The following is a 72,089-nucleotide window of genomic DNA, read 5'->3' as shown; positions in this document are numbered from 1 at the left end:
ACGTGGTTTGATGATAATCAGTAAATACCTGGAGGTTGTGTGTTGTGTGCTGTCCCTCCAGGGGAGCAACATCACTTGTTATTCTCTGTAGGTTTATGGTTTGATGCCTGCCTTCAATTATTTTTTAAAAAGCAGAACCTGGTTCTACCTGCAGCAGGTTGTGCCATTATTCATTATAATTTGATGGGTGTAATTAAGCATTTCACCTTTTCCCCTGTCTCTGTCCCCCTCCCTTACCCCAGCACCACACACTGAACTCCCCTGAGAATTAAAAACCTGCTGGTTTTGAAGTTTCCATTACTTTGGTTGTTAAAATCAAACTGTAACACAGCGTATGAAAATCTTGCTTTGATTTCCTTTGACTCCTAGCAGGACCTGAGGTGTTTACGTGATGCGAGTTTGCTCAATAGTGCAGGAATTTGAACCAAACACGAAGCTGATTTGCAGTGACAGTGACACAACAACACCCGTGCCCCTGAGTCCTGAAATAAACCAACCAGGGGACCTCCTCGTTCTGTTCCACTCTGCAAAGTGCATGGCACAATTCCTCTGCTGAGACTCCAAATCCTGCAAAGGCTTGGAACATTCCAGATTTAAGATATCCACGTTAAAGCCATTGCATTCTGTCCCTGTCCCCTTTCCCACCCCAGTGGTCTCTGAGCTCCCAGCACAAAGTGCTCCTATCCCAGGCCATGAGGTGTCTGTAGAATGCAGATATTGATGGATTCAGCTGCAGCAAAGGCTGGCATAGCCTGCGGACACAATTATTCTCAGATCAGGATTTTTCATAACAATATCCCGAGCGCTCCATTTTTCAACAAACAAAAAAGTACATTTCCTCAGAAAATTTGATGGCAAATATCAGCAAATAGATCAGCCTAGATAAAGGCAGAAAAGTCACAATATTTGGGCATCAAAATATGCAGAAATAGTATTATAGGAAAATAATCAACTCATATATTTTCATTTAAATGGAAACTCTTCCTTCTGGTCACCATTGTGGTGATCTCGATATAAATGACTCTGAACTCCCTCCTCATTACAAACCTGGTCCTTCCTGTAGGCCTGCCTTCTACTGAGGCAGCCTGCAGTCCTCAGGAGTTTATTTCCATTAGAAGAACTGCACAGGGCAGGAAGGGAGAGTTTCAGGAGGGAAAAAGTCACCTGGTAGAAACCCCCATCAGGATAAACTCTCACACAGGAAAAGAAGAAAGCTGAACAGTGAGGGACCTGCAGCAGGCAGGAAAATCATAGGAAAGGGGACCTCTGAAATTTGATTTTTATGCTGTTTTTAACAACTCAAACTATCCAGCTCTTTCTCCTTGACTTGCACAAAGCAGTGGCTGCCCAACACTCACAGACTTGTTTCCAATCATAAGTATTTCTGAGACTGGAAATGGAAGGATGCTCCTTTCTCTTCCTCTGTTTCATGAGAACACAAAATATTACAGAACTCAAAAGCCTGAGCTGAGTCTAATTGAAATTACTGAACTGGCATTATTTCACCTTCTTTCTGAATTGTAAATTACTAATGAATGCTTTGAACGGTGTAAATTTAAGAAATGTTAGTTAGTTAAAGGTGATCCCAGAAAATTTAACTGCTGTCACACTTTCTAGAACGAGGTGATGCACTTCAAGCCAGCTGTTATTCTTAGCAACAAATTAAAAGTGTGAAAGAAAGAGTCCTAAGCAGAGTTAAAAGTTAAAAAGATCCTTCTTTGCTAGAGGAGAGGAGAATACCTCAGTGAAAGAAAGTGCTGACAGAAATGTCACAGAAAGTGCACTAATGACAGCAGCACTCCTGGCTCACCAGGCAGCAAAAAATGACAGCAATGAGCACCAGGTTCTAACACTCCACAAGAAAAAAAAAAAAAAAACAACCCAACCAGATGTAAATCAACTATATTTTTAACAGAGATGCTCGCAAGAATTGCACTTCAATCCAGCACCTAGAAACTTCTCCTTTTCCAGTCATGATTTGAGGCATTTATCTTAAAATCTCCCCATGCAGGAAGTGAAAATCAACTGGTAAACCACACTTTGGGGCAAAATATTCTGCCACCCTTTAATCTGCATCTTATCCATGTTGAAATAAATGGAACTAGAAGGGAGTAATCATTAGGAAGAGTGATCTCAGAAAAAATGCAGTTTTCCTGTTTTGCACTTCCACATAAAGCATCCTACGAGGTGTAAATGAACCACTCAAACTGCAATGGAGAGTTTTCTCACCTTCACTCACAAGTCTGAACCCAAACTATTTCTGAATTGTTTGTTTCGTTTTGCTTTTCCCCCCGTGGTTGGCGTGTTTGGGGTTTTTCAGGGGGAGAGGGGGTTGTTCATCATTTGGTTTGGGTTTTTCCTTAATAAAGAGATCTTCATTGGCTTATATTTACATTTATTGTATCGGTTCCATTTATTGCTCTTTGTTGCCTCAGAAAAGGCAAAAGACCAAAATCACTGGACGTGAAATCATCCTCCAGGAGAGGTCGTGTTCCTCTGGGACAGCCTCTGCCACCACTTCTGCTCCTTGTCCCTCCTGGCAGCAGAGAACCTGTGCTGCCTCCACAGCAGCCTCCAGGCAGTCAACTCAATTATTAATTACATCAGCGAGTGATCAGCTCACAATTAGTGAATTCACGTTTCGTTAATTATGTCCTGGATTACCAGCTTTCAGTCATGAAAATTAAGGGTGTAATTATTCAGCAGAAAGAAACGATCAAGCCAAATCCAGTCAGAGACCAATTTCATTGTCACCTCACTTCAAAGAGCGCGTTTGCAAAAGAGAACGTGATAAACCAGGAGCACATTTAACAATACCCCGTTTCTACTCCAGCTGCTCCAATTATTTTTTTGTCTTTAGCATCTGGTAATACTGCCAATTTTAGCATTTCAAAACCAACATCGTACCCTGACTAGGAACCTCCATTAATTTCTAATTGAACAAATTGATTCCAGTGTATTCAGAGATTTGCTAATTAAAATGACTGATGGTCAATACCTAAGTCATTTATAGTCCTTGTCAACATATTTGTCTTGCTGCTGAATGCATTGGGCACATTATGAGATATTAAAATGCATCAATGACAAACCTTGAGGAGATAATTGATTAAGCCTGTGTATTATTCACTGCTTTTGGAAAGAAAGCAAAGATCCTGCACGTCACTCAGGGGAACAGGGTCATCCCAGCCCCTCACGTGGGATTAACACCATAAACTACCACGGAACCAGAGAGTCCACAGGGCAAAAGTCAGCAGCTAGGCCAAGTGTCCGGAACAGCAAAGCTGGTGGCACTGCCGTGCCAAGGAAACTTGGGGATTTATGCTCTCCCGTCACAACACAGAAAACAAAGCTGTGGCAACCACACTGCTCTGTGTGAAGGAAATGAAGGGAAAGGGAGCTGCTCTGGATCTCAAAATCCTTCTGAGCAAAGCAGACTTCAATAACTCACAGTCTGAGAAACAGCAATTTCATTTTCACAAACAAAAATTACTCGATAGAGCCTAGATTGAATTAATTTTGTACTTCTGGGAAAATCAGCAAACAATCTTTTCTGCAGCAGGCTGAAACGGGAACAACATTGTGCAGCCATTGCCACAACATGCCAATTACCATGCTGGGGTCTCTGCTGAAATGTATTTCCAATTTTCAAAGCTGAAAGACCTTCAATAATGGTAATTAAAGATGCTCTAATGCTTAAAACCCTAAAAGCACCCGGGATGGGATGAGAGATTAAACATTTTCCAGTGGCTTAGCATGGAGCTGATGTTGCAAAACCCAAGAGGGACCCTGGCAGAGGCCACATGGCCTCATTCCAGGCACCCCCTGGAACCTCTGACTGCCAAGCCATGGCTGGGAGCTCTTTGCACAGCTCATTAGTCTGGACATGCCAAAATCACCCCAGGGACTCCCTGCCAGCCTGCCAGGACAGAGAGCTGGGCTCCAGCACCCAGGATGTCTCCTAGGAACGTTTGAATTGAGGATGTTTTCAGCCCTTATTTGCATTTTTACCGAGGACACCCTCAGCTTGCTCCGTGTTATTGAAAATGTGCATTCCAGGACTTTTTCTGTTTCTAAATTGGATAAATGGACTGACAGATTTTAAATGATATCCTCAATGGCACAAAGAAACTTGATTTAAATCAGGAAAAAAAAAAAAAATCAGCAGGGCAGATCACCAATCACCATTAGTTCAAGTCCTCTCTGTTAATAGAATAAGCAGCCTCTAAATTGAGAAAAATTGCAGTGGAAGTACAACGTGGTAATTGAGTTCACGTTGTAATCTCCTTCAATGCTCTAATATTTCAATGCATTCAAAGGCAGAACACACCAAGGCATGTTTAACTCCTCTTCATACTCATTTTCTTTCACAGCTGCCAATTGAAAAGCCACACAGAAGAGCAAGCTCCCCATGTTTGATTTGCTGGATGGTCACTTAGAAGAAAGAAGAAAATAATTTGATCTATTCACTCGCAATTTGTATTTATAATGAATTCATGTCCAAAGCTCAGGCCTGCATTTATCTTTCCACAAAGCAGAGTACAACCTGATTTTTATCACACTTTCTACATCAAACTGCAGAAGTGTCCCACACTCAGAATGGGCACGGACCAAATATAAAATACCTTCAGGGAAACTCAGCGCTGCATGACTTCACAAAATACTCTTAATTACTGGGCAGATAAAGACCCCATTTTCCAGAGAGCTTTCCTTGAGAGAAGGAAATTCACATATTGTAAATTCCCTTGTGGAAGACCAGGATGTCCCTGCTCCTGCCACCTTCCAGAACAAAGGGTCTTCATTCAGAGAAATTCTGATGAGGAATGAAAATCATTTATCAATGAAAAATCACTAGTTATAAAATATAGGGTGGACAGGATGAGCACACCTGTGGACATGGCTGAGATATTTAATTTAATGAACTCCGTGGGACAGGGCTGCAGGTCCAGCCTTGCTCTGGGTTACAGGATGAGCACGCCTGTGGACATGGCTGAGATATTTAATTTAATGAACTCTGTGGGAAGGGCTCTAGGTCCAGCCTTGCTCTGGATTACAGGATGAGCACGCCTGTGGACATGGCTGAGATATTTAATTTGGTCCCTGTGGGACAGGGCTGCAGGTCCAGCCTTGCTCTGGGCTCTCAGGAGAGCAGCAAAGCCAGGTCTGGGCAGGGCTGGGGAGTTTTCCTTGGGGGATCTGTGCTGGAATCTCCTGCTCTGCCAAAGCTTCTCCAGCAGCACCCAGGGGAGGGAGGGCAGGGGGCACCTGGAGTGCTGGGAGCTCTGAAACCAGGAATCCATCCCCCTGGACTCAGATGTAGTACCTGCTGAGGGAGCCACTGCTTTCAGGGGACTTCTATGGGGTTTGAAATGTATTCTTTCCACTCCATCAGCATCGGACAATGGGCATTCCATCTCCCTAATCAGAAAGGATTAGACTTTAAACCCTGAGCTCTAAGGAGAGCTCTGCTTGTGCTTCACACTTTTCAAGAGATGTGACCACGTTGATAGGCACATAAAACATTTGATGTTTAAAGATGCTCCTTTAAGAACAGTTTGTATTTGCCAGTCGTTCAGGGCAGTGAGATTTGTTTTCACAAGGGAATATTTGGGAAAAAAAGCAACCAACAAATCAAAAGAAATATGGTTTTGATCTAATGAATTTTAACATTGTGTGGAAGTAATAGAATTGAGGGAGGAAATTTTAGAGCATAAACTCAAGATCTCCATTTAGTGATTTATCTTTAAAACTGCACTTTTATTCACAATGTTAAGTCACAGCTTCTGAAAAAATAAATGATAATAAATTATTAAAATCCCCAGATAAACATTTCAGACATTGTTTCTACCATATTTAATACAGTAAGTGGGAAAGAAAGCTGTGGAATAGTCACACTTGGACAGTTATTTTTAGTCTTGTGAATGGTCTTACACAAGAAAAACTCACTTCACTCCCAGCCCCCAAGTCAATAGGCTGGAAAATAATTAAATACACAGGAAATCTTATTTCCTAGACAGATTTTCACTGTGTTCCCTGATTAGACATCTTCCTGCATCCCTGTTGATTCCCAATAACTTCCTGAGCAAGGAACTGATATTTTGCCAGGAGAAATTTCACACAGTTTGCCATCAGATGCTCCTCACACACATTAGACCAACTCCATTGCACTTGCACATTTCAGAAAAAAAAAAAATTCCTTCTGGGTTTTCTGGGCTAAAAATCCCTCCCCTAGCTGCAACTACCCGAGTTCAAAAGGAAAACATTAAAATCCACTGGTCATGAAGTCTCCTGCTGTTCTAATTCCTACTCCAAATCTGGAAAACACCTTGGCATAAAACCACAGCCCCATCTCTCCCTGTTTATTAGCTGCAAAAAGTGCCCCACTGCTTATTTTCCATGTTCAATTAAAGGGCTCAGAAACAGCTGACAAACCACAGCTGGATCCTGAGAAATATTTAACATTTAATGTTTCCTTTTCTTCTCCAATTTGATGAATGGCTCTGAGAAGTTCAATAATACAGGAAGGGATCTGATGTACAATAATACATCAGAACTTGGTGAGCTACCAGGCAGTCTGCCTTTTTGCATTTTGATCCCACACAATTAAAACATCAAGGTGACATTAAATTTTTATGGACATTGATTCCCACAGATACTTCAAAGACTTTTTCCCCTTTACAAAGACATAATTACACAGAAAACCCTTTATTTTGTAAGGAAGTCAAGCTTTCGACATAGAAACTGCTGCTGCTTGCCTGGATTAAAATAACTATGTTCTAAAATTTTAAGAGTTTATCCTCCAAATCTCATTTTTATTAAACAATGAAGCATATTGTTTTATCATTTTAATGATAATAATAGACAGAATGACCTATAGCATCCCTGTAGCCAAATCTGTAGATTGGCACAAGATAAATGGACTATGAGCTCCTATAAATGGGCTGAAAATTGTCCAGGCTGGACAAATGAAAGGGTTTTAAGTAATATTTTAATTAATAAATATGAATATAATTAATATTAATTTAAAGATATTAATATTTAAATAAATCCAGCTGCCAATCAGCACCAGTGGCCCGGGTGGGAGTGTTTTGATATGTATATGTTTTGTCCATAATTTACTTCCTATTTATCATCAACAAGTGCCAGGCAGGAGGAGAAATCATACTCAGCTAAAAGCATGGCTTAAATATTAGCTATTAAAATAAAATAATTAGAATAAATACTTTAACTGCCTGTGTAAAGTCCAATTACAGCTGTAGAACCACCAAAATGGAGTGGTAAAGCTATTAAGTACTAACACAGCATTGTACTTCCTACAAACAACAGAACAGCTCAATTAATTCACTTTAATTACTGCAAACCGGTAGAAAATGTATCCATTTACTACATACTAAGTCAACAGTTTAAAGCCCAGCCAAACATTGATGCACAAAAACCCACAAGAGACGAAGTGATAAAATTCTACTCTGAACAAATGAGCAAACAGTAAATGCAGTAACATTTCCAAATTCACAGAGCTCGGTGGGGCAAAGCCAATGAGAGAAAACGCATTCATCTGAATTTTTGATAAAGAAAGGCTGGTTTTGGTTTGTTTTGGGGTTTTTTTTAACCTTTCTAGAATGTACAAGCACAGAAGACTAATCTGGGTTGAATTTTCAAGCCGAAATCACTGATTCTTAAAACTTTCAGTTGTCACTTTGATTCATTAAGACTGATGAAAGTTGTTATTGATTTTGGGGCAGTAAAATCCTTTAAAGCAGCTGTACAGAAACAATCAATACGTTTGGGACTGCTTTTCCCACGGCACCTCTGTCCACCACGACCCTCCTGTTCCTCCCCCAAGCTCTTCAGCTCTATTTTCAGTCTGGCACATGACAAATTTGGATTTTATTTCCCCCACCTTTGCAATGGACAGCAAAGTGTTGAATTTAAGTTAGTTCAAGATTTTCTTGAGGTAAATATAACTTTTCTTTTTAACAGAAAGATGATTAAAAAAAAGAAAAAAGGATTGATGTACAAATTTGCATCCCAGCTGCAATTTGCCTGCATTCCACAAGATAAATAACTGAAAAGAAAATAAATTATTTCAGTAAATTCAATTTTTGTTCAGAAAAATTCAGGGCTGGGACTAAAAATTGTAAAAAGCCCAAAACAAAAGAAAAAGAACAAGGGGGGGAAACGCATATTGAATTGTGATTTAGAGTGGATAATGTCACACACAGCAAGAACATCCTACTGACAGAACTCCTAACACTCTGGTCAACAATGAATTTCTAGAAACAGATTTCCAGCTCACTGACCCACCTGAAATGACAACCTGGTCTACAGCAAATACTCAGCTCTGAGCTCAAACTCAGGAAGAGTTCTTAAACAGTCCTTTAGCACGTCTAGAAAGGCGTAAAGCTGGAAGGGAAATTCACTGGTAGGTGAAGTCAAAGACACACAAAACAACCCCTGGGTGTGGTCCAGGACCAGGGAAGAATTGAGAATCTGACTCCATCTTCTCAGAAGGCTGATTTATTATTTTATGATATTATGTTATATAAAAGAAATGCTATACTAAAAGTATACCAAAAGATAAAGGATCCATCAGAAGGTTTAACAAGAATGAACAATAAAAACCCGTGACTCCTCAGAGCCTCGACAAGCTGGACCATGACTGGTCATTAAACTAAAACAATTCACATGCTGGGTAAACAATCTCCAAATCACATTCCAGAGCAGCAAAACAGGGAGAAGCTGAAGCTTCTCGGCTTCCCAGGAGAAGAAATCCTGGTGAAGGGATTTTTCAGAGAACATCCTGGTGACACCTGGACACTTTGTCACCCTCGCTGAAAACCCTGGGAACTGCACACAGCCCCAGTGAGGGTTAGGCTGGATCACCACGAGCTGATTTAAATATTCTCTGTGAGGTGAAAACTCAGTATAATCTGTTCATTAGCAGAGCTCAGACAAGAAGTCCCAGCAGCGAAGATCTGTGTTAGCACAGTGGTGTGGCTGCAGTCAGTGCTGCTCACTCTCGCTGGTGTAAGAACAGCTCCATCCTGGCTCTATTTCAGTTCCTAATGTCAGAAACAAAAGGCTTGGCTCTCAGGTGTGGGAGAGCAGCTGCCAAGGTGCCACCAAGGTCCCCTAACGCCACCCTTGCCACAGCCAGGACCCCCAGCAGCACCCAGGGACATGGCTGTGATTGTCTTCGCACAAAAACAACCAAAAAAACCTTCACAATCCTCCTCCCACAGACCAGCCAACCAACAGCAAGCCCCACAGCCAATCCCACACCCCAATCCACCAGCTGGTCCCACTGGCAGTGCCACACTCCGGGCACAGCTCCAGAATTTGGAATTCTACAGCAGAACGGGGTTGGTGCCGCAGCAGCTCCGTGCCTGAAGTGGGTGTTGATCCCAAAGTGGCACTGACAGCACTCCTGTGATGTGAGACACCACAGAAAATGCTGACAGAGAGGAAACAAGTGACACAGACAAGCAGAAAGACCTGAAATCCTGAAACACTTCATCGTATCCCACTCAGGTTACTCATCCAAGCAAGCCCAGCCCACTGCAGAGCCATCCGTGCAAGAAGTGACAATCCCCTGACATTTCACCAGAGTTATTTATTCTGAGTGGTGTCAGTGGGAACATTTGTGCTTGATTTGAAGCAGCATTTTGTCTCCTGAAGCACTGCAGCAATCACAAGGCAGGGCTGGAGAGTTAAACATCAGCTCTGGGAGGCAAAGCTGAGGATTATAACTCTTAGGCTTGGATCAGGATGTTTAAAGATAAGCAGAGTTGTCTCTCATTGAAAAGTCATCTTAATAGTAATTCAATATATGCTGTATCGCTGAAGGTGGAATGAAAATAAAGAGTTTGTACACAATACAAAAGAGGGGAAAGGATTCCCTCTGCTTTGCAGATACAGACTCGTCCAGGGTGCAGCTGTACAAGGGAGAGAGAAAATCCTTCACCACTGCTTCAACCAGGGGATGAATTTTATGTGCTCATTAATAAGACTTGATGCTGGCTGATCTATTCTCCTCATCTGCTCTCCTCCTTTGGAACACTTAAAATTCTGTATAAAGCTCTGCTGGAATACTGATGGAAAGGTGTGTTTTATTTTTTTGTACTATCACTAACCTGTTTTTCACTGCTCTCTAAAGTAGGCAACCCAGAAGTTTTGTTATGCAAATTCCAAAAACAATGTCACACCACTGGTATGTCAAAATGGAATTCTCAGTAATAAATACGTTCAAGTCAGCAATAATCTCAAAGTCATTCTTCAAGATTATTCCACTAATCATTTACAATACATTAGAGGTAAGTCTAATGTGCCATTAAACATTTGCAGGGAAAAAAAAAATACTTTCACTGAATACATTACCCTCTGTGAAGTATTTATTCTGAATGATCCAGTAAATTTCACCACTTTTTTTTCCTGCTACACTCAAAAAGCTGATTATGGCCAGTGGGAACCAAGGTACAAGCATAATTCCAGAATGCCTAAGCACATCCACTCTTTTGTTTCTCTTCCCAGTAATCACTGCTGCTGTCAGGATTTGGTTTATTGGCTCACACGAGCCTGTTTTCATCTCCTATCTGCCACGCTAAGATTTATTTTGATTCTTTCAAACCTTATATAGAGGTCAAAAGAAGACCCAAAAGCCTGACACGCAGCATTTTGTTAGCAAATTACCTTGCTGAAGGCAAACTAAGCAGTCCTGTCAACCTTGCTACTCCCTTGAAGCACATCCACCAACTCTTTTTTTTTTAAATTACTGCCCAGTGGCAGAGCCATGGAGTTCTCCAGTGACTGTACACCTTCACAGCTTTTTTCTGTGCCATGTTAATGCCTAAATTCATACTAACCTCCACATTTGTTATTAGGAGTTTCACAGATATATTGCCTTGGAATTATTACAACCTCAGGGATTTAGAAAATGTCACCAAAACATTCAGGTGCTTCTGCAGGAGTTAAATTTTTCCATTAACCACAATAAGAATGCATTAAAAGAAAATTAGCAAGGAGACTAAATCAAGAATATACATATTATAAACCATCACCATCCTGCCTCTGTGAGGCTTCCTTGGAAATCAACAATATTCCGCTTCTTTTTTTAAATATAATTCATTTTCTCAGCACAAAGATTGATTCCATGCTGTACTAGCAATGGATTTGCACTCTGTGATTCTCATTTTTAACTTCTCCTTGCTACCACACAGGCAGAACTTCCAGAAATGTCTAGTAAAACATCATTTTGGGTCTCTTTGATGGTGTTGAGCACTAACAGCTTCAGAAAACCCTTGGGGATATCAGCAAGTGTTTCACAGGTTTAGCAGCTGAGTTTTCACACCAGGCTGCATTTTCTGTCTTGTAATCTAAAAAGTCTCCACCTGCACAGGATCATCAGTTTCTGCTTTCCACTGAGCTACCAGATGAAAATCCTTGTTCCCCAGCAAGCAGTAATGACACGCTGTCCTTCCTGCAGTCTCCTCTGCAGAGGCACAATGACAACTGGCACGCCTCAAACTTGTGCAAATCCTTGGCAGAAATTGCTGCCAGGGCAGGAAGGACCAAAGAACAAAATCTCTGCCACAAGCAATCTTCAAATTTGAAGGTTAAACATGAAATAGGATTTATTTTTTCATATATTTTTAATGGATGAATGTCAGCTTGAAAACCTGCACCAGCTGCTTTTCATACAGAAGCAAATAAAAAACTAATTGGCAGAGGCAAATCCAGAATTGCTTCAGGACACATTGAGGAATGGAATTTACTCTCCGTGTTCCTGCTCCTGTACTGCACAGCTGATGAATTCCATCCTTGTACCAGAGTGTATTTACAAAATCAACTCTGGCCCAGATGGAGGAATTTGGACCAAATCTTATTTTTTAGTCAGCAAAGAAGTTGGACATTTTAATACTTCATTAATATTTTACTTGCCAATACTGAGCTCAAGGCCAGCCACAGAAATTGTGTATTCTTTAATATCCAGGGATTGGAAATTACTGTGAATCACCCATCAGAAAAGAGAACATAAGAATTTGCTTCCAGAACAGAGCTCTGCTCTTCCAACTCAAGATACTACACAGGTCCTGCTGTAGAGGACTTTTCACTGGGATCTTAAAAACTCCAAAGAGCAAATGTTTTGGGTTTAGTCTGAACTTCAGCTTTGGGTATTAGTAAAGGACATTCAAGATCTTAAATCAGCCAAAGTGTGGCCATAAATAAATTTAGGTGAGAAATCAGAAAGAGGTTTTCAGCCATTGGAAAGGGAAAGCTTTGTAATACCCTTGCAACTGGAAGACGACAATTAAGCTACTTTTAATCAGCACAACTGATTTATTTTCATCCAGACAGAGCTCTTATGTACACAGCTGACTAATAGCTAGGGAGAGGCAAGCTAGAAATGGAAAGAAATTTTGCAGCCAATGTTTCCAAATTTTTCTACCCATTCATTTTGGAACAAAAGGCTATGTGTGTATGTGCTCCATAAACAATTCATCAATTCAAAACAAATAAATGCAGTGTGTATATTTCAAGCGCGTGGTAATTTTGAAGTAATTTCTATCATTTTAATTTAAAAATATCTTCTTAGAGATATTTATGATTAAGTATCAGCTGCAGTTACTTTGTGCAGAAGTGGAAAAAAAACATCTGTTACTGAAAAACAGACCTTGAGCATGCTGACACAGTTGGAATGACAGTGAATGGGATGCAGGAGAGAACTCACAAACCCTGCCTAGGACAATACACTGAAGTTCCTTGAGAAATGATTGCTGAAAACACCAGCTTGATAGTTCTGTCCTTTACTGCATTTACAACTTCCTCGTGTGAGCTGCACAAGCTTTCCTGGAGATGCACACCTGGGTTCTTTTTGTTCTCAAACCAGATGGTAATTTGGCAAAACCTGGAGACACAAACCACACAACCCTGTCAGCCACCACGTATTTACTGTTTCTGGCTGGCCCTGCAGACTGTGTCTCCCACTGGCTGCAAAGTCTGCGTGAGAGGATGCAGAAATTCACCCAGGATTGAGAGGATGCAGAAATTCACCCAGGATATAAAAGAGACTCTGTCACAATGAGGAAGTTCCCCACCTTCTCACCTTCAAGGCCTGACTGAAATCAGATATCATTACAGCACCCTTCAATTCAGCTATTAGATTGCATATTCCATATTTTTAATTATTTTTCTTCAATGGTCATAGGAGAGGGGTAAAAAAATCATGGCATCTTGTGATATGTATATGTGACTGATTAAAAACCACTCTTGAACAGAGGAGAAATAAGTTGAAATCCCAAACTCTGAATGTTTCAGAAGTTGGGATTCCTCACCATCACCCAAAAACAGTTCACCAGGAAGATGTCAACACGTTCAATTTCAAAAATGCAAAAACATGTTCAATTTCCAAAATGAAAATAAACACAAAAACCCAGAAAACACACCAAAAGACCCAATGTTTTGAAACAACATTCAAACAAATGGCAAACAAAGTTGCTCAGCGAAACTGAATTTATCAGATATTCCACACTTAAAAATTTCAGCTTTGTAGTTTTTTTTTGAAGCAGATGAAAAAAAACCCCAAACCTTAATGTAAATCAAGTACAGCATCAAAGGTCATTTGAGGATGAAATTATTTTATTACATAACTTTTTAAGGTAAGAGTTGAGGAATATGTTGAAAGCACAAAAAACTTCAGCATGTGAATAAATTGCATATCTTAGAAGTTGTAAAATAATTCAGTAGGACTAGAGCCTCATTTTTTTCATGAAAGATGCTTATTTAATGAAATGCACACTGAACACAAAATACTCCTTTCCCCTCACTCAGTTGCTGCTCAAGTGTGCCTCACAGGCTTTGCTCATGAAAGCCTTGGGGATCCCCTCTGGAGGCAGGGGAGGACTGATGGCACGAGGTCTGGTTCTGCAGTAAATCTGAATAAACCGAACAATGGCAAGCTGATTTTACAGGCCCTGTTTCCACTGCTGTAAGATGTGAAGTGTAATTGAACATGCAAAGTGTGGGAGCATTTTAAAGCAGGGGTGATCTATTCTGCTGCTCCCAGCCATAGGATACTGCAGCCCTCAGGCTGAATTTAAACAATGGCTGGAAGCAGCAGTCAGCAAAAGCCTTTCATCATTCCTGACTCTAAGAGGTATTCCTGGGCTTAAGTCAACAGTTATTTTACTCAGGTTATATATTTACTTCAGACAACTTTTTTATTTTTAATTTCCTAATGCTCGCTGGCCCCTTTCAGTGTAATCAACTGGACACATGATAGATCTAGTTAAAAAAAAAATAAAATAAACCTAAATTTATTTCTAATTGGCCTCCTCTTTCCTGGCTTGGGACTGCTCTGGAGGTCACCCATGGCATGGAGAGCTCTGAAATTGCTGCTAAATGAAAATTGCAGAGCACAGCCAGCTCTGCTGCCCTCCTGCCTGGGAGCTGCAGAGCACAGCCCAGCCACTGCCCCTTCCCTCACCTGGCAAAAAGCATAATTAGCTATTCGTGTGAAATGTATTTGATCAGTTGTCTCCCTCTTCCCTGAGAGAGGAAAGGAAAAGAGCAGCACTTCTGCCACGACAAAGCTTTGCCATCTGAATGCCGCCGAGCTGCTGCACTAGAGGGCACGATTTAGCCAAAAATGTGCTTGGGTAGGCAGAGAGAGGGGTGGGGGGATGGAGGAGCACAAAAAGCTCCCTTATAATGCAATGAAAATGGCCAGGAAAACGTTAAAACTCGTTTTATCGGAACCATCCTTTTCATCGTGCCTAAACCAAGGCTACAAGCAGGCTTGTTCAGAGGCGTCCCCCTGGCTCAGCACCCTGAGCCCAAGAGGCTGGGCGAGGGAAGATGCTTGCTAAAGTGAGGTTTAATGAAGGTGTGGCTCAGGAAAGCCTCCCCAGGAGCCCTGTGCACACGAGTGTTCATGGGGAGAACAAAACAGACTGGTCAGAAGGAACGGCTTGGGAAAGCCAGGATGAATTATTTGGGGTTTGCTTTGCATTTGCAAGCTGCAGTGTGTAGTTTCCATCATGCCAGTTCCCAGCCAGCAGCCTAAAAGGCACCGCTCACTTTTCAACCAAAAGGAACCCCAAAGGTGTCTAAAATCAGAAGGATATTTAAATACAGCCTTTTCTGGAAGTGAAACCATCACAGCCTGGAGGAACACAGCACCTTCCCCAGAGCCAGAGCTGCACAGGAACAGACCCTGCAGCATCCCCTGCAACTCCCTCGCCTCATCCAGCCCCACTCCAGGGGATTTGCAGTCCAGAATCAAGCCCACACCCCAGGGACTGGATGGCTCATCCCTTCAAAGTGCTACAGCAGCAGCACCAATATCAGCAACATCTCCTCTGCTGCAAACCCTGTGATGGGCACATCAACAGCAGAGACTGAACTGCTCCACGGGCTGAGCTTATCTCAAAGGGATATTGGTGTTTTTAAAGCATTTCTGGCTTTCAGCAGGCAGATATTAACAGCAGCCAGGGAAATAGTGCAGTTGGTGCAAATGGAATTCAGCAATGCTCAGTGTTAGGGATGGCACCAGGAGAGGAGAGCACATTTTCTCTACAAAGCAGTTTAACCTCTGGCTCTCCAGCTTTAAGGCAATTGTGTTGCCTAATCAGCCACTGCATCTCTGGGTCATCTTCCTGCAGCTGCTGAAATCATTAGTCAGGGAATTGGTGAGGAAGCCGCGGAAACTCACAGTAACAGCAGGGAATAAAAGTCTTTAATGGTGATAACTCGCATTGGAAATGACAATTTATGGCTTTTTACAGCATGTACCATAATTTATGGCATGTTGCATGCTGATGTAGATGTCTAATGAGTGTTGTAGGAAGCCATAAATCATCAGTGTTTCCAACTTTCCATTAAAACCTCATTTATTTCTCTGCTGCAGAAGTAAATCTGACAATAACCACACCCTTGACTTGCTTTATTAAAAGATAGATAAAAGATAGAAAAGGCAAGTCTAACTGTGGCCTCATGCAGGATTAATACCAAAACCACTCTCCAATAAATACAACAGAATAAAAAACCAGATGAGACTTTGCTAAGAAATGCATTGACTTGCCTGATCTTATTTATTTTATTAACAACTGGGGGAATGCACAAAGAAACATTTTACCACGTTTATCCCCTGAAATGTAACATCTCATTTAAAGAGGCAATATAAAAGGGAAAAACAAGACAGGAAGCCTGTCTCCAGAGCAGCACAATTCTCCCCACTGGTGACTACCTCCAAACTTCATCCACTATTACAGGGTAGTGGAGTTGGAGGTACAATTCAGAGCTGAAGACCCAATCTTAAATCAGTACATGTTACCCTAAAAAAGGTCTTAACATTGAGAAGAGAAAGAAAAAAAATATATAGAGAGAGCACTCTGAGGAAATAAAACACTGAGAATTAAAAATAAAAATTAAAATAAGATTAGGACAAGTACACTATGTCTGAGAATTGTTTTAAGGTTTGCCTGGGCTTTTTGCTTTGAGCATTACTTTCTAAGCCTCTGGTAAGTATTTGTCTATTTCAGACCAAAATCAAGTGAAATTTCTTGTTTCAGATGAGCTGTTTTAAGTTTCACCTGGTGTTTTACTAAGGAACATTCTTTCAACAAATTCACAAGGACAGAACAACTTCTGCACAAGCTCTCAGAAGAGAGAGAGCTGTTAACAACCTGTAGATCAGTCTAACTGGACAGCAAAGCATATTTATCATTCCTTTTTAGACACAGTTCTGATTGCTCATACATACAAAAAGGCATTTATCCATAAACTCAAGTGCAATAAAAACCATTGAGATTATGCCAACCATAAAACAAGTACACCTGTATGTTTTAGCCTTAAATACATAATTAAGCAGCACAACAGCTCCACAGAAGCAGGGCTGGGTTTCAAAAGCAGTCATTTTATTTGTGTTTAACATTCCCAGGACTCCCTGCAGAAGTCACCCATCTGCCCATGGGATCAAAGTCTGCAACACCAAAAGGCAAACTCTGTGGAACTGGAAGCACAGCCCATGTATTGTCTGTTATCATCCCAAGAGAGGAAACTAAACTTGCAGCTTCCTGTTGCTGTAATTTCATCACGCCCAGGTCCCAGATAGGCAAATACAACAAAAGCCATGAGGCAATTTGGGTTGGAAAGACCCTGTGGAGTTCATCTGGTCCCACCCCAACCTCAGAGCAATTTCCAAAGGGATCGCCCATATGCTCTTTATACTTCCCAGACTATCTGAAGTAGAGACAGGACAGCAAAAACAATTAGCCATAAAATAAACTCTGTGCTGGAACACTTTATACGACAAAAGACTACAATATTGCTCAGTCTGCTCTCAAAGCTCCAGCAGAAATGTGTAATTCATGGAGACAGAATGAAAAGCACCCTGCTAGAGCCAGACAGATTTTAATTTGTCCAAACCAGAGCCCCCAGATCTGCATTATGCTAAGAACCTTCAGGTTATCCCCTGACTGCAACAACAAGCAACTCAGCAGTTTCCAGATGTTCCTTTCGTTGGGAAATGTTTAGTGCACCTCCTGAGGCAAATTAAACACGTTTGTGTTGGAACATGAAAGAAAGGAAAAGCAAATAAATAAGAGAGCAATGCCTTGGGTGGTGTCCCGTGGCCACGAGTTCTACAAGGGGTCTGCAAGGAGGCATCACAAGCAGGTTCCTCCATACCCTCACAGCAAAACCCCTCCTGTGAGCAGCACACGAATCCATTCTGCTGCCCAAGGGAACTCTGTGATATCCACAAGGCAATGCTGGAGCTGTTCCTCACTCACCACCCAGGCAGCTCCCCTCACTCCCAAGCTGTTCCTGCTCCCAGACAGGGGACTCCCCTCTGCAGCCAGCCCCTCTCTTGATCACAAATCTGAGCAGCTGCAAATCAAATTTCCCCTCCCGTTTTCCCCAGGACCAATAAAACCCCAGCACACTGAAAACTGACAGCAGCCACAGCCCAGGGGAAAGGACTTGTCCAGAAATTCAGCTCACAGTGATTCCTTTTAAAAACACTGCCATTATCTCACATTTTCCTCTGCTGGCAAGATCTGGAATTGCCAGTTTGGAGGGGGAAAAAGGTCAGAAATGGTTCTGAGCTAGAAGCAAAACACAGTGCTCCACCTAGAGCACACTCCCAGCAGAGAAAGCCTCAGGAATCCTGCACCTCTCCCAAGCACAGCACTCCAGCCTCCTCAGCATCGATAAAGCTTCGAGCTTCTGCCACACCTTCTAAACAAGTCCCCCTCACAGAAACCCCACTCTGTGCAAAGGCACAGACAGGACTGATCCCACGTTCTGAACAGCCCCTGAAGTTCCCTCCTCACACAGCTGCCACTACAGTGCTGCACCAAGGGCCAGAAGCAGCAGCTCTTCAGCTGCAATCCTTCCCACCATTTTCAGTGCTTTATGGGGGGTTTCTTTCAATGATTTATTTCAATTTATTTATTTCAATGATTTTATAGGGGGTTTTATCTGCCAAAGGTTCAGTCTCTGCCACTTCAAAGTACAAAAGAGCAGCAGCTGCTCTCACTGAGCTGTATAACCACCACCAAGATTCTTGGATGGGAGGAGAAAGCAAAAGCAGGAACAGCCAGCTCTCCTTTGAAAGAAATGGAAAATTAATATATTTTTATTGTATAAGACAATCCCTGCCTGAAGCAGGGAATAAAGTGCAGAGCTTAAGTGGGGATCTCCAGTTACATCCCTTGGGTTCTGCACCAGATCCTGACCTTAGCACAGCTTCAGGTGACTCCAGGTCCCCTCCCTGGACACAAAGTGACACTTTTACCTATCAGCCTGCTAGATGTAAAACAAGGAGGGAAGAGAGAGCAGCTGGTCTTTGGGGCAAGCCTCTGGGAGCCTCAGCAAGCCCATGCTCTGCAGTTGACAACAGAGTAGCGTTGTGTGCTGTCATACCTACATACATACATACATACATATATATATGGCAGGAGTTCCATACTATCATCTCTTTATCACAAAAGTTTCATACCTTTTTGGTGTTTTCTGGCAAGTAGCTCCTCCAAGCACACTCTTTCTTTCCCCCTCACCAGGCAGCTGACTGACTCCAGCTCCTCTCCCACTTCAGGGCATTCCCCCTTACCCCACGAACCCACTCTTTTATAGCCCTCTTCTCATTAGTTACAGCTGTGGCCTGTTAAAGTCAGCTCTGTTCCTAATCTTTAGGAATTGGCCCAGCTGCAGCTCCTTAGGGGCAAGATTACTCTCTATACTATCTTTGTTTTCTTATATTCTATCCTCCCACAGTTGTGCAGGGAAAGAATTAACAGAGATGATATTTCCAGATACGATTGGACTGGGGGGCTGGAGTGTTGGGTGAAGTTTTGGGGGTTTTTTGCAATAATAAATTCTCCAAGCCAGAATTAGGCATGCAGTTCTAAGTTTTTTTCATGCACCTTTCATGATCTTCACTAATGATTTCCAAATTTAAAAACTGCAAGGGACAGAAAATTCTGCTCTGAAACATTGCCATTTCTGTCCCAGCTAGCCAGCAGAGATCAGATATACTCCAACATCTAATGCAAAGGCACTTTCCAACTCTCCTTGAAAGTTAACTGACATTTGCCCATCCTGTGTTAAATTCCTGCAGCCCACAGGTACCACCCAAAATCCAGGCCATGATTTAATCTGTTTCAAGAGGAAACTGTTCCACACAAAGCTGGATGCACAGGGAAACACACCCTTGAGCTAAAGCTGCTGTTCAAGTCCTGTCACCTTATCAGGTAAATGAACTAAAAGAAAAAGCACTTGAACTAAAAGAAAAAGCATTAGAATATGATTTGGCTGCAACCCAACAAGAGGCCAGATATTATCTTGGTTCTCAGCAGACTTCATGGAAACAGCTTTGGGGCTCTGCAGAGCTCTGGTAGCTTTCACCTCTCAGCCTGTCAGCCAAAATATGTTTGAATTACCAAAAAATGTGGTTGCTCTTGCTGAGCACAGCAGCTACTTGGCTTTGGGCTTTGTTAAAAAAAAAAAAAAAAAAAAAAAAAAAAAAGCAGCAAATTGCTCTAAAAGAATTCATTTTGTTACCAAAAAAAACCAGGAATGTTTTGTATCATGTTCAGAGCTCATCCTGCTTTCATCACCCTGCCCCTGTGCCCCTGTAGGCTGCAGGGTGACACAGCACACCTGTAATGCACCTCGGAGTTACCAGAGTGACATCAACATCACAGAAACGTCAGCAGGGTTCTTAGAGCTTAGAAATAAAGGAAATAGCAAAGGTCAGTGAGGTTTGCAAAACAGGACATTCAGAATCCAAACACACTGATTGCATGTCTTCGGTGTTATTTTTGTCACCAAAACATTCCCAAGTTCTCACAGGAAAGAAATGATATTTATGATCCCAATCAGAAAAGAAGCTGCCAGCCAAACTCAGCAATTAATTTGGTTTTTATCCACTTGGTGAATATTCACATCCCAGTACTTTACCTCGTCCTCTTTATTTCTCTGCTGCTCACCTCAAAGTCAGTGGTTTATTTCTTGCTGCTTGGAATGCTGGATTTCAGAGCAGGGTGTGAATTAGAAGGCAGCCCCTCTGCAGAGTGAAAGCAGAGCTGTGGCTGAGAGCCCCCTCCAACAGATGGAGAGGAGTGTGGCTGAGGCAGAGCTGCCCCTCCAGGGTCCAGGAGCAGCCCACAGGAACCCTGAGCATCCTCACAGAGACAGGATGTGCTCTTTGCAGGGCAGCCAGGACGAGGGAAGAGACGAGAATCTTGACTCCATGTTTCAGAGGGCTGATATATTATATTATCATATATATTATATTAAAAATGCTAAACTAAGAGTATACTAAAAGAATAGAGAGAAAGGAATCATCAGAAGGCTAAAGAATAGAAAGGAATGAATAACAAAGTCTTGTGACTCTCCAGAGAGTCTGTGATTGGCCATGAATGAGAAACAACCACATGAGACCCATCACAGCTCCCCCTGTTGCATTCCACAGCAGCAGACAGTCCTTGTTTACGTTTTGATCCTGAGGCCTCTCAGCTTCTCAGGAGAAAAAATCCTGGCCAAAGGATTCTTCATAAAATATGTTGGTGACAAGAGGATCCTGCTCAGAGCAGAAATCATCACCAACACCCCGCAGCAGCACCAGGGGCTTGGCTTGATGGGGCTTGGAGAGTCAGACAGGTGTGCTGGGCATGCTCTGGGCACCAGCAGAAGAACAAGCAGCATTTAGCTGAGCTCATAGAATTCCATCTGAGCTAGGACTTTTCTGTTCCAGGGAAAAGAGGATGGAACACAGACAGGTTTAATAATATTAATTAATGTTTGTCTTCCCGTCCTTTGTACACTATGTGATATATATATATATATATATTTATATCTTTATACACCGTGACACAGATTTTAATAACTGGGGAAATCTGCCTTCAGATCTTGCACTAAGAAGGATATAACAGAACTAAGTCTAAAAAGGTTTTCCAGAGTTAATGAGAATATTTGAGAGGGCCACAGATATAATTCACCTTGATATAACCAAGACTTCTCTGCTGTTAAAAATATAACTCTAAAACCAAAGAATATGCATTGATAATGACAAAAACTTTATATTTCCAGGATTCTTGCTGCAAAGTCACTTTGAAGAAAGAAGAAGCATTCCTTAAAACCAAAGGCAAGAATATTATCATCATAATTAATGGGCCCTACAAAAGGAATCTTCATGCCATAATCACATTTTCTTGGCAGTAAAGCCCCACAACCTCAATGAACCTCAAGGATTGTGCAATTAAAGCCCCATACTTTTAACTGTGTTAATTAAATGTAGTCCTGAATAACTGATGTTAAGGGAAAAAAGGTGCAAGGGAGGTGTGGGAAGTTTGCTCTTTTCCTATTTAAAGTCAGAGTAAACAAAGCAGTGGTTTTGTGTGCCATGCATCACATCTGTGCTGCCAGGCACTATTTAGTCTATTTACAAGAAAATAAAGTTATGCAGGACAGGGCAGCTTTTACTGCACATGTGGTGGCAAGGACTGTGCTCCTGGCAGCATCAGGACACTCCTGTGTCATTCCCTCCTTCAGAACACACTTGAAAAGGTGGGATTTTCTCTAAAACCCAGCAAATAATTTACATGGAAACCCTTAATTTCAAAATCCCAGTATGAACAAAAAATTACAGATAAAATGGGACTTTATCATGGCATCTACCTGCTGAATGCTTTCAACACACACAGTTTGAGAACTGGGGACCAGAAAAGCTCCTTGGGAAACTCAGTTTTGATTCTCTTTAAGTTGAACCAGCTCAGTTTTAAATACCTTTTAATATTATTATTATTATTATTATCATTAGCATTAGCATAATTATTATTTAAATATTACTTTTTTTTTTTTTTTATTAAAACTCTCAGAACATGACAGTAAGCACAGAGTGAAGTACAAAGTTCATGTTAGGGGTAGAGTATGTGTGATCTTGGCTCTTGGAAGAGAGGAAATCTAATCCAGATTTCCATTTCAGCAAAGATATAGCACAATAATAACTTTTACAAATTGCAGGGAGATTCTTTGACCAGAAGTACTTACTGGAGATTTTCTTGCAAATTTGCCTGTCAATAAAATATTGGTTAGAAGATTCTTATTGAACACTACATCAACAGAAGATAAATACTGAGTCAGAGGAGGGCTTGTTTATGATATTATCATGAGTTTTGAGGAGGCAAGTAGTAGATAGAAGACTTAGGCATTTAAAACAATTTAACATAGGAAATGTGTCAGTTCAATTAGTCTGGAAAAAGAGAATTTTCATTTAAAAGCATTGCTCAGTGGAGAGTCTAACTCTTCTCCCATTTATTATAAGATGTACAGAAGTGGTTTTTACAACACTGACTGGTGCATTGATTAATTTCTAAAATTCATGTTCTAACCTAACAAATTGCCTTACTCTGTGGCATCCCAAAAAACACAGCAAGTTTTCTCAAGCAGTCCATCACACAACCTTTCTGTCAAGAGAATTCCAGGCTCCTTTTATTTGTGCTCGGGTTTTTCAGGAGGTGCCCAGAATACCAATGGTGGTGATTAGGCACCAGCCCCTCCAGAGCAAAGCTGGAGAGCTGCAATTTAACTCGGTGCTAATTGAGCACCGGCAATGTGGAGCATGAGGTACATAAAAAACAAAGGGAAATATTTTTCTCTTGCAAAGGAGGAGCTGGAAACTCCCTGGAGGCAGAGAGCTCCCATCCATTCTGGATCTGGGGGTGAAGGTGGCACCATACCCATTTTCACAGTATTTCCATCACGGGGTGTGACAACGCACAGAGGAATCTCGGTGGCAAAATGCTAACATCCATTTTCTCTGCTGGGAGAAGGAAATGAAATGCAGCAGTGTCAGGTCATGTAAAAACAACCTTTCAGTGCTGTTTAACAAGGTTCAGATGAAGTATATTGCATTAAAATGAGTCGTCTGCCAGCTGCAGAGCCGCGTTCTCACAACACCGCGTTTCCAAACACCAACACAGCACCCAGCCCCTCACACAAAGCTGTTCCCAAAGTCCCCCTGATGCAAAATACAGGTGGGAAAGGTGGAAGAGCAGCAGCCTGGTTCTGCAGGAGCTGCAGTTAATGCCAGCCAGTGCAGAGGAGATGAAGGCACACCCAGAGCAGATTTTGGCATGTCTGGATTTGGGTAACACAACAGCAATACCAACAGGCCACCAGAAATTTTATCTCAGTTACTGATAACAATTTAAAATCCCATGACAAACCCAAGCACCAGCTTGATGAAAGTCAAAATATGGAAATTTTCAAGCAAGTGTGGCCTGTACTGATGCTTTTCCCTCAGGAAATGACCCAGACATTCGCTGGCAAGGGGCAGCGCAAGAGCAAAGGGAGCTGAAGATGCACAGGTGATGGGAATGCAGCTCTGAAGGGATTTTCGTGTCCCACAAACCCTCAGCAGAGTCAGGACAGAGCTCGCTGAGGTGAATTTCTTGTCAGAAGGCAGGCAGGGATCCCAGTGTCAGAAATCAGATGACAAGCACTGGTGATTGAATCGTGGGAAGCAGATGGAACAAAATCACAGGGAGAAAGGTGTGCAAAAGTGATCCTACGTTTTGTTAAGAAGCCTATTGAGAATATGAACCTTCTCCCTGCTCCCTGTACTCTTTCTGCATCAGAGCAGCTGAAAAATCCAAGAGTCATTAAAATCTCCATTCCGTTCTATAGAAAAAAGGAAATTCATGTCAAGTGCTATGCAGGATGGAGGCTACAGCATGAGATGTGCCTTGTACAATTTAAAGCTTAAAAAAAACCAAGGGTGAATGGAGTAGACAGCCTTTAGAAAGTTATAGGAAGCAATTTCTTATAGTTCAAACCCTTTTTTAGGCATTTAATGAGGTAGGGAGGCTGAGCACTCACTCTGAGGATGCTTTAGGAGTGATACTGCAAGGACACTAAAATGTTTATGCTACACATGTATAAAATTGTTACATAACTCCCTGGATCATAACTACTAATATCCACTAACACCATTAAGGCAGGTGGACTTACTGCTGCCCTGCTTTTCCAATAAATCCTGTTTTAGTTTCCTTGAATAAAGACAGACAAACCCAACTGCAGTTTCACAAAATTGGGGTGATTCATTATTTTTCTGTCCAATTCATTGTCACTCAGGGCTTGCAGGGTCCTTTCTTGCCAGGTGCAGTCCTTGGCAGAAATGATGTTTTCCTCTTAATTTAAAATGCCACAGGAATTGTGGGAAGGGGAACCCAGGTAGCTCTTTAATACCAGCAATGAAAGTTAATATAAATATACATAAACAGAACTCATTTCACTTGGACTGAAATAAACTGTGGGGGAAGGAAAGTGATTTCTCAGTTGCTCTTCAGTCTGCTGCTGAATTCCTTTTCTCTGAGTTGGTGCAAATTCACAATTCAAGGCTGCTTTTCCTGAATGCTCAATAATTACTGTGAGCATGGATTTGGAAGTTTGGGGTGTTAAAAGAACCAGGGTTTGCATTTGTCTCATCTATGATTGATGGAAGACTACAGAAATTGGAATTTAATCTAGATTTGTCATCTCATTGCACATGCCTGAATGTAATTTTACTGCTGTCATCTGAAAAGTTATGTAATGTTTCTACCTCAGTAGAAAATGACAGTATTTATAAAATGCAATGGTATTTAATACTAGCCACAACTTTATGAGAATAAAATGCTAAAAATAAAGTTTCATCAAGCATTTTCTTACAAAAATGGGTAATTAGCAGATTTAGAATAAGATTATTTTATTGGAGATAAGAATCAAAACAATGCTGTACACATTTATTTCTTTTAAAATGTTTAAAAAGTCTCTTTAAAATAAATTTTCCCTAAAGAGGAGGAGGTAACTGACAAGGAAATAGCATTTGTTTTCTTTGAGGCCTTCTGCTGAACTTGTTCTCTCTTTTCATGAGGGGATCTAAACCTGGCCAGCCCTCTCAGAAAGATGTCCTAAAAGTGCTGAACCAGGAGGAAAGAAATTCAGCTTTTGTACATTGCATTAAACAGTTTGGAATCTTTTAACACAATTCTGACATTATTTTCTTTCATTTCTGTATCAGCAGTGCTTTTTGTTCGTACACTGAAGGATCTAGAACTTTCACTTGTCATTTCAAGGTGGTAAGGGACAGGAATTCTGCAATTTAGCCATGCTGTTTTCTGAGATGCAGTTCAAGTTCTGGTGAGCACTGAATAAAAGCAAGTAGTAAGTGATAGGATTAGGTTTTCTGGCAGGGAACTTTTTGAAAGAGGGAAAAGAAGATCCCAGCTGAATGCGAATATAAAAATTGTATGTTCTTTGTTCTATACATTAAGAATTTAAAGAGAAAGTTCAGAAATCCAGATTTAAGATCTCTGCCATTTAACTTTTGTCAAGTGTCACTGCAAACAGAGTGATTTGGCTTTTCTGATACAATTATTAATTGCAAGAAATAAGTGCTGCTTTGGCCATCTCTGATGATCTTGGCAAGGCTGAGAGCCATAAATCTTTCAGTTTCTGTGTCAAATTCTGCCCTGATCACAGTGGCTGGAGCCTCTGAGAGAAGATGAAGTGCAGCATATATGTCTTTAGAATTAGTCTGCTCCCTGTGCCACGGGACTCAGCCTGGCAGGAGGATGCTCTGGGATCCATAAATCAGGAGCTAACCTGGATGTGTCCTGATTTGGGATGCTGGCATCCAGCTGTCTCTCTGCTAATATGTTCCTTAATGCTTCATTGAGCCTGCTCTCGCAGAAATGAAAATGCATGTGTTTGACACGCTCCTGTGCCTGCCTGGTTGATCAAAATAGATTTTTCTCAGCCTTTTTTTCTCACTCATCTTTTCATGGGCATCATTATCCATTACTTAAAATTATTCTGAAGCTTCGTTCCCAAAACTTATTTGAATATGCCTGTATAATCTACACAAAGCAGTGTCCTTTTGGACATGTGATAAAAAATTAATAGGGCTTCACATTCTTTAACAGTTGGCTCCAGCTGCTGGATTTCTTCCTGTATTAAAATCACTTAAAATCTCTCTTCAGTTCTGTTCAGAAGGCAAATTATCTAGGAAGGGTAGATAAAGCAAACCTGGCAGATTGAGTATTTCCTGGTGAGATGTGTGTATTTTAAAATACGCAGTTCTGGGAGGCAACATATAAAACATGCATAATCTATTCTAATGAGATTCCAGAAAGTTCCATTCCCAGGTCTGAAGTGTTTGGAAGTGATAGGAAGGAACGTGCAGCCTCAGATGGGAGCCTGAGTCCTGTGAAATGAGGGGGGAGTTATCTGTGCAGTCCAGAACAAAATGCTCCTGTTACTGTCCACACTACTCGTACTGCAGCACAGGGAAAATGTCCTTTTTAAATGAAAATAAAAGAAGAGCAAGAAGTTGAGCCATGTTTTAGTAAATATCCCATATTGCACTGTAAAATCACCGTGGTAGAGTGCTCCTCTTCCTCTGCTCTCCTTCCCAGCCCAATAGAAGGGAGGAGAGGGAAGAACAATTCTGTTCCCAATATTTTGGAGGCTGAAAGATGGTAATGGATTTTTTCTGGCATTAGGCAAATAGTCTGACAGGACAATGAATCATTTTTAAAATCTCTGCTCCCACAGTGTAAGAGCAGAACACTTCTGTGTTCTGCACATGTTAAAATTTTCAATAAGATAAATGATGTTCTAAGAGGAATGGTTATTTGGCTCAGAATTGCACTGTCCTTTTCAGTAGTAATTTATTTCCAAAATATTTGAGATGTTTACGTGATGATAGGATAATAAGTAGTGTCCTAGTTTTGCCTCATATTTACTAATAAAGTACTGGCATTCTGTTAATTAATCCATCTTTTCCAGTGGTCTGAATCTAAGAAAAACTTCTGAATATTACTCAGGACATTACATGCTGTGAACACAGAACTCCACAGGCAAATTAAACCTGATATGTTATTAAGTAGATACCAGATCTATTTATGTCAGTCCAGCAGAAAGAGCCATGGTCCTGAATAAACCCAAAATTTGAGAATGCAAATGAGAAGGAAGACACCTGGGGGACAGGTGATGATGGGTACTGAAATGTGAGTTGTATCTGGAGTCTTTGGGTTATTTTTGGGGGTTTTTTTAGGTTTGGGTGGCTTTTGTTGGGTTTTTTGGGGGGGGTTGCATGAGGGCATTTCTAGCATTGTGAAAGGAAAAGTGAGAAAAAGACAAAGATTCTGCCACAAAAGAGCAAATATATCTTGTCAACCTTTTATCTGTCCTTTGGCACAAACTGGAGTTCAGTGGGATGTCAGACACAAAACTGAATTTGCCTTCCTGAGTCCCTCTGGCAGTGAGGCAGGACCAGCCATCCCTGTCCCTGGTGTTGGCTGTGCTGTTTAAGGGATGAGGTTCCAGTGGATACCCTGGGAGAGGATCCAACCTTCCCACATCAATTCCTGTCCCACAACATTGCTGCCAAGTTCCAGGAATACTCCCTAAGTCACCTTGTGATTTGAAATGCTACATAACTTCTAAATCACAGCTCATAATTAATATTAAAACAAAAAAAACCCCAAATCTGCTGTCCTTATATTACAGGTATATCAGCATTACAGCCAGCAGGAAAATCCCTCCTGTCCTGGCTTGCCCATCTCTTTTCCCTTTTTTTGCCCATGTACCTGCTTGGGAGGTGCTGCTGTGGCAAAAGCTAGCTCCCTTTTTTATTTTTTTTTTTTTTTAAAAGATAACTGCAAACTGTAAAGAAATAAGGACAGCAATCACTGTGGAAGCTGAATAAGAGGCAGCACTTAAATAAGGAGGAGAAGCAAATACTTCAAAACAAAAACCAACCCTTTTTACTGTCACCAACCTCTGTGGCCATGGCTGCAGGGACTGAAGGGCCTTTTGTAATCCTCAAACATGGTCCTGCAAGCAATCAATACCTGGCCTGGGGGAAGCTTATCCCTCTGACCCAACCTGGAAGACTGATCACCTGCAGCAGGGCTATTTTTGGGAATAATCCATCGAGGGTGTACAGACACCTTGGTGCCTACAACAACATTAACACCTTTGAAGCCTCCCCTCTCCTCCCCATCACAGCCAGTCTTGCTTCAGCCTTTTGCAGCTTGGAAAGAATTCATCTGTGGGGGCAAACAAGGCAAGGACAGGGTGTGCTGACAAGTCTCAAACTCACAGAAGCCGTTTAACATCTCCTAATAAATTCAGAAAATCCCTGGGTGACCCAGGCCAGGTCTCTGCAGGGGCAGCTGAAGGAGTTGCCCAGTTTGCTGGAGCTCCAGGAGGCAGCAGAGCAGCTGCTCTCCCCAGGAAAAAAAACAGCAGCAGAGTGATTATTGTCTGTAATCCCTTCTGATCCTTAGGGTAGAACTTGTCCCACCCTATTCTGTCTTGTCCCAGCCTATTCCTCCTTGTCCTACCCTATTCCTCCTTGCCCCAGCCTATTCTGTTACATTTAGATTTTCTGAAAAATCTCTTTGTTTAGGATTTTTCTTTTGGGAAGCTGAGAAGCTCCCGAGAAAAAGGAAAACAGTGTTATTTCATTTACTTCTCCTTTGTTTTGCTCACATGTAGAATGTGTTTAAAGATTGTTTACTAACAAGAGATTGTTTTATTGGTTTTTGATGTAAGTTGTTTTCACTCACTGGCCAATTAGGGCCAAGCTGTGTTAGGACTCTAGAGAAAAAAATCACGAGTTTTCATATTATCTTTTTAGCCTCCTGTAAGTGTCCCATCTGTATTCTTTAGTATATAGTATAACATTCTTTAATATAATATAGTATCATAAAACAATAAATTAACCTTCTGAAAACATGGAGTCAGATTCCTTCCTTCCAACATCAGGGCACCCTGCAAATAAAATACTATTCCTTCTTGTCCCAGTCTACTCCTTCTTGTCCCACCCTGTTGTTTTGCCCCACCCTATTCCTTCTTGTCCCACCCTATTCCTTCTTGTCCCAGTCTATTCCTTCTTGTCCCAGCCTACTGCTTTGCCCCACCCTATTGTCTTGTCCCACCCTATTCCTTCTTGTCCCAGCCTATTGTCTTGTCCCACCCTAATCCTTCTTGTCCCACCCTACTCCTTCTTGCCCACCTGTTCTGGAGCTGGAGGAAGGCAGCTCTGGGGTGTCTCAGGAGGAGGGCAGAGGGGATGGCTCTTTGCTGGCTGGCAGCAGGAAAGGGGGATCTGCATCCTAGAGAGAGATGGGGATAACGAGGCTGCTCAGAGAACACAGGAGAGATCCTGCAAAGTCCAGGAGGGGGAGGAAAGCATTTCTTTCATTGAAATGTAGGAGGGGAAAGGGATCTGAGAAAACAGAGTAATGGGATAGGCTGGGGAAGAGGGAAATCCAGAGCTCTAAACCACTCACAGTCTTGTGAAGTTTCTGGCAGTCCCTTGAGCCTGACTGACCCTTATTTAACAGAAGCTCGCTGTAATTCCTTTGTGCTTGTGTCCTGCCTTTCATCCAGGACACTGCCTGAAACTCCAGGAGTGTCTGATATCCTCCCTGTTCACCCACTCCTGTGCTCACTGCTCCTGTTCTGTTTGAATTCTGAGGATTGCAGAGCTTCCCCAGCCCTTATCACACACCTGGGAGCTCCCTCACTGTGAAAGGAACATTCTGTCATCCCTGCCCCACCTCTGCTTCCCCTGCATTCCAGAAGAAATAAATAGATTGAGCTACAATTAAAACTAACCAAGTCATTTGGGCTTTCCTTGCTTCTGAAAGCATTTTCCATGGACTCAAGACTGACAAAACTTGTTGAGAAATAGCAGCAAAATTAAATTATTTGTTAGCTGCAAAGCAGGGCAGAAACCCCCTGCTCTACCACAGTGCAGCTGACTCTGCTGCACCTTTTTCAGAAGAAAAAAATATAATCCATATTCTTGTTTACCAGATTTCTTTCTGAGCCATGGAAATTACTGTGAATGAGTATGAAAATGACAACAGAGAAATTGGATGTTCTGAGATGGGAGTTCAGAGGCAATTCCAGCTGCTCTTTTAACAAGAAAAGAATGTCAGATTTCTCACTGTGTGATTATACAGGCATTCTAGACAATTTTTATTTGTTCTTGGTTTAGAATTGTGTTTCTAAAGCTGATTTATGTCTGAAACTGGTTGCTGATGTTAGGCAGACCAATTCAAAAGAATAAATCCTTGTGGCTTGGGAAGCTTCAGTGCAGAATGTTTAATGGTTGATTACTGTGGATCATTAAACTCCTTTCTGGAATAGTGTTCAACTGGTGGATGGGGGGTGCTATAGGTCTGAATTAATTTCATGTGTACTGGAACCAGATGGGATGATTTCCTAAGGGATGTATTGATTATTTTATCTTTCTGTGATACTTTAAAAATTTTGGTTTAAAAGTGTTCACATGCAAAGCATTTTGTCCTTACCCTGTTCTACAGAAAGGAAAGGAATTAAAATTGCTCCTTTAACAACAGCAGAGAACTTCTTTGTCTTTATGGCTGTTCTGTGTTATTGGCAGCTCTCTGCTGACCTCCCTTTCAACGCTGAAACTTTGGTTTTACTGTGGGAATTTAAGAGATTATGATTTAATTATAACCTGTGGGACAACACGGACTCGTTTGAGCCTGCACGACAATGAAACAATGATAATTACACAGTAATTCTTGTTACAAACCTGCTATGTCCACACGGTAACACATCTTGCCATGTGCATCTTGAGATGAACATCACTGCTGCTCAGTCTAAGACAGGCTGGTGAGTGTGACAAACGGGAATAAATGTGTGCTAAAATGGGAATGCATTGAAAGAACACAGGGCAGTGCAAGGAAAATAATATGTGAAATAACACACATGGGAATACATTGAAATAGCCATGGGGAACGCATTGAAAGTGATACATGAAGCAACATACATGGGAATATAATAAAGTAACATACATGGGAATACATTGAAAACTGTATATGAAATAACACAGGGGAATACATTGAAAATAACACATTAAATAACATACATGGAAATACACTGGAAATTATATATGAAATAACACGGGAATACATTGAAATAACATACATGGGAATACATTGAAAATAATAAATGAAATAACACACATGGGAATAAATTGAAATTGCCATGGGGAACACATTGAAAATGATACATGAAGCAACATACATGGGAATATATTAAAGTAACATACAGTGAAATAACATACATGGGAATATATTGAAAATAATAAATGAAATAACACAGGGGAATACATTGAAAATAATACATGAAATAATATTCATGGGAATACATTAAAATTATATATGAAATAACACAGGGGAATACATTGAAATAACATACATGGGAATACACTGAAAATAATAAATGAAATAACACAGGGGAATACACTGAAAATAACACATGAAATAACATACATGGGAATAGGTTGAAATAACACAGGGGAATACATTGAAAATAATAAATGAAATAATATACATGGAAATACACTGAAAATTATATATGAAATAACACAGGGGGATACATTGAAATAACATACATGGGAATACACTGAAAATAATAAATGAAATAACACAGGGGAATACATTGAAAATAATAAATGAAATAACATACATGGGAATACACTGAAAATTATATATGAAATAACACAGGGGGATACATTGAAATAACATAGATGGGAATACATTGAAAATTATATATGAAATAACACAGGGGAATAGATTGAAATAACATACATGGGAATACATTGAAAATTATATATGAAATAACACAGGGGAATACACTGAAAACAATACATGAAATAATATACGTGGGACTACATTGAAATAAATACATGGGAATATATTGAAAATAACACATTAAATGACATACATGGGGATACATTGAAATAACATGGGAATATATTGAAAATAATAAATGAAATAACACAGGGGAATACATTGCAATAACCCAGGGGAGAGCTGTGTTCATGTAACAGCCAGACAATTCAGGCCTTGAGGCTTTGTAGCTCCTCTGAGAAATAAATGATCAGGGTAAGAGGCTGTAATTTCGTGAGGGTTGTGAAGGAAGAGGGAATCCAGTGGTTCTCTTCAGGCAGGGCTGCAGCCCCTAAATCTGCTAGGATGAGGGGATTAGTAATTGAGGAGACTATTCTAAGGCTCTAATCTGCTTCAGGTTAGCCATTTCACTCTTCCTTACACTCCAACGTGAAAATCTTAGGAGGGCAAACCATTGCTAACACTGTGTTTTTATTTTTGATTTCTGCAGCAAGCAGCAAAGAAAATTCTGTCAGCTTAATCAGCCAGTATTATGTAAATGTGGGGGAAATTACAGTAGTTGCTGTTTGAAGAGGGTTGTCAGCAGTGAAAGTGTTCATAATGTTTGATAAAGTTATGGCTTTTTTTTTTTTTTTGCAAACAAGTGAAAATAAAGAATGCATCACCACAATTTTCCATCCATTTAAGTTTTAGATTCCCAGTGAAACTCAAATTCACTGTATCACGTTTTGTCTAATCAGTGCAAGTGGCTGGCCAGTGTTTAGTGCCAGTGTAATATATTTTTGTATTGATTTTGTTCACTCTTTTCAACTGTTGTAAAAAATAATGAACAAAGGAGAGGAAAAAAAGCTGGAGCTGCTGTGGTGGGGGCATTTTGTACCCAAGGAATGGTGTGTTCACACAGAAGAAAGCAGAAAATATCTTTACCTGGGGATGAGGGGAGATGTTGGGTGCTGATGGCTTCACTGTGTTGTTTTTGTGACCCTGAAACAGCAGAACACGAGAGATTTACCAGAGATTCAGAAATAAATAACCACAGTGCCTTGAACTGTAACAAATGAAATGCATCAGAACAAGCTGGAGTTACCTAAGGCTTGTAGAAGTCAATGCAAAACCTGGAAATGAAGAACAAGGGAGGGGCAAAAGTGCAGTATTTCCCTCACTGGATGTTAAAAATGAAGAATCACAGAATGGTTTGGGTTGAAGGGATTTAAAGCCCATCCAGTGCCACCCCTGCCATGGCAGGGACACCTCCCACTGTCCCAGGTGCTCCAAGCCCTGCCCAGCCTGGCCTGGAACATTCCAGGGATCCAGGGGCACCCTGTGCCAGGGCCTCAAAGAGACTGACAGAATCTCTGTGCTGATGAGTACAGCAGGATTCTTGCTGATTTCACAGTGAAAAGTAGAATAAAATGAAATTTTCCTACTGAAAGACACGTGCCCTGCACTGGGGAATAGCTGGCTGCTCACACAGAAATCCCAGTTGAACCAGGATGCTGTCCTGGATTCAGGACTGCTGACTTTCCCCATTGCCCTACACCCTGCTGATTCCACTCCTGTTTAAGCAGCTCTGAAAAAGAATTACCTCGTGGATCATTCAATTGAATTTCAACCTAGAAGTCTTTTTAGTGTAATTCAGTGAACTTTGATTTTTCATTAGGCTAAAATTGGAAGCTGAAAAGGAGTAGCATGTATAATTGCATGTCACAGTGCCTGCAGTACACCTCACCTGCAGCTGTGTTTCCTTGACTTTCTTTTGGGTGTTGTAGGCTACCTGCATTGTTTTGAAATAGAAAATAATACTTCTGAGGCAGCCTGCATAAAAAGAATTAATTCATGTACTGAGCTGCCGTGGATAGAATTGTTTTCTTTTTTAGAATTGCTTTAGCTAACTTACAGCTCTGTTGGTTGACATATATCAACAAAAATAGATGCAGACAGTCAATTATTTGAATTATGTTCAAAAGTATTCTCATCTCTGTTTTATAGATAAAGAAATTTGAATGGAGCAGAGCTTTTCCTGTGCCAGTTACTGCCGTGCAGCCTCTTGGGAGGAAGGAGCCATTCAAGCCAGGGTTTTGGGGTTTGGGTGGTTTTTTGTTGTAGTTTGTTTGGTTTCTCACATTGCTGTCAAAAATCAGACCTGTGAGAATATCAGATTAATTTAGGGGTAAAAAGTGCACTGACTTCAGCCTTCTCATCTGGACAGAGTCCTGCAAAAACCAGTGTATCAAATACACTAAGTGGTGATGCTACTTATGAGAGAGAGAAGAAAAAATTTGGGTAGAGATCTTAAAGGGCTTTTTGTGGCTCCTATTTAAAATGTCAATGCTGCTTCCTAAAATCAGGACCTCGGACAGCAAACACTGCAGAGTGGGGGCAGGATTTTGCCTCCTGGAGGAACCAGTGTGTGTTCACTCCCACGCTGAGCATTTTCTGCTGCCCCCAGATAAACAGATCTGGGATTGGTGGGGTCAGGGAGATTGCCTGTCCCTGTTTAGGAATGGGGAATTGTGTGTCCTGCAAGGATTTTGCTTTGACAGAGAACTCCCAGGCATTCATGATGTCATTTTCATGTTGAGAACACATCCCCCACTCTTACACAGTTGATAATTTTAATAAACCATAAAACGATTTTGCACTTAATAGTTTTCTACCCTTACAAGCTTCTTTTCTTGTGTCCACAAGCTTGATTTATTTTAAGTTAAAGGGATTTCCTCTTCTAAATCACCAAGACATTTCTGTATGTTCACAATGAAATGGTTGGATTTTTTTCAATCTCTTGTGTTTGGTGGCTGAAGTTAACCTGGCTATCTGTGTTTGGGAGAATGAAGGAAAATCTCTGAACAGTGATAGCAAATACAACTGACAGCAGGAAGGAATTTTTAAGATAAAGATGTGAGGGGAGAAGAAAGAATCCTTAATAAAATTAAGGGTTTATCAAGCCTTGTTCTTGGGCTGAAAATTATGTTTCTTATATGTAATTTGCATGATATAAAGTGCTATCAATTATTGAAAATAATTCCTGGCTCCACAGTTACCTACTTCTGCTCAAATTGACTTGTCAAATATTTGACATTCAGATTATTCTCTCTGTTTGAGTGCAACTGCAGAGACTGTTATGGAAAAATACAAGCATTCAGAAATCCAGGCTTTTCACTGGAATTTCATATTAACATTTTAATACAGATTTCCTAAGGTTTTCAAAGCACAGGATAAAGAAAAACAAAGGTAAACTAGCACAGCTTCTGCTGGTGACCAACATACTAGTTTAGATGCTGAAAATTGGTTTTCCAGACTGTCAAAGGACAAAGTTGCAAAGCACCAGGTGCTCTTTGGTTTATTGCAAAATGGAGTTGATTGCTGCTCTGGCTGCTTTCCTGATTTTCACAGGCTTCATTAGAATCATCTAATAAATAACAAGCTATCAGCCTTTTGATTAAGGAGATTGTTCTAATAATAAATTAATGGGCTTTTTACTTTTGAGCAAAATAGCAGCCAGAGAACTCTTGAAGCTTTTGTTTCTATGAGTCTTATCTTCCCAGGCAGGTTCTGGAGCTCCCAAATTTCCTTCATTTGACTGCAGCAGGAGGATAAACTGCATTCCATGGCAGCTCTGCTGTTTAATATTGCCCTTTAGAACAGAAAGCTCAAGCTGGAGGCTTCTAGAAAAACTTGTGTAATGAGTAGAACTGTGCAGGTTTATAAAATGAAGCCCATTTATTTAAACAACGAAATCAAACCCAGCAACTAAATCCCAATTAAATCCCTGATTGAAATTAATAGAGGTGCTCGCTTGGACAGGGCATAACGTTGATATGTTACCCCTTTGTCATCCTCAGTTCATCACCTCTTGGTATTTAAATAGCATCCAAATAAAGCAGACTTTAAGAAAAATGCTGGCAAGAACATGAAGGGTTGGGGGAGTGCTGTTAATGATCATTTCCACCCGTTCTGTCATCATCAGGAGCCTTTAACACGTTTCCCAAGGTCCTGAGCTCAGGTATTTTTCTGTCTCTTTCTGGTTTACATTTCTTGTGCAATAGTGCTCCCCAGTCTTTCCTTCTCATTCTCTTTCACCCGGGAAATAACAAAGGCTGTTTTGTTATCCTAACTTAAAAACAATCAATGAAATTAAAATGAACTGTCATCTAACAGAAATGCAAATGTAATCTGCCTTAGCCATTTCCCTGCCCTTGCTCATCAACAGATACCCTCAAAGAGCTCTCTGCATACAAGATTGCCTCCTATTTATCTCTGTTTATCTCTCTATTTCATCTCCTGAGAGCAGTGATGCCTCCTGATTCTTTACAGACCTACCAGAGTTACCTCAGTAATTTAAGATGATGCTTGATGACTTTCACCCAAAAAAACCACATTAAATATTTCTGACAGTCAGAGCAACGAGATGTTGGGCAAAAAAAAAAAAAACAACAAATTACTCCTCGGAAAAAATAGACTCTAAAGATAGAATATAGAGATAATCTCATTTCAGCTTATTAATTATGCCTTGTAAGCAATGAATCAAATCACTTTGCTGTATAATACAATTACTGCTGTAATTTGTAGTCATTACAGTTTGCACTGAGGTATAATTGTGTAATTCATTTTCTGCAGGTTATTGACAGAGAAGGTCTTAACAACTTCAGCATGGAGGCTTTGGGTTTGCTACAGTTTAATTTGCAGATCATTAGCACAATAGACCTAATAGCTTGCTGTGTCTACCCATCAAGGAGTTATTTCTGTTTGGAGCAGGCACAAAAGAGAAAGATGAAGAAGAGATTGGAGGTAGAGACATTATTACCTGGTGCCTTGTTCCCCTTGCAGCCTGTAGCTCTGCTGCACCGGTCCTGGGCAGGGTTAATTCTCTGGTCAGCTGTATTTCCTGGCAGGTCGTGTGAAGATGAGGTGGCTTTCCTGCCTGCAGTGAATTATTCCAATTAACAAGTTAATATTTTGGCATAGCCGTCTGCATCTGATTAATGTTCATTAAATCAATGGTGATTTGATTGAAATACATTTTTAAGTGTCAACCTTCCCGTTGAAATGGAGCACAAGAAGTGCTGTTCATGCTGACATCTGCCATGGAACAAAACAGAACAAATAAGTCATGTTCCAATTGTGGTTTTTCTTCTTTTTCTGCTAAATATCTATCCTGACTCTTATTCATGGTGGCTTTGGGTTTTTTGGTTTGTTTTCTTTTTTGTTTTCTTTTTTTTTTTGCCTTTAGATGTCTCTGTAGTATTTTAAGAGTGATTACTTTTACACTTATTGCAGCTCCTTCTCAAGTAACTGGCTGTGCTTCTAAGTTATTGTGAGTACAATTATTCATAATAAATACAAAATGAGATTAAATGTGCCCACTGAGGTGAAGGGGAGAAAGAAAGAATCTTGTATTTGACCCAAGCAACAGCACCCAGGAAATCTGTATTCAGATTATGAAAAATATCATATTCTGTATGGAAACCATAATTATTTTTCCACACTTCCTGCCATTATTGGAAATTCCTTTTAATAGACCATTCTCAATTAGCATGTTTTCATGCAGTCATAATTCTACACCCTATCTCCTGAGAGTTACAGACATCTTACACTATATTTAAGAAAATGATAAGAAATTATATTCCTTACTGTTTGCATGTGACTTCTTTTTTAAGCTACACTTTAGGGAAAAAAAAAAAAAACCTTTTTAAAAGTTGCCATTAGGGCCTGCTACCAAATAAAGTTCTTCCATTCTTTTCCTTGATACAAACTTTATCCTCAGAATGCAGAATTCAAATTGTAGAGCCTCAGAAATTCTTTGAAAAAATAATAATGGCAAATGTTGCTATGGTTACAGAGCCATTCCCATTTGCTTTGCTTTTCTGCCTCAGTAATGAAAGTGGAATGAGGGATTTTTATTCCAGCTGTCTGTACCATGCTTTGTAGGGGAAATGCATATCCCTCTAAATATTCCCCATGAATTTCTGAGACCAGAATGTTTTGGGGGTTGGTGGTTCTGAAGCTGTTTTCCCCTGTTTTCTTATTAAAGTTGATTAAAGACAAATATCATCTTAAAAGCTGCAGCGCAAGTGTGAGTTTTGCTCACAATTCCACTTGGATAAAGGACAGACTCAATTTCTATCCTTCCTCAGTCTAACACCCCTTGGGTATAAAATACTGAGCTTGAGTTGCCTTAATTTACTGAGTTACCTTATTCTCAGGAGTGACTGGCACTGGGGTTTTTATTTTAAGACTGAAGCACAGGATATCCTTAAGATTCCTTGAGCTCATGTGGAACAGATGAAGTAGTGCTTTGGGATGTTCAATTTTATCCCTCTGGGTTGCTGTTTTTTGGTTTTTTTCAGTTGTACTTTTGTGATCAGCTTGCAGCTCCTTGTCCTTCCAATAACACAAACCTCTGTGACCCCAGACAAGTCCTCACAATGCTTCACTTCCCAGGGCACTTCCCTCACTGTCATTTCTACTGTGGCACAACTGAAACGTTTGGGAAAAGTATCCCGATTTTCTCGTCAATAAAAGCATCAGCAGCAGCTTTTCCTGAGAATGAGAATGCATTTGGAAGCAGGGATCTGCAGCTGAACTGCTCTCCTGAGGACCATGAGCAGCCTCTGCAAGGCAGCAGAGATGTGCCATCACTGGGGCTGGAATCACCCACGCCTCCCCCGGGGTGTCCAGTCCTGCTGCAGAGAGCTTTTTGGGACAAGACAAAGCAAACAAAGGCTGCTAGGCACAAAAACACACCAGAGATTGTGCAGGGGGTTCAGGGTTTGGGGGTTTTCCCCAAAAACCCCATTTGGGGTGAGAGCAGGGCTCCGTTTTCCAGAGCTGAAGCCCTGCACTATTTACAGAGCCCCATCAGGTTGAGGTTCTTTGCTGGCTGTCTCAATAGCACAAACATTTGGAGTGGGGATGGCAGCAGGGCCCTCATTAAGGTTTTCTGATACTTTTTTTTAGTAACAAGCAGTTCTCACCAGCTCCCAGTTTTGCCAAGCAGCTATGTGAATTTTTCCATTCTGCATGGCTTCTCTAGATTCTCAGACACACACCCACACAGAGCCCGATTCCCTGGGATGCTGTGTCCCAGTCCATTTTATTATTCCAGCCAAAGCAGCTGAGAGCTAACCTAAGGACGCGGTATATCATTGTGGTTTTTATTTGGGGGGGATATTTTTAGGTTGGATTTTAGTTTCCCTTCACTCTCCCGAACTTTTGATTATCAGAAAACTTGGACTCTGCTGCAGAAACTACACTCGATGGACTTCAGCACTTACCTGCCTTTGCTGCCCCCATGAAAACCTGTCCACGGTTTCCAAACCACAAGACTAAACTCCAGCTCACTCCTGGACAGCACTGGCAATGAAGCTGAGCCCTTCACGGGGTTTTGTGCCTGGATGTTGTCTGTTCTCACACAGCAGCTCCCAGACTCCCAGTGAGCCTGGAAAGGGAAAGCTCTGGGAATTTCCCATCCTGGGGTGCAGAAATAGGGCAGGGAGCTGCTGCTCCTCTGACTCCCCTGCTGATGTGGGGGGACAAACCAGGCAGGACCCGAATGTGGACACACTCTGTGCAATGTCATAATCTAAGAACACTTTAAAGATTCTGAGTAACTCGGTGCCTAAAGCGTCTTTGGCAGAAAAAGTAACTTACAGAAGGGACAGAAGGCTGAAAGTGCACCAGCTGCCGTGCCCTTGGGCTGGGAACTCTGGTTGGAGAGGCAAGCAGCAGCAAAGGACAGGAGCAGTTTGTGATGGAGTTCTAAGGCTTGCTTGGATTGCTCAGATTTCCTGCTGTGTGCTGACAGCACAGAACCGGGGAGATAAGAGGACCTTTGTGATGTGCAGGCAGAGCTCGAGACTTTTCAGCACTGTAAAGAAAGAAATAAGTGGGTTTTTTTTTTTTTCTTTTTGCTCTAGCAGTTGACTGGGCTCTTGAGAAATGGGGAGGAATGGAGGAGAGGAATCGCAGGAATTTTAGAAATGGGAGTTAAAAGTTGAGAATTCAAGAGGACTGCAGATAGGAAGGTGAGTAAAAAAGGGCTGAGAGGAGTCTGGTGTTCCAGGAGGGAGAGGTGGGGGACCCATGAGATTCTGAGACTGCAGCTGACAGAATAAACATTGGGGAGAGCAGAATAAAGCTCAGCAAAGAGCACAGTAGAAGGAATTTTTCAAATTTCAGAAAAAAGAAATAGTGTATCCACATAATCTTGCAGAGTCTGGATTTAGAGCTGGCAACAGCAGAAAAATAGCCACTAATGGTGTCACACCCAAAGTCACCCCGGCCAGGGAGGGGTTTATCATTTGCTGCTGCTCCTGTAGAATGAGTTAGATGATGATGATTATTATTATTATTATTATCCAATATTTAGCTGTGTTTCTTCAGTGAGAGTCAAATTATAAACTCCTTGAATCTTTTCAAATCATAAAGTGACCAGAAGTGGGTTCATCTGGAGTACAGATGATATTCACTGCTCAGGGTCTACTCTGACTGACCCCTCAAAAGCACAGAAATGGACACTGGAGCCTTGGGAGACAACTGCAGACCTAAAAACTTGACTGAAAAGCCCCTGTAATATGCTTGAAAAGAAAAAAAAAAAAAGCCATTTCTGTCCAAATGTATTATGGAAGCTGCCTTAAAAAATAAATGTTTCTGATTCTTACTTGCTAACACTGTCAAAGAATTTGGACACTCTGTGCAACATCATAATCTAGGAATATTTGAAAGATTCTAAGTAACTTGGTGCCTTAAGCTTCTTTGACAGAAAAAGTAACTTATTCAAGTTTTAGTTTTGTATTTCTGTGAAATTTATCTTCAAATATTTGACTGAAGTTTTGAGACGTCTCTCTTGATTTCGCGAGATGTGAAACGTTTAATTAAAATTGACTTAAAATCTAAAGAAATACTTGGAGAACTGGTTCAGATAACTTAAACATGGGGAAGGGAAAGACTTTATATATTTGCATATTTTATTGCTGGGTATAAAAAGAAATTTTTCAAATAAATGCCAGTTCTTCTGAGCCTTCTACATTTATCTGCAGAAAGATCAAACAGAGTATGAAATTTCAGAATGCTCTGACTTCCTAAGCTGCACTAAAAATATTTTAGTTCTGGCTGTCCAATGTAAGTTACTGGAGGATGTTCTGTGATTTAATTGGTCTCTACTGGTTTTATGCTCAAAGGACAGTTCCTTTCAGATAGCTGGCAAAAATCTTGTAAGAAAAATAGCAATCAATATCTAAGATGGGGTTATTAAAGGAAAATCTTATCTTCTTTGTCTAGCTCAGTTTAAATTTTTATACATTTTTTTCAATTTCAGTCACTGAAATAATTTTTTTTTAATTATTAATGCTGCTCTGTCAGTAATTTCACGCCCTTTGTTGTTTTCTAGAACTGACTTCAATATGGGATGAGAGTTGCTGAAGTTTGGATTGACATCCTTTGCCATTTCCCAGACAGAATTCCCACCCAGCCCAACGCCTGAGCCCCTGAGAGCAGCAGAGCACCCCTGAGCACTGGGTGCATCTGCAGAGGGTTAAACAAAGAGGATTTTAATGCCTTTAAATGATCTCCCATCTAAACCTTCCCAGCTGCTAAGAGATGTGCCCTACTAAAAACGCTCCATGCTGTCCAAATATGCTGTTTTATGAAGTATCAATCATTTTCCAAGCAATCCTTTATCCAGGTTTTTACTGTTTACACCTGCAGCTGTGTAAAATTGGCCACGAGTCTGTGCATTTTGGGGTTGGAGCTGTCTGTATGCCACACCCCACACACTCCCTGATGTGACAGATTTGTACACACAAATTGTTTTAGTTGTCCACACCCTAAAAGCAAAGAGTGATTGCTGATATTGATTCCTGCTCAATACATAGGGTGATCACAGAATTATTAATGCTGGAAAACATCTCCAAGGTGACCAAACCCACTTCTAGGAGATGGCTGAGTGGGCATGGTGGTTTTGGGGCAAAGGGCCACCAGCTCCACTCATTTATTGAACACATCCAGGGTTTGTGACTCCACTTCCCTGGGCAGCTCATCCCAATGCCAGACCACTCTTGCAATTAAGGAATTTTCCCTTATGGCCAACCTGATTATTGATTTTTACTTTAAAAAAGAAAAAAAAAAAAAAAAAAAAAAGAGAAGGTGATTATTGAGTGATTCTTTATCCAGTGAATTCAGCCCTCCACTTACAGTGAATGCTAGAATAATCAGTTTTTAACAAGTGGAAATAAAGGTGTAGCAGGAGGGCAAAGGAGTCTGAGGAACTTCAGATGTCTTTGGCAGGTGGAAACTCATTAAAAGTGCACATGCTTGAGGAGGTGGCAGAGAGATTCTGTGCTGCTCTTGAGACAATGCTCACAGAAATATTCCCGTTCCATCTGCCTGATAAATGGTGATCTTGGAAAAGAAAGTGGTTCTTCTGCAGGCAGCTGTGCAATTCAGTGCCTCACACTTCCTTTCTCCGAGCCCATAAAGATGAAGTCTATTGCCTCAGACATTTACAAATCAAATCTTTTCATGCCACTAACTGCTGCTGCAGAAAGGCACAGATGGAAAAGCCCTGCTTGGCTCTGAAGGGAGGCCAGCAGCAGGGCTCACCCTGCCCCAGCAGAGCCTGCACTCCAGAGCCCTGAGCAGCACCCCAAGGTGAGCAGAGCTGTGCTTTGGGTACTGGGGAACAACTGGAAACAACACTGCACTTCAAATGATGGCCGAGGGACACAACTCCAGGATGGCTAACTTCTCATTTCAGTCCTGCACTTCAAACCAAAAACCATCTGTACATGCCCCTCGCTGTGGGTCCAGCCCTCTGATGCTGCAGCTGAGCTCTGGGCTTTGAGCTGCGCTGCAGAAATGTCTGAATTTGGGATGGGGATTGCTTTTTAACTTTTTTTGGTTTTTGTTTTTTTGGTTTTTTTGGGTTTTTTTGTTGTTTGTTTGTTTGGTTTGGTTTTTTTTTGTTGGTTTTTTTTTTTTTTTCTTCTGTGTACACACACAGCTGCCAACCACACGTTTGGGGAAGGGCTGAAGGTTTGAGGAGGCTCTGGAAGGAGCAGGGCAAAGCCCCTGCCTGGACTGCAGTTGTTTTTTCAGCCAGTGACACTGGACATGCAGCTGCATAAAGCTTCCATGCACTTTAATCATTTGGAGGGTTTTAATTAAAAGGAAATTATAGCAGTTCTGTCGCTCTCCCCTCTCTTAGTGGAAGTAGATAAACTGATTGAACACTGTTTTCTTTTCTGGTCTTAAATTGTAATGCTTCATAACATCAAACTACCAGCAGAGCACTCACAAATAAAACAACAATGTCAATTTGATTTTAGTTTAATCTAATTCGAGATAGAGCTTAAATCTTATATAACACATATGACAATCTTTATTTTTATCTTCTGGGAAACTTACACCAAGAGTTTGAAGCAATTTAAACCTTTAAACTGAGAATGATGTCAACCCAAAGATTGGTCAATACTGGGACAAAAGCTGATTTTTGAGCCCTCAGCAGATCTGGAATTGCTTTCATGAACTGACCTCTAGTTTTTTATTTTTGAGATATAAAGATGTGAGTGGCATCAAGATGTCAGTGTATAAAGTTATTTTCTTCACAAAAGCACAGCATGTTAAAATTCCAAGTGATAGAGGAGGCTTTTCTGGCATGTAGCAGGAAACATTCTGAGTGACTCCAGCATGGTTTTCCTCTTGTCAACAAGTTAATTTGAAGAAAAATAACTGTGCTTCCAAAATAATAGTGTCTCCTGTCATAGAATTGCTGAACACTTGGTTCTGCTACAAGGATTTTTATTAGAGAGAAGCAAGACTAATTTACAAACATCAAGAGGCAGAATGTGATAAACCTGGCTGTGCTTGGATGTTTAGAGAATCTGCACTGTCAGTTTAGCTACAAATGTGCTGTGGCAGTCAGGAACACTTGCCAAACTTCACTGCAGCCAAAGCCCACTTTGTATTCTAAAAGGATTTCTTGGTTTTCTGAGACAGACAAAGGTCATAAAGTCTGACTTGATGTAGTGTATGTCTCCATCATCTGGGTATTCAAAAGACAGAGGTTGAAGTCCTGTAAGTCCACTGCAGCTATTCAGTTATATGGATTAGAAATGTACACTTGAATTTCTTTCATGTGGTATTTGGATTTGAGATGTGCAAGAGAGGTGGAGGGAAAGAATGAAGCAGCAGTAACAGATTAAAAAAGCTTTTAAGCTCATCCTAAAAAGAAATATATTGCATCTATCCATCAGTCACATTGCCCATGACCATTTAAAAAATTCTAAAAGCCCATCACCTTTTTGACAGTGATTGTCTAGAAACGTGTACTGCAATTCACTGCTTCATTCACTATTTTGCACGGATGCAAAATATTATGAATTCATAATTGCCCACAGCATGGCTGGAGACCCACCTGAGTTTTGATAATGACAATTTCCCAAACTTCTGCAGCTCTCTCAGCACAGCCTTGAGTAATTTCGCTCCCTTTGTATTCTGATGAAGCCTGGAAAAGGCTACAAAACCTGATGGTGTGTGCTCCTGGGTCTGGCTTTGTATGGCCTTGATTTCTCCTTTCTCCTGAAAAGAAACACATCATTATGGCCTCCCTGCCACCTTTGTGAACACAAGCTGTTACATCTCTCTCTCCTGGATGTGTTTTCAGAACTTCCACATGGACTTTTTTATCACTGTTCCCTCAAAAGATCCTAAGGCACCTGCTGAGGTACTCCCTGCGAGCCCCTCGTCCTTGGGATGCAAACACTAGATGGCATTTACAGTGCAAAGCTGGTGGAATTTGTTTCTTCAGCAGCAAATCAGAGGATGGATTTTTAACTCTAAGGACACCTTCTTGTCTCCAGAAAGAGACAGAGCCCTGCTACCTGTGCTGCATGTAAATGAGAGTCAGCTCTGTGAGGGTGGGCTGAGCACAGGGAAATTCTCACCTCTGCACGGGATGTTGTGTTTATCAGAACACGTGTGTATCCCAGCTACAAACCAGCCCTAAATTATACAAGTCAAGGCCTCTTTGACTCGAAACAGCTGCTAAAGGCAGAAATCAAACACAGAGACACCCAACAGAACTCAGTCCTGGCAAGCTGCAGTGGGAGCTTTCAAACACCTCCGAGCGCTGTTACCAATATTTTTGCTTTCACTTTCATCAGTGTAAAGGCATTACATGATTCCCTCTGAAAATAAAGATATCCAAGGAAGATGAAATAAGAGAAAAATCTATATGTGAATGTATTATTTGTCTGTTGCCTCAGAGAACAGCTCACTGCTGCAGTGCTCTAACGAGCCACTCTGCTGGCGCTGGGCTCTGGCTGCATTGCTAATGACACAGCTCTGCTCTCTGCAGCCTCCAACAGCATTGCTGGAGTGGCACACAAAGGCACAGCATTTCACTGTGCATTCCACAGGAAAAGTTGGAGAGCGTTCAGAACTCCCAGCCTCAGCACGTCCGGAGCAAATCTGCTTGGAGAGAAACAGTCAGGGAAGGGGAAAGGGGAAAAGGGGAAAGGATTCCAGTTAATGCAGAAGGAAGCTGCCAGCTGAGACTGGCACGTGGGGCTGTATGAGGATCAGGGATCTTTGTCCCTGCTGGGCACCTCCCTGTGCCTTCAGTGGGAGAGAGGGAACATTGCAAAAAACCTGCTGTGAAGTGACTGAGGTAGTGAGAGAGTGAGGGCGGGGTGAGGCTGAGGTGAAACCATGACTGGAGTCAGAATCCCAGAATGGTTTGGGCTGGGAGGGAGCCTAAAGCCCATCCCATTCCACCCTGCCATGGTGGGTGCCCTTCCACTGTCTCAGGCTGCTCCAACCCTGTCCAACCTGGCCTTGGGCACTTCACAGCTCTTTGGGCAACCTGTGCCAGGGCATCACCATCCTTACAGGGTAGTGTTTTTTCCTAATATCTACTTCAAACTTACTCCCTGGCAGTCTGAAGCCATTCCCCTTTGTCCTGGCACTATATGCCCTTGTAAAAAGTTTCTTGATGAAAGGTATCTAGGCAAAAATACTTTAGTTTTTCTCCTGGCTTTCTCAGTTTCTGCTAACCTGAGGTTTTCTGAGGGAGAGGACAGGAACAGACATTAAATCAGCCCTAAGATCTTCCTTCTCTCACCCTAATGAATGCCATAAAACCCAGCCTGCTGGGGCTCTCATTATCAGGTAATCATGCTGGACCTAAAATAACTTTGCTTCTGAAGCTTTATCAGAACCTGACCTTTCCTTAAAGCCTTTTAATAAATTGTCACTTTCTCATGAAACTAATCCTGGAAAAAGATCTGGCCAAGGGTTTGCCCATGGACTTTGACTTTGGACATCAGCATGATGGTGCATCCATGATTACACACACACTGTCCTTCCAGCACTACTGACCACCCAGCATTTTAGTTTTATTTTCAGCCATAGGCTTTTTTCCTGATCTTTTTGAGTAACTAAAAAGCTTTGGGAACTATAGATGCAGGCATAATATACAAACCCTTGTGTATTTATGGCAGTATTTTAAACTTCTCCGTGGACCACTTCAGTTTTGAGAGCAAATGTGTAAAAATCTCCATCTTTTTTCATGAAGTCTAATAACAGAGGAGCAGTTTCAGAGCTCTATCACTCCTTTCACATTCTGTTTACAATAGCAGCCAGCCTTTTTTTTTTTTACTTTACACTTGCTTGAACACTTCTCTGGCAAACCTGGGACTGGTTTGTGCTTTTCTCACGTGGCAGGAAAGAGAACCAAGCCACGATTATACCACAAATAAATACCTGAGAGATTTAACCTCAGGATAGATGGCACTGATATGCCCATGAGCATCACCAAAATAAACAGAGTCTCCTCAGGAAGATGCAATACATCATCCAGTGATTCACAGCTGAGGAGGAATTCCTGGATAATTCCCACAAACACAGGCACTGCCAGGATTGCCTGCACCACCCAGCAGAGCCCTTCCCTGCTGGACACCACTGTGTCACACAGACCTCCACGAAGAGATGCAGCTTATTCTAAATAAACAAATTTTGTCTGACTCATTTTCCTCAGAGGTAACACTGCTTCTTCACTGTCCAACAGCTAAAGAAGCAGTTTCCAGCAAAAGTTCATTCCAGGACATGGCATCTCTATCTGTGCTTTGCTAAAAATCAAACAGCAACTAACCAATGAAACAAAACCAACAAAAAACCTCACATAACCCAACAGTCCACCTTTTCTAGAAGGGGAGGTCTCATTTTCAGGCATTTTTCCTTCAGAGACTAGATTGGGCTGCAGTTTGACACAGAATTGTCCAGAACTGTGGCTGTGTTCGAGGGTCCCAGGACGAGGGAGGAGATGAGAATCCTGACTCCATGTTTCAGAAGGCTGATTTATTATCTTATGATATATAGGATATTAAAAATGCTATACTAAAACTATACTAAAGAACAGAGAGAGAGGATTCATCAGAAGGCTGGAAAGGAACAGAAAGGAATGATAACAAAAGCTCCTGACTGAGCAGAGCCTCCACACAGCTGGACCATGGTTGGTCATCAAGCAGAAACAATTCCTGTGAGACCAATCCAAGATGCCCCTGTTGGTAAATCCTCCCCAGACCACATTCCACACCACCAGATGGTTACAGTTCACATTTCCTCTCTGAGGCTTCTCAGCTAGAATAGCAGAAAAATCCTGGCAGAGGATTTTCATAAAAATCTCACTGTGACCCAGAACTGTGGTGGGCCAGCCTTGGCTGATGAGCAAACTGCACCCAGCTCCTGGCTCACCTTCCCTTCAGCTGGACTGGGGTAGATAAATGGGAAGAACACAAAAAAGGAGGTTCAGGGGTCAGGACAAAGACAAGGAGATTGCTCCAGGTGCACCCAGTGCAACAGCTCAGCCTTGTGTTCATGTGCACAGCTGAGAGAGAATGGTTATTTTAACCTGACAAACCCAGAGCCACAGTTATATCAGTCTTTGTTAGCAGCTTGTCAGCCACCTAATAAATACATTCCATCATCTCTGTGGGAGTTTCAGTCATTTAGATGGTAATTCCTCTTCATAGGTATGTTCTACACCAGGTGCCAAATATAATCATCTATAATATTGCTGGTGATGTATTTTAACACTTTTCATGTCCCCACACTTGTGTGTGGTTTTATTATGTAGGAAGTGTCTGAATTTAAATTTATATGTCCCGTCCATGCAGGACATCTTCCTCTTGAAACTTGGAAACATTCCTGCACTTCTGAAATGTGACAGCAAGACAAAGCAGCAATTTATCTCAAATCCAATTAAAATTTTGAGCAGTCTAAGCTCCCACTGAATGTTTTTTATCCGGGTCTGCTTGTGAAGTGTCCTATGAGCTTGGTGGTGCAGTAGAAGTGATTTTAGAATACTTTTTTTCCTCTCAACTTTAGATATTCAGGATGTTTCCCTCCAGCCTGGCAGCCAGCTGCAAATGGCTCTGCAGTTGTCTCTCCACACTTACAGATGGGCCTGCTGGGAGGGAACAGGGACCAAGTGAGAAGATGGCATTAATAAAAGCCAGACAGGCTCTCCCACATTTTGTATCAGACTCCCAAGCTACAAATCTGGGCCAGATCTTTCCCCTTCCAGAAAAACTTCTGGAAGTTTTTCTATCAATTGTGCTGTAAATGTTTAACAAGGAACAATAATTTCAGCTGATTTTTTAGTTATTTTAGTGAGCATGTATATAAATTTTGCATAAATAGAGATATTTAGAACGGTATCTATAACTTTAAGGTGTTTTTTAAGAATTGTATGAGGAATACAGGCACAATCTTTTTCAGATTTCAAAGAGAAGCAGACTTTCCTGTAGAGGACTTCAGCCTGCAGCAAAGTGGGGAGAAGGGAAGGGCTGTTAGCAGTATCTGCCACTATTGCCAGAATTTTCAACTGCCAAATCCATAACACTTTAGGTCTGAAGTTTTCTGAAGGACAAAGCACAGCCCCTATTAATTCCCATCTTAAAAGTTCCATCTCCAAAGTCTGTCTCATTCTTTGATGTGTAAAAACTGAAGTGCATCCAGGATGAGGACTCACCTGTGAAAACGTGGCAATTAGTTCTGCATGAAAGCAATCAAGTCAAATTCAAGAAGAAGAACAAGCTCTTCTGTCTCAGAGACTGTCCCAGAAGGCCCTTCCAAAAGGATGATCAAGAATACTGGGAAATATTTAACAGCAAAGGAGTATCTTATTTGAAAAATAAAAGAGTGGTCCTCAAACCACTCAATTTTTGGCCCAAAGAGTTAAAAACCAAGTAGCAGAACAAAACTTTAAAGTGTTAGGTCTGGAAAAAATGGAAATGAGATGGAATTTGTATTCTGAAGAAGAGCTAAAGTAGAGCAAGAGAAGAAAACAGCTGCTTCAGGAATACAAACACTAAATTTATGAATGCAGAGAGGACAGTGTGATTGAGCTGTTTAATGCATTCTGTAAAGCACCACAACTGTTGGCTTAGAATATTTAACCAGGAAGGCTAAAAACTTAGTCCAGGCTGGACCAAGTTCATCAGTGGGCTACCTCCCCACTCCTTTTGATTATTTTTGAATCATTTCTTTTCCTGCTGAAGCCTGGAAAAGCTGTGCTGCAATAGAGAAGGGCCTCAGAAGTACCAGTGGCAGTCCCAGGCAGTGGTGAGTCCCTGGTGACACTGAAGTGACCCTGGCCCAAGCCAGGCCAGCCAGCTTTGCTCACCACAACAGCCACCACAGGATTCAATTATTGCACTGCATTATTGCACAGTTCATCTCCCAAATGGCTCCTTCAGACAGCAACAAAGAGCAGAAATACTAAAACCTAACTCGGATGAGAAAAAAACTAAAAAAACTCAGATGAGATTTAATGCCAGGAGTGAAACAAAGGTAATGTCACGGGGAAATCCAGTAACAGGGCTATCAGGGATGTGGGGAGGTACCCATATGCTTGCCATCAAACTTTAACATCACTTTCTCATTCTTATTTTGTGCTTTCTGTCTCAAATTTGGTTGCTTTAATCACCCTCAAAACAACAAAAAAAGGTATCCTACACATAATAATGTATAGGCTAATATAATATTGTCTATTATTTATATGCATTGTCTGCTACTTACCCTCAAACAAGCACAGCAGGTCAAGGGAGAAGGGGAATTTGCCATTCTGATTTCCTGTTGCTGTTCTGGTTATCCTGACAGGCTCTGCAAGTCCATACCAGTGGCAGAGGCCTGGACAGAATTAGAATACATTAGAATTAGAATTAGCTAATGAATACAAAAGGCTGCTGAGGCCTTCTGTCCCTACAAGCATGTGTGTGTTCATACACACACCCCACACTCTGCAGCACTGAGCAGAAACACAACCAGATCAACTTTAACTCATTCTCAGAACAATTCCTGCCCTCACAGCCACCACACGAGAGTGGAATTTGGATCCCTGAGGGGTGAAAGGGATCCCTGTATGCCTGGAGGAGCCAGTCACTGAGGAGTGGCACGCTGCTGGTGACATAAGCCAATACCTGGTCCTCTCGGGAGAAAACACTGTGGAGAACAAATGTCCTTTCTCTGCAGGGAGTAAATGAGCAGAACTCTGCTCACTGGGACCCCCTGCTGCTCACTGCAGAGTTCAGCTCACTGGCAGCACTCAGCTGCTCTGTGTTACACACGCTCCAGTGAGGCCAGGAGAGCCTGGATGCTCCTGCCTTGAGGACAGAACCACCTTAAAGTCATTCCACATGGAGCTGAGCCCGGGGAGACCTCATAAAACCTCTGAGCAACCAAACACAACAAAGTGCATCTTCCCCAGAGAATGGATCAACAAAGATCAGCACTGAGGGGATGAGCTTGCAGGTGACACAAATCCACTTTTTTCCACAATCACACAGAGCAAAGATCTGTGGGAATCCTCTGTAAGTGCAGTTGTGGCAGTTTTTGGCTCCTTCCACCCTCAGCAGAGATTCACCAATACAAACCATCCTCTTTCTATTGGCTGTGGACAAAAAAATCTAAAATTAAAACCGTTTTTTGTGACTGTTTGCTGAAATAATCAGTTTTATTCTTGTTTACAATGACTCCAGCACATAAAAGAAACTGCTGGATACAATGAGTTACACACTGCTTGCCAGTCTCAGCTATTCGTGATGCTAAATTAGACAGCCTAAGTACAAAACCAAAATTGCCAAAAATCAGGGAACTCATGAACTGGGAAAGCAGAAGAGGTAGGAGGGACAAGCTAATGCCATTAGAAGCAATGGCTAGCCTCCTTCAAAAGGGTAATTCCATGTGCTGTTCAACAGGTCAATAATCAATACATTTCATCATGGGAATATAATTTAGCAGGCACTGTGCTGTGACAGCTATTGTCAAATATACAATTATTTTTTTGGCCCTATTGCAAGGATTTTTGGTTGTAGGTTGAGTCCCAATTTCTAGGAGTTAAATTGCAAAAAAAAAACCAAACCATTCTGCATATTTTCATTTGGATTGCAAATGCAACAAGGTGCGTTTATACCATGTCCTACTTCTCCTATATAAACTCTCACTATAACTACTTATCTTATGATTTTAATTTAAAAGCTAATCTTCTAGAATGAATATTAATTAATATGGCAGATTTTTGTATTTCCCTACCGCCTTCCATGCTCTCAGTTGCAGGTTTGCAGCTGGAATGGCTCAGCCCCACTGCAGGCAGGAATAACAGGTAACAAACCTGTGCCAGCTTGCTGAGTAACCCCAGCGCTGCTCAGTCACTCAGAACTGCCCCATCTGTGTGTCCATCCCTCCCTCCACAGAGCCAGATGTTCCCTGAGTGCCTCACCCCCCTCTCCTGAGGGATCCACATCCCGAAAATGCTCCTTCCAAAGCTTTCCTGCAGGGAGAGACAGCCCCGGGTGTTTGCTCACCTGGGCAGGGGCAGTGCTGGCCTCACAGGTCACCTTTGCTGCTGCCAGAGGTAGAGGGAGACCTGCAAAGGGGGTCCAGCAGGAGAAAATGGAATTATTCACTGGAAGCATTCTAATGAGAATTAACAGAAAGCAAACATTTCAGCCAGGAAGGAGAGTAGGGCAGAGAGCAGGCAGATTCCATCAGACTGACAAGGTTTTTCTTCACATCCACAGATCTACCATCTCCATTGGTTTGCCACTGATAGGCATTTAGGCAACTCAATTATTCTATTATTGAAATTAGATAATGAGATAATTATATAAACTTCCTTTCTAAGCTCGTACATGCTCCACTGACACAGGTTGCAGAAATATTCCTGCCAAGAATGTGATTATTAAATGTGAACTTGCTTCAGCAGAGATGCAGAAATGCCCTTGATTCTTTGTCACACATCTGTGCAGCTCTTTTTTAGCTCAGCACAAAGTTCAAGACATGGCATGTGAATAAGCAGCTAATCATTTTCCAAAATATTTGGCTTAGAAATATTTCCTTAGAAGAAATATTCTCTTTTAACACGGGATTTTGTTGGAAAAGCTTTTACTTTTATTTTCATTCTCATGCTTTACTATGCACAACAAATCAGTTTTTAATGAAAGATGGCAATAATATATTCACAAGTTACATAAACCAATGGACTATTTTAATGAATAACCCTTGAACAAGGCACCAATGCATTTTAGTAGTTAAATTTCCATCACTCCAACATCAAAGCTACTGCCTTGAGCAGCTATTCACTGCTGGGTATTTGTGGGAGCTGAAGTTGCTGCCTCCCAGCTGTTTGTTACCATTACTCTTTTGCCAGAAAATGCCAGAAATTGACAGAAATTGCCAGAAATTGCCAGAATGGGAGGCATCAGGATTCTCAGTACCAGGATTCCCTCATCTGTCCCAGGGGAACATCAGCCGAGTTAACTCCAGTCCAGCTGGTGGGGAATCAAAAGGAATGGAAGGATTTCTTCTAAAGAGTAAATGTTCCGGGTCAGAGGCGTTTTATAACGTGGTAAAAATAAATTGAATTATCAAAAGAACTGCTCCAACACCGAGCCCTTTCCATGGGCTGCAGGGCTTCCCAAGCTGCTCCAGTGTGGGTCCCTTGCCATGGCAATCAGGACCAGGCTGCTGCACTCTGGGTGCCCTACAGGGCCACAGGTCCTGCCAGCACAGCTGCTCCAGTGGGGATTGCCATGGGGACACAGCTTTTTCCAGGATTCCCTGCTCAGCTGGGCTCCTCCAGGGGCTGTGGGGGGATCCCAGTGCCTCTGCAGGGGAACCTCTGCCCCAGAGCCTGGAGCAGCTCCTGCCCCTCCTGGGGTCTGCAGGGCTGTTTCTCTTGTGTTCTCACCCCTCTCTTCTCCAGCTGCAGCTGCTCCTGTGCACAAACTGTGTCCCACATCAGCCCAGATGTGCTGCCACTGTCACTGCCAGGCTGAGCTGTCCCCAGAGCAGCCCCACGCTGGAGCCTTGGCTCTGTCAGATGTGGGGGAACCTCCCAGCAGCTTCCACTGATCCTGCATCCCCTCCCCACCAAAACCTGCCCATGCACAGGGGACAGAGGTGACCCAATGTTGCTGTGCACAGGGGACAGAGGTGGCCCAAGCTGCCCTTGCACAGGGGACAGAGGTGACCCTATGTGGCTGTGCACAGGGGACAGAGGTGACCCAACAGCCACCAAGAGCCAAACAGAGCTGCCAGGAGCAGTCAGATCTGGGCCACGCTCAGTCCCCACCATCTGGAAGCCTCTGGCCAGAGGCACGGGATTTATCCCCAGCAACTGCAGCCTGCAGAAGGTTTAGATGGCTTTGCATCATGCAGATGCACTTCTTTCTGACATAGCAGTAATCCCCAATTACAGTCCTGACTGCAGGAATATGCTGCTAAAATCATGAGAAGGGAAAAAAAACCTCCTGTTGAGAGAATATCCCTGATAAAGCAGCAGTGGCCTGGGTGTCAATTAGGCCTAGGGACATAGAGGGTTTTTAATGTAAGACAGAACTGCTGGTTTTTGTCATACAGGTGGATTCATTTATAAATGCTGACCCTGACATATAATTTTCAATAAAAACTGTGCTTTTCTATCTAATTTCCATCTTTCAGCTGAGACATTAGCATTTCTTATTCAATGTTCTTCCCTCTCAAGCATTACCTCAGATTAATTGGCACTGTATAAAATAAGTTCCTGGGTGCACAATGGTAACCATGGTAGCCTTCATCCTATCTTCACAATGCATATGCAATTCAGTCCTCAGGAAAACATAATTAGTACGTAGCAGAACACATTCTCTCCAAACACATCACCGAGCTGAGAAATACACTAAATCAAAGCAAATGATGCCTACAGCCTCCACCCAGCCGGGCTCCCGCTGCTGAGCAGTTAGATTACAAATGAATATACTCTTAAAGAGTTTTGCTGCAGCATCCCCAACTTGCACGAAGTGCTTCTCCCCCCGTGTGCCTCTGCTTTCTGGCCAAAGGGTGGCAATGTTCTCCTGACTATCAGCAGGCAGTGGAATTGCATTCCTGCAGGAATAGGAACGTCTCCTTGCAGCCAAGGCAGAAAGCTCTGCATCATTAACTGCGGTGCTAACTGGGTCCCAGTACATCAGCACTGAACCCCTTCAGCTACAGGAACAGAGTTATTAAAATACAGTTCGGGCTGTTACCCAACGAGCTGAGTGAAAATACCTTCACGTGGATCTCCTTGTGGGGGAAATTAAAAAGCATATGCAGCTCAAGAGCCAAGTGTGCCCTCTGATCCTTGTCACACAGCATCAGGCCCTGCTGAGGGTGCTCCTGAGTGTGTGCACAGGACAATCGCTGCTCTGCAGGCAGGGAGAGCTTTCACAAGCCTGCCTGCCCAGGAAGTGCCACCCAGCCCCTGGAGATTCCTACAGAAGCTGATTTAACTCGTTTCAGAAGGTCCCGTGGCTCCTTTGGGGATTTGCCAGTTGTGAGGACTGGAATAATCTGAAGCAAACATCTGCAGCAAGGCCTCAGCAGCACGGGACAGGGCGTGCAGCTGTCACTGCTCTGGTGAGTGCACCCACAGTCCCTGCAGGTAATGGCACAAACCGGGAACAATCACATGGAGAATTAACTGCTGCCCTTGTGCTGGGCCCACCCCCACGATGACCAAACACAATGTGTTCCACACCCAGACATTCAGATTCCCTAAGAATCTAAAAGAGAAATGATGTTTTTTCCTGGTGTTTCACAGGGAAGTTACAGGTTTCTAAGTCACACTTAGAAACCAACACCAAAAAAAAATCCATTTTCAAATGGCACCAACCATTATCTATTAAATTAGTTAGCTACAAAAAGCTAAATGAGAACCACTTCTGCACAAAACAGGAGAAACAAGAGTAAGGAGCTGTCCAGGATAGCTGGTACTTAGTAAACATGAAAGTAATTTAGTTCTTCATCTGAATACATACTGGTTTGTTTACTGAAGGGTTAAAAAGGTTGCTTTCATTAAGCCTGGGATATCAGTGTGTCAGATGAAAGCAGGCATTCACTAAACTTGTGACAAAAATTTCAGACAAGTGTTTTTGGACCCCGTATCAACCTAGCAAATATGATACCAAGTAGCTGCCTGGTAGTTAACTCATTTTATCCCAGCATTCAAAGCAATTTTCATATTTCCAATATAGATCTTCACTGTATTCCCTGTACGTGTGCATGACAGGAAATACTTTCCACACTAAAAAAAATCTGAAACAGCTCTAATATTTTTAAATGCCTTTGATAATCCTGTTTGACCTTTCCTTTATACCAAGGATATGCTATAGACACTTTTCTCCTCGTGCCCTGGCAGTGCTGTTATCAGGACAGAACGAAGCGACATCTCCACCCTCTCGTGGCACCCCTGCAGGTGCCAGTCTGCCAGGAGAACACATCACAGCCCCATTTCAGACACTGATGGCAAAAGGGAGCATTATGAGCACAAAATTCCAGCCGCCCACACGCTAATGATGCATGTGCATCTGATTCCACACATTTTGACTTTTAGATATGTCAGGGAATGGAAATAAATTTCTGTCGAGTAACAGTGCTGCAAAACAACTTTTCAGGTAAAAATGGCATTATTTCAATTGTATAGAAGCACAGAAATGCCCTCTGTTAACACTGTAACACTTAAGTAGACACATCACACTTTCCTTTTATGGCCATTATAAAACTTATTTGGCAAAAAAAATGGGGACAACTGGTAAAATGGCACATTTTATGTGCTAAAGCATGCTAGTGCAGGAAAAGCTATTTATCTTCATACAGGTGATGACATTTATTTCGTGCAATTACATTGCCTAATCTATCAAAGAAGTGCTACATGACACCAACTTTACATTTTTCTGAAGATACAGCGTTTCATTACATGTTTTGTCACCTGGTCTCATCGTGGCAGCAATTCTGAGAAAAGCTTTCAAGTGGCTCTAATAATTGCTGGACTCGCTGCACTCACAGCTATCCTGGGACAGAGGAGAAATGTGAATTAGTGAGCACAAAAAGGACCAAAACAACACGAGCCAAGGTTCAGGTAGAGTTGGGGAGCAGGATGATGACAAAAACTATCTGCCACACGTTTCATGTTCTGTTTCTGTTACATAAACTTGGCTTTGCTTTCTGTCAAACGCCCAGGCAAGACTATCTGTGACTGCAGAACATTTAGAACCCACCCTGCTAAAGCATGGATTACTGGGCCCTCAGAGTAAGAGTTTTTATAACCCATCACATGAAAGGTAAATATAGCACAGGGGTGGGGGAAAAAAATCAGTGACTGGATCTTGGGAATGATAATTAGGTACACTCAGCTGTCCCATGCCAAATGCCTGGGGGAAATCTTACAGGCACGTAAGTAACAGAAATCCAAGTCAAATGTTCTATTATTATCCTAAGTAATAAAATTTAGGCAATAACAGAGTAAAATATTGAAATATTTTAAATGCCTTTAAACTGCTGAAAACAAATTTTCTTGATCATTGACTGCTGAGCATTAGATTTTTTTTCCATTAAGATTATTTAATGTTTGTGAAATTATTTGAACGTCATTTCATTACTTGAAATTGCAAATCATCACCAGTTTCAGTCATCCTTTCCAGAGAAACCTTCTACAACTGCCAGCACACCAAATATTTACAACCATGAATGTCTATATGTAGTAAATAAAATGTATAGATGCATGCACTAGGAAGCAGTGCTCCTTTCAAAGTCTCTGGGTTTTGGTACCAAAAAGAGATGGAATGATTCACTAGAGAAAAATCTCCCCAGGAAAGCTGCAAGTGAGAAGCCTAAAAAAGCTTCCTCCACTCAAGTGCAGAGGAAAGACAAAACCAGCAGCATTTTTTTAAACAAAGGAGAAGCTGTTGGAGTTACCACGAGCAGAATTTCACACCACAGATCCTACACAGAAGCTGCTCTTTTCCTCCAAGCTGAAATGCCAGGTTTCTGGATCAATATTGCAGATCCACAACGTGCAGATGCAGTCCCAAAGTACAACAGAATGCAAGATGCCTCCAGACACTAACTCAGAACCAGGCAATGCAGTTAAAATATCCCAGTGATTTGCAAACCAGCAGGGGTTTATGAACCACTTCAGATCACCTCCCATATTTTTAAAGTACTATGTTATTTATACAACAAAAGGAAAATGAAACAAGCATGACACCAGCATTAGTCTTTTTGATGTCTGCAGCAGAGTTATGTCAAGATTTCTGCTATAATACACCTTAAAACTTTCTGACAACTTGCAGATTTCCTGAACATTCTGAAAGTGTTCCGAAGCACTTACGGTGGTTTTTTTCTCATTTTGGGAGGAGGGATGACATTATTCTTAGAATTAGAGAAGTATTTTGCAGTAATTTCCCTGGTCTGCAGGTATAAATAGAGGTCTGTGCTTGCTGCCATCCAACATCACTGAGTTGATCACCTGTCCCAAAAGCTGCAGCTAAACACAGTCCATGTATTGCAGATACAAACTGAAGTTCCAAAACTCGTGTTTAAAATACTTACCAAACCTTACAGTGACTTAAATTCAGATTTCTGGCTATGTTCATGAGCACGAAAATGATGTGAGAGCTTCCCCATCAGCCTCAGTCCAAGACTCCTTTCCTATGATTATGAGTGTAAAATAATAATGTCTCCTTTTTTTAGGCAGATGCCATTAAGGATAAATGGAACAACGATTATAAACAATTATTATATAAATAACAATATGTATAACATGTATTTATCTATAACATATATATGTGCATGCAAATGCACATTCAGGGACACAAGTGGTGGCTTGAAAACAAAAAGGCTTCCATTAGGAAGAGGCTGGTGACAGTAACTGCCCAAGTGACAACAAAAGGCATGGCAAGAGTTTTGCCACCCGTGTGAGCATTACAAACTCTGACAGCCATCACTACTGGCTTTTTTACTAGATCACATTGCACAATGTGGCTGAGAATCCTCTAATTGCCATCAACAATATCTGTTAGTAGGTGCTGCAGTAGAACATTCTGCTACACACCTTTCAAGTCCCTTTCAGCAGACCAGCCAGATCAGATGAAAATAGGTATATCCAAGGTGTGTTGCAAAATGCAGCAATGATTAACTGTGAAATAGTCCCTCCAGAACTGAGTCTTCTCTTTAAACAACCCTGGTTTACAAATGCTGTCATTTCTCACTACAGAGAGGAGCTGTCACTCAGGGGGAGCTGTCACTGCAGTGACGCTCTGCAATGTGAGCTCCGGGGTAATTGTGCTGATTAGGAAACAAAATATTCATGTCCCAGCTGAATGAATGGGAGAACTGTAAGACAAATTAGTGCTTGGTTAAGTTAATAAAGTACCTCGTCTTCTGATGTGTTCCTGTGGGAAGTGGGAACCCAAAAGTGTTCACATGAACTGACTTCACTGCCTTTGCACATGGAACTCTCTGCTCCTGCCAGGGTGATCACTTCAAAGGTTACTTCAAGTTCATACATCCAGTTTCTGGAAATGAGAGAGGGCAATGGATCAAGAACAACAGTGCAGGAGCTAAATACTGAAATGTAGAGCCGCCAATTAAAAAGCAGTAAAAATTACAAATAGTCCAACAGAAATGTATGACTAACTTGGGGGGCCTTTTCCCTCCAGTTTTCTGGAGGTTCCAAAACACAGGGCAAAACCAACATCTTTATCAGGAGCAAATACTATGCAAATCTGTCATAAGCACTAGTTTATTTGCCATAAATACAGTGTACAGAACCTTGAGTAAGGACAAACTTAACAAAGATTGGACACCTGACTTTCCCTGCCAAGTTACCCATCTCTGTGTAAGAGTTTCTTTTCTGGAGAACTCCTGAGCAACAGACAGGGGGAGAAAAGCAGCTTACCCTGCTATGCTAAAAGCCACCAGCAAGGGATAATTCTCTCTCTCCTTTCTCATTCACAATGGTGTTCTTGGAAACAGATTTATTTTGTACTCCAGTGCCTAATAACAGCTGTTGTGCATTTATTGTCCCACTACCCTGACACAGTAATGTTATCCTACTTAACTCTGTGACATTTTCTGACACAAAAACACACCCACCACGACATCCTCTAATGCTGTACCAAACTGGGGCTCCGGGGCTCTTCCCAGTGCTCACTGCACTGCATTTCACTCCCCCAGTGCTGATGGGGACAAGTCGCCACAGGGGAATTGCTAACAATCCCAGAAACCCCAGCAATTAGGAAATGCCCCATTTTAATGCCAAGGCTGGCAGAGCTTTGCTTTCAGACAGAAGCACTGAAAGCAGCATCGCTCTGTTGTTTTACTCCTCACTTTAGGGATATTTTTCAGACACTCCCAGAGTCCATTTCAGTTCAACAGGACATTGGCTTCAAACCCAACATTTCTAAGTCCCATCCCACAGAACTGCCCTCACCTTCTGCTCCCATCTCCACTGATTTCCTGGGGCTTTGTCAGAATGTGACTCACCCCTCACATGGCTCCTCACACAGCCTCCAAATGTGGGCTCAGACATGATTTTCTCAAGACAGTTCTTCAGCATTGTCAAGCTCCACAGATTTCACCATTTCTCCAAAGGGATTTGACTGAGGAGGGGGTGTGGAAATGAGGAGAGATACCAAAAGCACAATGGGCTTGTCCACAACTCCTATTTCCTTCCAGAATCAAAGAAGACTCATTTCATAAAACTTTCTCAGTGTCTGGTCCTTTTCAAACACAGATGCTACACACAGCTAGAAATCTTCATTTGTTTGTAGAAAAAGATTGTTAAGCATAAAAAATTAGACATTTCTAGCAGTCATATCTTCTTCTCCCTAATTACCCTTGAAGACAGAGTTTAAAAAGTCAAACTCTTACAATATACATGACTTACCTTGCAAAGTTCCCTAAGGTTCTGATGAATTTCTCTTTTTATGTCCAGATCATCACATGTTTGTACCCTGGTACAGTGAACTGGTTTAGAGTTTCATTTAAAAGAGAAAAAAAGGGGGGAAAGAAACATGGGGCGGTGGAGCTACAAAAAGATGTTTAGAAAACAGAGTAAATATTAATCACAAATAGTTGAGTTCATCTTTTTCTATGGGTGAGCAATAAACTGAAAAAAAAAAGAAGCTGAGAATCTTCTTTCAGCCATATTTTCCATGATCTGCAGTAGTTATGTCACACAAAGTGGTGCTTGAAAGAAACTCTACTTGTATTAAAAATGAAAAGCTTATGTCTCTCTTACTTAGGCAAAAACCCCACGGTTCAGCAGGCACAGAAGTATTTGTTTATTCGATCTTGTTACCTATTCTGTACGTTTTTATAACCTTCTAAAACATGAAGTAGCACACTGTGTAAGAGCTTCTCCAGTTTTCTCTGAAAATCCTTCCCAAACAGTAGCTTAAGCTCTTTAAACACTTGTCCAACATTCTCTGCATGCATTGACACCACGGAATGTCTTCCAATAATAACGAAAAGTAACAGCGTGGTATTTTATTCTTCATTTTCCCTGAGCTCTAAGTCGTATTTGCAAGACAATGATTACTTCATGAGCAATTAACCCATCCTGTGCTCAAGACAGGAGCTGTTTATTCTGCATTTTTATAGCCAGAACAGAAAGGGTGGGCTTGTTTTGGCAATTTCATGCTGATTCCTTTTGGTATCAATATGAAAATCTTAAATCAGTGGGACTACCCTGAATATTCCTGAAGACACCAGCCACAGAGGAATGTGTCAGCCTTTTCTTTCAGTAACAAAATGAAATAAAGCAAGGAAACGAGCTGGAATGAGCATGTCACAAATATTTTCCAGAGGAGACACTCTTCATGCATTATTCCTCTGCTCTCACAAGCTGGCTGATAGGCACCAAGTGGGCGAGCAGGAGGATGCCTGCTCTGATTCCTCTCTGATTCTCAGATTATTTTGCTCTGACAGGAGCAGCTGAGATGAACACACAGGATTCTCTGTTTGCTTCCCAAATGAAAGCTTGTCTCTCCCCGAGCTTTCTCCAGGACAGAGGCTCTGGCTGCGGGCAGAGCTTGGTGTGCAGGGGCAGTGCTGGCAGCCAGGCACAGCAGCACAGCCCAGTGCTCCACGTCAGCCAAACCAGCCCAGGAACTTGGGGTGGATATAATCCAGCCTAAAAAGGCCTTATTTGAAAAGAAACCATTTGGAGGAGTTCCTCATCTACCTGCAGAACAGCAGATAGAAGCCCAAGAGACCATTTTAAATAAGACAGGGACAACCAAATTGGGAACATCTCAATATTGGGAAGGTCCACAATTCATTTTTCAACCCAAAATACCAACCTAAAGCCACGTTCTTTGAAAAATAACTATGTTTCAGGGTCACATAAAACTTTGGAATTTGGTTTTTCTGCAGTTATTGTAATCATGGCTCCCAGTCAAATGGAAGAGCACAAGCTAATTGAGCTCAGAAGGAAATATATTCAGCTCAACCCCTGTTGGAGCACTGCATCCTTCTTCATGCTGACTTCTATTTAAATATGGAGAAATGACTCTTTTTAGAAAAAAGAAAAGTGAATTTGAAACACTTGGGATCAGCAGGATCAAAAACCAGCCACTGCTTCTTAAAAAGAATTGGTCAGAGGAGAACTGAATCAAGGGTAAAGCAGCAGGGCTAAGACCTGGGTGGAAAATAAGAACACTGATCAAATTTGTAGCATTGCTTTAGTCACTGCTCAGACACTTTAGGCAAGAAAGAGATTTGGGAGGTAGATTGTCAACCAATATCACCTCAGACAGCTCCAGTGCAGCTGACTTACCCGGGTTTACAGAAGCTTTTGATCTCGGAGAATGAAGGATTTTCAGAAATCCTTTAGGTTTCAAAAGTGAGCAGAAAGTGATGCAGCTCAGGCTGAGAGGGAACACAGAAACCATCCTCAGTACAGGGAGAAGCACAGACACACACAGACCCCCAGAACATCCCAACAACTCCAACAGAAACAAGCTGTTAACCAACTAATTCAAAGCAGAAGAGGTCCCTTCAGCCCCCCAGCTCTCTGGTTTGATTGTTGGCCATTCACTCTCCAAGCTGCCCCTTCACAAGGCTTTTTAAACCTGCAAAACTGGAATCCACAGAGACTTCAAATGTACTGCTGCTAAACACCCCTGCGAATCTTTCTGGAAGAAAGTATTTAGGAAAAGAAATCATTATTTCGTAAGAAAATCAAACTAACATGCAATCCTTGTTCTCACATGGCCTTTCTCGTCTCCACTCTCTCAGAGAACTTTTAAATCTGAAAAGCCACTCAGACTTATGTTGTAAGGATTAGTTCTAAAAAGAGAGCTACATAAACTCAAAAATGAACAAAAAACTCATTTCCACTGTCCTTGAAAAGAACTGAGAATTACAGAACTATTTTTGCCCACAAAGCCTAAAAAAAGGGAAAAAGCTAAAAAGAACCCCAAACAAATAATTTAAAATCAAATAGATATTTCTGTATTGAAAAATATACTGAAATAATTCCAAACAGGAACAAAGAAGAGGCTCATCTCCTCTTGACTCCCATAGTTTTAAAATCCATGTCTTATTCTGACAATTCACTTTGACTTCTGGCACACAGGATTCCAACCAACTGATAAAAAATCTTGGTGAGAAAACTTAATATTTCAAATTAAAATTAGCAAACATATCACATCAAAGCTTTTTTTGAATATTATACAATGGCAGGCTATTCAATAAAGTTGTTATTTTTTTCTTTCCTGAATTCTTCTTTCCAAATGTTCCATTTTGGTTACTTTGATGTATTTTATACTCACAATGAGCAGTCTGAATAACAGAAGAGAACACAAATGGTAAAGGATGTTCCTAATATATCAATAAAAACCAAAAAACAACCTGACATGAAAGTTCTTTTTTGTAAAGTTGCAAATCCCAAGGAAAGTCTGGATAAACTCTGCTCCGAGACAAGTTTACTACCATAAATTATTAGTGCATTTATCTGCTAGTTTGTCACACATCTTTTTTTTTTCCTCACATTTTTCTACAAAATTAGGGTAAAAAAATAAATACTCCACTGGAGGCTCTGAGTCCTTTAACAATATTGTGTGCCAGAGCTACATTTTAAGGTTATTTTTATGCAATGTAAACATAATTTCTGGCAGTACTTAAAACATTAATCCAAATCAACAAGTCTTAAGGGCACCTGCCAGTTCAGATTCCTGAGCAGCATTTTAGCTGACAGCAACTCTACACTGCTTCAAAATCAGTTTAATTTCTACATAGTGCAGAAGAATTCCTAAGTCACTGAACTCCTGCTCTGCTGGAGACCCCGCCAAGGCATTAATTGGAGGTATTAGAGGTATTAATTAGTAAGATGCAAGTTTCTAGTGAGGGTTTGTGGGTATCAGGTTTTCTGTGGCCAGCAGCTCCAGAGAGGAGGTTCAGGGTTCAGCCAGCACAACACCAGCACCTCCCACACGTGTTACTGCACAGCAGAGGCAGAGGAGGAAGCTGCTGGATGGGGAGTGCTGAGAAAGAAATGAGAAATAAATTCTGTGCTGGCTGCTGCTGCTGCAGGCGTTTGCTGCACCTTCATGGTGAAGTGGGGTGAAGAGAGGTCGGTGCTACAGCACAGCCTCCTCTGCTGCCTTGAGAGGGCTGCCCTGGAGCAGAGGCTGGATGGGGTTAAAGGATAAAGCAGGGATTTATTCACAGGATCTCCATGGATCCACCCTGGGCAGCACAAGAGCCCAGCCAGGGCTGCACCCAGGATGAACCAAAATGGTCCCAAAATCCACGAGAGCTCCCGGGGTCTCTCCCTTGGATCAGTTCTGCTCCATTTGCATATCTTGGAGTTAATTGCCCAATTCCAGCTTTAGCCCATGAATTCCATCCTCCTTGTTTTTCACCCTCCAGCCCACGCTGTTTGTGCTCCTGGGCTGAGATTTGGATCATTTGTCCTTGGTGCTCAGCTGGAGCAGGAATTGTTTTGTCTCCCTGCTCTGTGCAGAGAGCTCACCATCCCATAATATGAAGCTCAGAACTGCACACCACAGCAGCACAGAATGTGAAAACTATAAAAGCTAAAACCTGAGGCATCACCTTGTGTCCCCAGGCCAAGGAATTGTCCCCCCTGCAAGTCATGGCTGGGCACTCCACAGACCCTGGGATGGGGGGATTTGGCGCAGCCTCGGGACAGGTTTCATCAGGCAGTAACTTTGCTCAGAGAACCTCCCCAGCCTCCAATACCCACACCTGCATGACAGATTCACAGCACGTGGGAAGTTCAAGACAGCATTTCTCAGGATGGCTTTGCTCTGCTTCTGGTGCTCCCTCCCCAGCAGCTCTGGCAGCACAAACAAAGGAGGCTGTGCTAAAGCCAGTCCCATTCCAGCTCTGGAATGACAGACAAACGAGACAGGAGCTTCAGCAGTGTGCTGCTGTCACAGCACAGAACCCAACTGACATTCTGACTGTGACAGACACACAGCACATTTTTAGTTAAAAGTCTGGAATCAGACAGAGAAGGCAATAGTTACATACAATATGCAACTAAAGGATTAGTGAGGAATGTTAATTAAAACATTTTACCCCATTTATTACTCATGCACTATCCATAATTCATAGATCTTGGAGAAGTCAGACTAATTTTACCATAATGATCTCCTTAAAGATAGCTGATAATTGGGAAATATAATTCTTACCAGAACACTGGGGGCTGAAGCTACACGATGAAAAACAAAATACCAAGAACTCAGATTTTTAGATACTGAGCTAATTTCACAGAAAAGAAAGCTTGCATATTTAGCAGGAAGCCATCAAAATTCAAAATAGAAGGCAGCTTGAAATAAATGATGTCTTATTTTAGTAAGCAAATTTTGTTTAATTGCTCTTCAGAAAGGAATTCAGCTTGTAATGGAAGATAAAGTTTGCAGTGAGCAGTGCATAAGAGCAAGCATAGCACAAACACAGCACAATAAAAACCATTCCCACCATGCATAAAGTCAGTCCAGAGCATTGTGATTCAAAGATATCAGTCATCCTCACTAAATCAGGGCAACGTTCTGACATGAAATCTGAACTGGATGCTCCTCTGAAGGACATTCAAATCCTTCTGTAATGCTCAAACCCAATTCAGCACGATGCTATTCCCATTCTGTGCCTCTGCACTGAAATCAAACAGCTATTTTAATTATTGCAACACAAACAAGAGTTTCAGAGAGCTGGGGCCCTTTGGAGTGGTTTTGTGCCCGAGTTAACGAACGCAGCCAGTGGAACTCAATCCTCCAAGCTCCCTGCGTTGCACAAAGAGCAAAACCAGAGATTTTCATGCCTTCTTAGGGGAAAACTCTGCCTGGCTGCCATCCTCCCCAACTGCTAAGAAACAATTGATCTGTCAGAGCTTCAAGATGGGCTGATGAACCAATCCCAGGACAGCAAGGATTACATCCCCGCATCTCCAGTCCACTTCCTTTCTATCCCCACTTCCACACAAGCTCTTGAACATGTTCTCTGCTTTTGTTTGTTTGTTCTGAAGTTTGTCTTTCCTCATTAGAGACATTTGCATTCCTAGGGAAATGTGCACCTGATTTACATATTTGTTAAATCCAGGAATATAAACAGTTTTGAGCATTAGTACACTGACAGAATGTCACGATGTAAATAATGCAAGAGTCTCACAGTGATTTCAACACATCTCTCTCAGGCTAATTTGTACGAGTGCTCTGCCTTGTGGCATTATTAAGAAAATTATTTTCATGCAAGCCAAAAAGAAACAGCTACAAAAGAGAAAAAAATTCTTAACTTCGAATTTTGTCCAACTTCTTACAAAGAAAAGAATTAAATATGTGAGAGGAAAACATATTAATATAAGGCAAGCTAAAAATTTAAAGAACTAGAGGTAGAATTTCCATTGCTTGTGACCAGTGCCCTGCTGCTGCCAGGTTTGCAGAGAAGCCTCTTGAGAGCAGAAAAATCAAACCCCAAGAAGTGCCATTGAGTCACTCAGCAGCTGAAGAGCTGAGAGCTGGGTCCATCTAAGAATCCAAGCTCAGATGAGCTCCAGCTCTTGCATTATCTCCTCTAGTGTCAGCCAGAGAAACCAGGCAGAACCCTCAGAGACAACAACACTCCCTTTTAAAGAGAGAACTGTCTGTGCCATCAACTGACCTCACGACATTCCTCTGTTTCTGAAACATTGTTTTGTGGAAGTCAAATCACACCTTGATCTCCATGGGCCCATAAATGACATGCGGCTTCAGAGATTGTTTCCTTAATGGAAAGAAATATTTCCCTTCTTTTTGTGTCTCTCCTGCTGCTCTCCTTTGAATACAGGGAGAGCTCTACCAAAGCCCAGCACCACCAAATGTAAATTTGTAGGTAAATAAGCTGCTGAGAAACAGCCATTCAGACCAGAGCAAGAAGACACACGAGTGACTTCAGGTTACCCTCAAGCAAGTCTGTTTTAGGAGCTGCATCATCAAATGAAGGGAAAACGTTCCTTTTCCCCAAAACTGAGGATTTCAGCCCTAGAATGTGCATGGGAGAGATGGGAACCAAACACGAACTGCAAAAACAACATTATTGGACCTTCAGAGGTTAGAATGACACGAGTCACAGCACCAGAGTCCCTGTTCTGAAAACTGCTCCCCATCTTAGTTATCCTTACCCCTTAAGAAGAGGGCATTAAATAAACTTGACTCTGTATCCTCTCACAAAATAAAAAGCATACTTGCTTTTTCATAAAGCAATAATAATAACTTTATATAGTATCTATGAATATAAATAAGCACATAATCATTATTGCTAAATATAGAAGTACAAAAAAACCAATCCTTTATTTTACATATTTTTTTTCCTCTGCAAAAATAGGGGTAATTTAAAAATACTGGTACAAACATACTAAAAAATATCTCTATGTCATAAACACAGCAATGCAAGTCTGGCTTTGAATATTAACATCTCAGAGTCAGGATTTTAAATCATGTGTACAGTGTGCACACAGTGAAAAACAGAATATTGTTGCTCAGAAGATTAATCAAGAACAGAAGCCAACTTGGAAAAACAACCGAAAAAACAGATATGCCTTGAAAGATATTTTTTCCTCCAGAATCTTTAAATCAAGCTGAACATGAAAAATGAAGTCAAATACAAATACATCAAGAAAATCTGAAATATGACAGATGAAACAACTGAAAAATAGCCAGATGTGTCTTTCTTCTGCTGATAGACCAGAAAACTGGCGAGCCTTTGCTTAGAAGACCTTCACCCCTGTCCTATTTGAACAGGATGTGATGCTTTTTCCTTCTCTAAGAGGCTCAAGGGCAGCCTGGCAATGGAGTGCTCTGTGATTTGTGCAGATAGGAAGATTTCCATGCCAAAGGCATCAGGTCAGCACCGTGCTGGCTGAGACAGGAGCTGATGGCTGGAGATGGAAAACCCCAGGGGGGAGCTCAGAGTTCATCCCTGGATTCATCTTCTAGAATTACCCCTCAGGCTGCTGGGGGAAAGGGGGGACTGGGGCACAGCAAAGGAAATACAAGAAACAGAGTTGGAATTATGGAAACCCGATTTTACAGTGGTAGGTTTAGGGCTGTAGTGAATTTCCTTGGATTAAATGAGCCATAGGCTGCTAAAGGAAACAGCAGAAGCCCAGGACAAACAAAGGAAAACCTTTGCCTCAGAAAAGTCCTGGGAAATGTTTCTCTGGAATTCAAAGCACTGAGAACAGCAAGGTCCTCTTGTTAGGAAATCACACAGCATCCAACCAAACTATATTTACAGGTAAAAGTGAGATAAGGTAAAGGTATTATTGTTATGCCAACATCCATCTCCCCTCAGGTACTACAGAGCAAGGCCATTAAATTTCCCAGATTTTCACTGCTGTCTCTTCAAAGCTGAGGATGTCAAAGCTCCCATGCCAAGGATAGTTAATTTCTTATGTCTGATCTGATTGTAACTAAGGATGTTTGGAAGGGGGTTAATGATACACAGAAACCATTCCCTTCTGCTTCCAAACTCATGATTTGCCCGGACACAAAATCTGAATTGCAAATTATCAAACATAACCTGCATACTTACAAAGCTGAAAGAAAGAGCCAATTTGTGGTGGCCACTCTCCATCATTTTGCTTATCTGAGAAAGAAAACCAAACAAAAATTAAAAAAAAAAATCACTTAAATATAATTTTTGCTACTTGAGAGACAGGAAGAACAGCCCACAGCTGACAGCCAGGCCCTTTGGATGCAGCTTGCTTGGTGAAACTGGTTTGCCACGATGTGCAGATAATGAATAATTTCCATTCTCTAAGAACACACTTGCCTTTGTGTTCCTATTTAATTTACAAAGCCTCAGCTCCTGTAAACAAGTGCATGCAATGTTCTCTCCCCCAGCCTTCCTCCTCTCTGCTTTAACGTTCCTTGCCTTGCAGAAGCATTTGCCCATTTTTTGTTTGCTCGGTGTTTTATAAAGGCAAGAGGCATTTATAAGGCAGATTTACAGAGCCTGCAGTCAGGTGGATTTCTGCTGGTGTGTCAGCTGAACATATTTTCTTCCCCTAATGTCTGTGGAGCTGATAGCTGCAGTCAGATAACAACAGAGAAGTGCCAGCACTGGGAGGCATACGAGCAAGGCAGGGAAGTTATGGCTCTTTAATGGGCACAGGTTGTCCACTGTGAAATCCTTGAAGCATCATTCACAAAGCAGCGAGTCGCCGGGTGAGGAAGCAGCCAGTCCTGGTGCAGAGCAGCTCCAGAAAAGCTGCTATCCCCTCAGTGGAAGAGGTGAAGCAGAAAACTGGAACATTGACTCAGCAAACGAGTGCAGGAGCACATGGTGCCACAGGTGCTGGGGCTCTGAAGGCTGATTTGCAGCTACAGCTATGAAACGCAGAATTCCAGAAGAACTGCATTACCTGGTAGGTTACTGAGAGCCAAGAGTAAATTGCTGCTTACTGAGAAGCAACAGTGGCTGCAGGGCTGCATTGTACAACGTCCATTTTCATTAATAATCATCCTGCAAGTAATTTGAAGGTTAATGAGAAAGCAAAGAAATGAGTTCTCAGAGAAGGCAGGCTCTTGTCCACTTGAAAACATCGATACTGCAGGAGCCAGTGAGAGCATTCTCTGCTAAGATTTCACTATAAATATTAATATGCCTTATATTGCTCACTGAATCACACATGATTGGGGAAGTCAGCACTTTGTGTTGTAAACATATGTATTACATACAGAGCTAAGAATGTTTTATAGAATTTTCTTTTTAAATGTGCAGCTAGATGCTGCTAATATGCCTGCCATGATAAAAAAAAAATACATTCAATTTCATGTTTTACATGAAAATCTTAAATCTTTTTATACATTATTACACTGCATGCAGGAACAAGCATGTTTAACAGAAGCATTTCCAAAAACAAGGCCTTATCTCCCCTAAATGGTGGCTTTGTGGTGAATTCCTTCCTTACAGGAGAAAATGAATTTATTAGAGAAGAGACCAACACAAGCAACAGGAACAGCGTGGTTTACTGTGAAAACAGGCAAAAGCACTGCAACAGTTCTTTATCACTGCTCATTCTTCCAAAATGACAACTTTATATAACACTAGCAGGAGCTGACTGCTTCCTATCCCGTTGTACTGACAGCTTTTGGCATCAGCAATTATGACTCAATTTCAAACACCCCAGAGAGAGCATCTGAGCGTGAGCACCAGAGAGGGGCCAGCTCCTTTCTAATCAGCTATTAAGCATAACAAAATGGCATTTGAGCTCTGCCTGGTCATTCTTCACCTTCCACATTATCTGGGGAAAAAAAACAAACACAAATAAAAAAAACCAAGCTAGGAGGCAAATGAGAAAGGCTCAAAAATGCAATTAAAGCAGAGGAGAAGCAGAGTGAAAAAGGCTGAGCAGAAGGAGTGGAGAAGGGCTACTGCTGTAAATCTTGAAATGACAGGATGCTTATTCCAGATGAAGTAGCACTTACTTCCACTAAAACCAGCCATTTATTTCTCATGTTTCTTCCCGAATAGGATAAACTGGAGGAGGGAAGTTGGTAAATTTTATCTGCATAATAATTCAGGCATCGTGTGACAGCATATTTCTCACCAGCTTCCCAAAATATTCTACACCCCACAGAAGCCTTTCATGTTAATAAAACCACACACACCAAGGCTGATCAGCCTCAAATCAGATGATTTGTGAACAAAGAAAACAGATTTGTGGCGATTATTTTTCCTTATGTGAATAATTTTTTTTATTTTTCTCTGCTAAAACACAATAAGAATCTTCCAGAAGCAATACTGGGTGTCACCAGATTAGTGAAGCTTTCAGTTTTGGGGTAGGCAGGTAGTCCAAGGGACAGCATGTGCTAATTGTCTCCTGCTCCTTGCATTTTCCTTACCAACCACCTGACTTCCTACCAGACAGCTATCAGGGCTGCTGATATCACTGACACTCCTAAAAAATACACATTAATGGCAATATTTCAATTGCAACTGGTAAAAGCTATTATTTTGCAAACTAGGTTCTGTTAAACGAAACTGCCCTTTGAATTCTGGCTTATTCTGGGGTCTGTGCATTTGTATTCCAGTGAAAGTTATGTTGATAACAGCATTTTATGTCTGTGATCATGTAAATTAGGCTTTTTCCAGAGGATTATGGGGGTATACAGATGTTACACAAATCCAAAATCATTTATCTGCTGGCAGTGAGAGTGAGAAAGGTGCAGTTCCTCCTCAGGGGAAGGTATTGCATCTTTCTATAAGCCTCTGACTAATAATTCTCTTTAAAGTGCTGATCTACTTGAGCAATTGGGCCTTCCCACAGTGCCATCCCCACTGAGTAAAGATTAACAGAATTTTCAAGAAGCAGCTCCTGGCATAGTTCCGTGGTGGCCAGGCAATAATGGCACAGTGCTTCCTCCAGTTTCAGCTGTTTATCTTGCTTACACAAAATAATTCCATGAGGTACGTTGGGCCGTCCTCTCTGATTTAGGGATCCAGCCTCCAGGAGGAGAAAGCTCAAAGAGAAGTGGGTTTGGAGTCACAGCCATTCTCACAACAAATGTTCATGTTGTTGTCCTCAAAGGGGTTTCATAAGCTCCTGCCCTGCATCCTTCCTTTGAAAACTCCTTGTCTTGCTTGGAGTGTGTTGGCACAGCAGAGTGCTGGGAGTGGGATTCTGTCACGGCTCACCCACCCTCCACCACAGAGGGGAGAAAAAATAGAAAACCCTCACACTAAACTGCTCTGATAGAAAAGGAAACCACACCGGGCTCTGAAAAAATCATGCCAAGGAGGCGATAAGCAAGGTTTCATTGTCTCCTTTTTCTTCCCAACCCCATTCGCTGCTTAGAGACTCATTAACAGATGACATCTGAGCCAAAATTCTGCCCTCAGCCATTATCTCAAAGTGAAAACGTGTCAGGAAGATTCATCTGGACAGCTTCTCTGCAGGAACACGTGGGGCAGGATAAAGCACGCCCCACAGGAGACATCCTACAGAGTTCCTACAAGTTTGCAGCGGTGTTTCAGCCTGGATAAGGGATTCCTTCA

General features: G+C 41.7%; 1 protein-coding gene across 1 annotated transcript; it reads right to left on the bottom strand.

Moving 5' to 3' along the window:
* Positions 1-32,224: 32,224 nt before the first annotated feature.
* Positions 32,225-51,822, bottom strand: LOC119695124. The gene is made up of 5 exons (XM_038123021.1): positions 51,813-51,822; positions 50,301-50,411; positions 44,635-44,798; positions 37,027-37,143; positions 32,225-33,206 (listed from the first exon to the last, which is right to left on the bottom strand). The coding sequence occupies exons 1-5, from the start codon at positions 51,820-51,822 to the stop codon at positions 32,955-32,957; spliced, it is 654 nt and encodes a 217-aa protein (XP_037978949.1). The 3' UTR covers positions 32,225-32,954.
* Between the last annotated feature and the right edge of the window lie 20,267 nt (positions 51,823-72,089).

The sequence above is a fragment of the Motacilla alba genome, chromosome 4A (assembly GCF_015832195.1).
Source record: "Motacilla alba alba isolate MOTALB_02 chromosome 4A, Motacilla_alba_V1.0_pri, whole genome shotgun sequence".
Lineage (NCBI taxonomy): Eukaryota > Metazoa > Chordata > Aves > Passeriformes > Motacillidae > Motacilla > Motacilla alba.
This window is presented reverse-complemented; position numbering and strand designations above follow the sequence as displayed.

What these genes read in the sequence shown, in the direction of transcription:
- LOC119695124 (XM_038123021.1), bottom strand. An exon ending in CCTGCTGTGCTTGTTTGAGG is followed by an intron (nt 44,799 to 50,300) that starts GTAAGTAGCAGA and finishes GTTTCTTTTCAG; the next exon opens with GAGAAAGGAGAAATCAAGGC. An exon ending in CAAGGGGAACAAGGCACCAG is followed by an intron (nt 33,207 to 37,026) that starts GTAATAATGTCT and finishes CTGCTGTTTCAG; the next exon opens with GGTCACAAAAACAACACAGT.